Raw genomic sequence first — 72,089 nt, 5'->3', positions numbered from 1 at the left:
TTGACAGCCCGGGGGGTGGTTGATGTCCGTCATGGGAGGGTGCCCGTCCGCATCCTCAACATTGGGGAGAGGGAGGTACACTTACCCAGGTACGCTACACTCGCCAAGCTGTTTGTGGTCGAACACAAAGCTATCAGGGCCGTGGAACCCTTGCCTCCATCTCCTCAGGCGGAGGGTAATGGCTCCCAGAAACAAAAGGAGGACTGGTGCCAGAAACTCCACGTGGGTGCTGACTCCACTCCCCTGCACCAAAAACAAGGAGTCTACCGGGTGGTACAGGAGTACGAGAGAGTCTTTAGTAAGCACCCGCTAGACTTCGGCAGAGTAAAGGGGATAGAACACCACATCCCCACAGGGAGCCACCCACCGATAAAAGAGAGGCACAGACCTGTACCCCCTGCACATTATCAGAACGCAAGGGGCATGCTAAGAGAGATGAAAGAAGCTGGGGTAATTAGAGACAGCTGTAGCCCCTGGGCAGCCCCCTTGGTTCTGGTCAAAAAGAAAGACGGCACCATGAGAATGTGCGTCGACTATAGACAAATCAACCGTATCACTCACAAAGACGCATATCCGCTGCCTAGAATAGAGGAGTCTTTAGCCGCACTAAAATCAGCTAACTTCTTTTCTACTTTGGACCTTACTAGCGGGTACTGGCAGGTTCCTGTGGCAGAGGCTGACAAGGAGAAGACCGCCTTCACCACACCGATGGGACTGAGCGAATTCAACTGCATGCCTTTCGGGCTCTGCAACGCACCAGGGACCTTCCAGCGGCTGATGGAATGCTGTCTAGGGCACCGAAACTTCGAGACGGTCCTCCTTTACCTGGACGACGTGATCGTCTATTCGAAGACCTACGAGGACCATCTGAAGCACCTGGCCGAGGTGTTCGAAGCCCTGGCAGGCTATGGCCTGAAGGTGAAACCATCGAAGTGTCACCTGCTGAAACCAAAGGTCCAGTACCTAGGGCACGTGGTAAGCGCGGAAGGAGTGGCCCCCGACCCTGACAAGGTCACGGCAATCAAGAGCTGGCCAAGCCCCTCGAACATCAAAGAGGTGAGACAGTTTCTCGGGTTGGTAGGCTACTACCGAAGATTCATCCCCGGGTTCACCAAGATGGCAGCTCCTATGCAGGACCTCCTGATCGGACAGTCTAAGTCCAGGAGGCAAAAGCCGCCCTTCAAGTGGGATAAACCGGAAGAGGAGTCCTTCCGCCAGCTAAAGATGGCCCTCACAGGGGATGAGATCCTGGCCTACCCTGATTATGGCCAGCCTTTCATTCTCCACACAGATGCCAGTAATGTGGGACTGGGAGCCGTATTGTCCCAAAACCAACAGGGCAGAGAACGGGTGATCGCATACGCCAGCCGGAAGCTGAGGCCCACCGAGAGGAACCCGGAGAATTACAGCTCCTTCAAGCTAGAATTCTTGGCGGTGGTGTGGGCCGTGACGGAACGCTTCAAGCATTACCTGGCCTCCGCAAAGTTCACCGTGTACACGGACAACAACCCGTTGACACACCTGGACAATGCAAGACTGGGTGCCCTGGAACAGCGGTGGATGGCCCGTCTCTCCAACTATGACTTCGTGATCAAGTACGGGGCAGGCAAAACCAACTCCAACGCGGACGCCCTATCAAGGATGCCTCACTTACCTGAAGGTGACGAAGACCCAGAAGAGCTGGAGGAGGTAGAACTCCCCGCGTTTCACCGGTATGGAGCCGCTCAACACTCTCACCGCGCGAAGGAGGAGGATCTAACAACTGTGATGATGAATCCCCTACCTCACCACAGCTGGGCCGAGACCCAAGATAGTGACCCTGCAGTCCGCCTGGTGAAAGATCTGCTGACCCGGGAAGACGACCGCTTAGATCCAGATGCCCCAGAGGAAGCCAAGCAGCTATGGAAGGAGAAGAGCAAGCTGTTCCTCTACGAAGGCAAGTTGTGCAGAAGGATTGTCAACCACCGGACGCACGAGCTGACCTGGCAAGTCGTGGTCCCAAGGAGGGATGCAGCTATGGTCCTGGGGGCTTACCATGACAGAGCGGGACACTTCGGTTGGAAGAAACTGGAGTTCCTACTAAGAGGAAGATTCTTTTGGGTCGGCATGAGAGGAGCTGTAGAAAAATGGTGCAGAGACTGTGGCCCTTGTCACCTAAGGAGGAAGGACCGTGCCAGCCAGAAGACACCCTTGAGGCCCATCATCACCACGCAGCCTCTTGAGCTGGTAGCTCTGGACCATGTCAAATTGGCTCCCAGCCGGTCAGGATACATCTATGCCCTGACAATCGTGGACCACTATTCCCGTTTTCTAGTGGTGGTCCCGGTAAAGGACTTGACAGCCCAAACAGCGGCCAGAGCCTTCCAGCAATATTTCTGCCGTCCACACGGGTATCCGGAACAGGTCCTGACAGACCAGGGTCCAGCGTTCGAGGCTGAAATCTTCCAGGAGTTCTGCAACCTCTATGGCTGTAAGAAGATTCGTACAACGCCTTACCACCCCCAAACCAACGGGATGTGTGAGAAGATGAACAATATAGTCATTGATCTCCTGAAGACGTTGCCCCTGGAGGAACGCAGCCTGTGGCCAGAAAAACTGCCGGACCTGATAGACCTATACAACAATATCCCGGTGAATGCTACAAACTGCACCCCGGCTTACCTGATGCAAGCTAGACCAGGAAAGCTGCCCGTAGACCTGGAGATAGGAGTCCTAATACCTGAGGACACCTCCCCGGATGCGGACTGGGATACGGAAAGGCAACTGCAGTACAAGAAGGTACAGGAGAGTGTGGAGAAGAGCCTGGCCCAGGTGAGAGAGAAGCAAGAAAGACTCTTCAATCAACACGCCCCTGCTAGTCCCCTAGAACCTGGTGAGCAAGTCCTAAAGCGAAAAAGAAGGCTACATAAGTTGGACGACCAGTGGGAAAGGGAACCCTACACCGTACTGCAGTCTGACCACGACAACCCAAAGGTGTGCGTAATCACCAAGGACGGAGGAGAAACCACTAGTGTCGTCTCCAGAGACCATCTCAAAAGGTGCCCCGAGCAACTCCGTAGTGCAGAAGAGGATCAGAGTGACCTTGAACCCGCAGAGGACAAGGAAGAAATGATCAGCACCGTTCTCGGAGAGTTTCCTCAGTCCTGGACTCGCATAAATGATGCCATAGTGGTACCTGTCCTGCATTTCCTGCAACCGGCACAGCAACAACCAACACCAGAGCCGGAAGGTGAAGAGGAGCAAGCAGTTCCAGAGGCAGAAGAGCCTGTACCAGCAGCCCAGGAGAGTCAACCCTCTGCTGACAGTGAGCCTGCCATGCCTGTGGTAAGCCAAAGGACTCGCAGACAGCTGCCTGCCCTACCTGTACACCCAGCTGGTAGCTGCACCCCTAACGCTAGTGGGGAAAGCCAAGTCAGTCCACTACCAGACAGTGGGCTACGTAGGTCAACCAGGAGCACAAAGGGACAGATACCCGCTCGCTGGAGAATATAGAGTGTACTAAAATTGTAAATAACCCTGTTGCCAAATGTTGAATTGTTTGCAAAGTTACATGCATGTTTGGTAATACTCTGTTTCAGTTTCTTGCAGCTACCGTAAGGACTCACAGGTTATGGACTTTTTATAACCGGGACCTTGTATGGACTGCGTTCAGAGCCTAACCCAGGAATGAACTAAGACTGTGAAGGACTTGGGGTAGGACAGACCCCCACCTGGTTAAGGCTCCCCGTTGTGCTGGTGATATGGACACCCGGTCACAGGCCACACTGTGACCTTAAGAACTCAATTTGTGCGTCGTCTGTCTATTAATGTTTTATTGTTATGCATATTGTCTTTGTTTACTGTTTAGTCCCGGAGTACTAAATTTCACTAGGGGGGAATGTGTCACCCTGGCCTGGATGCCACAAGTGTAATTAAAGCTGTGTCTGAGAGCAGGGGGGAGGTTCTCTAGTCAGGGGAACATTAGCATGCAATGCCTCCTGTCTCAGGCCAGTAGAGGGAGCAGGCTGCCCCTATAAAAGCTGGTGCTGGGGGCAGGGTTAGAGAGAACCCAGATGACCTGTCTCAGGACTGAGACGTGTCTCAGCAGAGCAGGGACAGACAGTTGCACTGCACCTAAGAGGAAGTGTGGCAGGAGGAGAGCCACAAGCCAGAGACAAGAGGCGAAGCAAGCCTGTCTTGGCAGATAACAGACTTAATCTACCAGACTTTGGTGTCTGAGGCTGGAAGGATTCCACATCCCCCAGCAGAGAACCAGTCCGCAAGGGACTGTATATTCCTTGGCCTAAGAAGCCTGGAGGCCCTGCCACAACAGAAGGGACCAGTAAAGCCATACAAGGCTGGGAGCAGAAAGGAACCCACGTCGCAGGCCATACAGGCGAGAAAACACGGAAAGCTCGGAAACGTGGGCTGTTACCCTATCAGGAGGAGATAGCCAGAAGGAGCGCAGAAAGCACGGTAGGCCTACACCCTCACCCTGACCAGGGCCAATTTCCCCGTTGCTCTCAGACATCCAGGTCCCCTCCTAGCCGGGACTGTTTGTGGGTCAGTTTACCTGTTTAGTAAAGACCCTGGACTGCAACCTGTTGTCTGTGTGCTCCTTGCTCCTCCAGCACTATCAGCACTGGGACTCCCACTACCATCACTCCCAACATCCATTATACTGCCCTGGGGCCGCACTCTTCCCGTGGAGAGTCACACTACCCTAGCTGCACACCTCATCAGCCCCAGCGGTCTGCATGCAGCGGCGGTTCCTAATAACCGCAATCCACGGGTGGCGTAGTCGGACATTATCAGCAGAACATAGCAGACTACCATTGGCCTGACCACCCTGAGCCACGGAACCGGGTCACCACTACTACCCCCATCGTCTCCCTATTGCCCGGATCCGAGTGCCCCACGGCCCAGGGGGCGAGTCACATGTAATACACTGACTCACCAGTGACGTCTCTAGGTGAAGTCCTTCATCTTCGCTTTTCTTCTTCATCTGGCACAGACGGCCATCACTTCTTCCAGCCAGGAATCATCTCTGCAGAAAATAACACACAGTTATCAATAACTGATCTCTTCTAGGGAATATTCCCACTCCACCCCCCCGACTTCTACACTACACCAGTTGAAGAAAAAAAGCGATATAGTGCCGCCCTGCACAGTAACAGGAGCCCGCTTTTGTCCTATCCCATGGAAAACAATTTCCTAAAAAGTAAATTATATTACAGAAGTAATAATGTCTCTAATTGGACTCTAAAATAATAATGTTCCTCACTGGCCACCATAAACTAATAAAGTATGTTCCTCAATCTGGCCCCAAACAGTAATTAAGTCCCTTGTTCAGCCTGGCACCCCCATATATCCATCCTGGCCCCCCCTTCCCTGCATATATCCATCCTGACACCCCCCATATATCCCTTCTGGCCCCCATATGTCCAGTGTGACCCCTCCATATATTTATCCTAGCCCACGTGTATCGAGCCTGCCCCCTCCCATATACCCATCCTAGTCCCCCATGTGGCCCTCCTGTTCCCCCCATATATCCATCCTGGCCTCCATGTGTCCAGGCTGCCCCCCCACATATCCATCCTGGCCTCCATGTTTCCAGCCTGCCCCCCCATATATCTGTCCTGGCCTCCATGTGTCCAGCCTGCCCCCTCCCATATATCTGTCCTAAAGCCCCATGTGTCAAGCCTGCCCCCCATATATCCATCCTGGCCTCCATTTGTCCAGCATGCCCCCCCTACATATCCTTCCTGGCCTCCATGTGTCCAGCCTGCCCCCCACAATATATCCATCCTGGCCTCCATGTTTCCAGCCTGCCCCCCATATATCCATCCTGACCTCCATGTGTCCAGCCTGCCCCCTCATATATCCATCCTGCCCTTCCCCCCTGCATATATCCATCCTTACACCCCCCCATATATCCATACTGGCCCCCATATGTCCAGCGTTGCCCCTCCATATATTTATCCTAGCCCATGTGTATCGAGCCTGCCCCTCCACATATCTATCCTAGCCCCCCATGTGTCCAGCCTGCCCCCCACATATCCATCCTGGCCATCATGTGTCCAGCCTGCCCCGCCCCCCATATATCCGGCCCCCCCATATATCCATCCCCCTCACATATCCATCCTGGCCTCCATGTGTCCAGCCTGCCCCACCATATAGCCATCCTGCCCACCCTTTCCCATGTGTCCAGCCAGGCTCCCCCTTATGTGTCCAGCCAGGCTCCCCCCCTTGTGTGTCCAGCCAGGGTTCCCCTTTGTGTGTCCAGCCAGGCTCTCACCCTTGTGTGTCCAGCCAGTGTCCCCCCTTGTGTGTCCAGCCAGGGTTCTCCCTTGTGTGTCCAGCCAGGGTTCCCTCTTGTGTGTCCAGTCAGGGCTTCCCCTTGTGTGTCCAGCCAGGGCTCCCCCTTGTGGGTCCAGCCAGGGTTCCCCCTTGTGTGTCCATCCAGCTCCCCCCTTGTGTGTCCAGCCAGGGCTCCCCCTTGTGTGTCAAGTCAGGGCTCCCCCTTGTGTGTCCAGCCAGGGCTTCCCCTTGTGTGTCCAGCCAGGGCTCCCCCTTGTGTGTCCAGCCAGGGTTCCCTCTTGTGTGTCCAGTCAGGGCTCCCCCTTGTGTGTCCAGTCAGGGCTCCCCCTTGTGTGTCCAGCCAGGGCTTCCCCTTGTGTGTCCAGCCAGGGCTCCCCCTTGTGTGTCCAGCAAGGCCCCCCTTGTGTGTCCATCCGGGCCCCCCCTTGTGTGTCCAGCCAGGGTCCCCCCTTGTGTGTCTAGCCGGGCCCCCCCTTGTGTGTCCAGCCAGGGGCCCATCCCATTCTGCATCCACTCATATACACACAGACACAGACACCTCTTACCTTCCTGCTCTCCCGTGCGGTGTCCTCCTTCTCCGGTGACGTCATACGCCGGCCGGGGAAGGGAGACGCGCAGCTTCAGCTGCTTCACTGGGACGTGTGTCGCGGCGGTTCAGGTAATGAACGCCGCGTGCGCGCGTCCCTGCATATGTGGCACCCCAGGGGTCTGGTTTCCACAGTAATGTAATGTTATGTCTGAGAGCAGGTGGGAGGTCCTTTGGTCAGGGATCCTGTGCATGCCACACCTCCTGCCCAGTCTTGGGAGGGGAAGGACTTCCCCTATATAAACCCGGGGCTGAGGTAGGGTTAGGCAGTCAAGGAGAGTAGAGACGAGAAACAGTCATAGGAAGAGACAGCAGAAGCAATACTACTACGAGTCAGGGGCTGGCAGCTGCAGAGCTCGCCCTGACTGAGAAGATTTCTTACCGGACCCGGAGTCCGAGGCTGTGGGGACTAACTCCTACCCAGCAGCAGAAACCGACCGGCAGGGGATTGCAGGTCCTCTGGCCCAGAAACCCGAAGGCACGGTCACACGCGTGGGACCAGCACCGCCATCGTGGAGCGGAAGCCATTAGAAGGCCCCCAGTCACCGGTCATACGGGTGAGCACCACACGGTACACTCAGGGACGTGGGCTACTTTTACCCGCCTCTAGCAAGGTAGCCAGAAGAGTACAGTTAGTTGGGAAGGCCTACAACTCCGCCTGGCCAGGGGAGATCCCATCTGCTCAAGGACTGACCAGGCCCCGATTGCTAGCAAGTACTCCGGGAGGGTCTATCTTTGTCACCAGTAAAGACCCTGAACTACACCGCATCGTCTCTGAGTGGTTCCTGCTACCCCCATCATCCACGTCGGCTGCCCTGAGGCCATACCCCTCCCGTTGGGGGTTATACCATCCACGCTGCACCATCCTTCCACCGGCCTCAGCGGTCTGCCCTGCAGCGGCAGCTCCATAGCTGCATTCAACGGGTGGCGTAGTCATCCAACATCCACTGCTAATTTACCGCCACTTAGTCTGACTCCCTGGGCACGGACCGGGTCACCGCCACAAGACTACTACCCTCATCTGATCCGGCTCCGGGTAAGCTCCCGCGTGCGCAACGCAGCGCGACACAGGCCCAGGGGCGCGTCAACTTTTGGCGTAGTCGGCAGGATTTCGTGCCCGCAACCACCGGGTACTGCGTGCCTGAAAAAGAGACTTTTCAAACTCACCTGTGGTGAAGATTCCCGCCATCCGGCGCCATCTTCAGCCTTCTTCCCGCCATCGGTGAAGTTTCCCGCCATCCGGCGCCATCTTCAGCCTTCTTCCCGCCATCGGTGAAGATTCCCGCCATCCGGCGCCATCTTCAGCCTTCTTCCCGCCATCCGTGGAGTTTTCCCGCCATTGGACGCCATCTTGAGGACGCCGCGCGGGAAGAAGAGGGGCGTGGACTCCGAAAGCGCGCGAGAACTGAAGCCCCGCCTCACGTCCGGACGTTGCGTAAGGTCCTGGAAGGAGCCCAGCAGACGCCGACGTCACAGGAGCGCGACGGAAGGTCCTCAACCCTGACGATCCACTGCGGAGCCGCGGCCTACGGAAGAGGATCATCGCAAGGTAGGCCATGGTCCACTAGGGGGGAGGAAGATGTCGGATACGGAGGAGAGCTTCACTGCCTCAACCCCCGCTAGCGCTACCGCTGCTGCAGTTATGCCCTTCACCATGCCCTATATCCCGGGAGCAGCTTGGCTACCCCAGTACTCAGGGGAGTCGCATACCCTGCATGACTTTAGAGAGAAGCTGGATAGCCTCTTCCAGGTGTACCCCCTCACAGAAGAGCAAAAAGTGAGCATCCTGGTGGCCCAACTAACCGGGGCAGCCAAAAGGGAAGTAAAATCTTGGCCACCTGGGAGGAAGACTGTCGCAGGGATACTAACCCGGCTGAAGGACACCTTTGATACCCGCACCTCAGCCGAGATTAAGCTTAGATTCTACGGGTGCAAGCAGCGAGCGCATGAGAGTATAAGGGACTATGCACTAAACCTACAAGAGGCCCTGAGGGCCATTAAGCAGACCGACCCTGATGGAGTGGGAGATGAGGACAGGCTGTTGACCGAACAGTTTATAGAGGGACTATATTGTAATACCCACCGAACCCAGTTGCGGGCAATGGCTTTACAGGATCCCCATCTGGGCTTTGCACAGTTCAAGGACAGAGCCATCCGGGTGCTCCGAGAACCGGCACCGGGTGGCGTTGTGACCCACAGGCGCCCTGCTATCACTTACCACCAGGAGGCGGCGCCCTTGTCGGCAGGGCCTGTGGGAGCTGATGCACAGGCTTTGGACAATGACCCGGCTCCAGACCTACACCATCAGGTCCAAGAGCTAGCTAAGAGCGTTGCTGCGCTAATCCGAACTGTGCAGTCTTTACAGGCTTCCACTCCAGGGAAGATCCAGCTGGCATCCGGACCGGAGGACATCCCGTGGCGTCGACCAAGGAGGACCCCACCGGCCAGAGGAAGACCCAGTGACCGATACAGCGAGGACGGACGACCCATCTGCCGCCACTGCAATCAACCCGGACATATGGCAAGGTACTGTTCTTTAAACGGGCACAACCTGGGGTAGAGGGCCAACCCCCAGGAAAAAGATCACCAGGCCCATCGAACTGGTGCGACAGATATGTGGGAGGACATCCAGTCTTGCCTGTGGTACTGGATGGCATTCCCATGAGTGCCCTACTGGACACCGGGTCACAGGTCACCACCATCCCGTACGTGCTCTTTAAGCAGTACTGGAATGACTCGGATATTACCCGCTACCCTGACGACGACTTGAGTATCATCGCCAGCAATGGCCAGCCCGTGCCACAGATCGGATTTAAAGAGGTGACCATCAAAATCGGTAGAGTCGAACTGGCAGCACAGGGACTGATCATTGTAGACATTGACAAACATGAGAGCCACCCAAAAATAACTCTAGGAACTAATGTAATTGAAAATTGTCTTGCAGAGGTGATTTTCCTTCTACAGCAGGTTGCCAAGAACGCCAGCTCCGGCGAGCAGCGAGTGCTCCAGAAAGAGATCCGGGCACTGATGCGACGGCAACAGGTGGAACTCTCCGGCGGTGAGATTGGTAGCGTAAGAATGTGTGACCCTTTCCCTATTGCCATGCCCCCAAAAAGTGAAATGATGATTTGGTGCCGGGCAGCTATTGGTCTGAGAGGTAGAGATTACCAGGCAATGGTAGAACCAGTTTACTCAGACAGTAGGCCCACCATTTTGACAGCACGGGGGGTGGTCAATGTACGCCATGGGAGGGTGCCCGTTCGCATAATCAATATCGGGGAGAGGGAAGTGTACCTGCCCCGGTATGCCACGCTAGCCAAATTATATACCATCAACCAAAACTCTATACAGTCTGTGGAACCCTTGCCTCCATCTCACCCGGAGGAAGGTAACGGCTCTAAGAAAGTAATGGAGGATTGGTGTCAGCAACTACACTTGGGAACTGACGCCACTCCCTCCCACCAGAAACAGGGAGTCTACCGGGTGGTTCAAGAGTATGAGAGAGTGTTTAGTAAACACCCGTTAGACTTCGGGCGAGTCAAGGGGGTAGAACACCGCATCCCCACGGGAGATCATCCTCCCATAAAAGAGAGGTATCGACCCGTACCCCCTGCACATTACCAACACGCCAAGGGGATGCTTAGAGACATGAAGGAGGCTGGGGTAATCCGGGATAGCTGTAGCCCCTGGGCAGCCCCACTAGTTTTAGTCAAAAAGAAAGACAACACCATGAGGATGTGTGTAGATTACCGGAAAATCAACCGTATCACACACAAGGATGCGTACCCCTTACCAAGGATAGAGGAGTCATTGGCTGCTTTAAGATCTGCTAACTTCTTCTCTACCTTGGATCTCACTAGCGGGTACTGGCAGGTTCCTGTAGCAGAGGCGGACCGGGAGAAGACCGCATTCACCACCCCGATGGGACTTAGCGAGTTCACCTGCATGCCGTTCGGACTCTGCAACGCCCCAGGAACCTTCCAACGATTAATGGAGTGCTGTCTGGGCCACAGAAACTTCGAGACGGTCCTGTTGTACCTGGACGATGTCATCGTATACTCCAAGACTTATGAGGACCACCTGAAACACCTGGCGGAGGTGTTCGAAGCTCTGGCGAGTTACGGCCTAAAGGTGAAACCCTCCAAGTGTCACCTCCTGAAACCAAAGGTGCAGTACCTGGGACACGTGGTGAGCGCTGACGGAGTGGCTCCCGACCCTGATAAGATCACCGCAATTAAGGGATGGCCAAGCCCCTCCAGCGTAAAAGAAGTGCGGCAGTTCCTCGGGTTGGTAGGCTACTACCGAAGGTTTATTCCCGGTTTCACCAAAAAGGCAGCGCCTATGCAGGACCTCCTGATAGGCCAGTCCCGGAAGGCCAAGAACCAGAAGCCGCCCTTCAAATGGGAGGAGCTAGAAGAAGAGTCCTTCCGCCAGCTGAAGATGGCCCTCACGGGGGATGAAATCTTGGCATACCCGGATTATAGCCAGCCCTTCATCCTCTACACCGACGCCAGTAACATCGGGCTAGGAGCCGTACTGTCCCAGATCCAGCAGGGGAAAGAACGAGTAATCGCCTACGCCAGCCGAAAACTGCGACCCACCGAAAGGAACCCCGAGAATTATAGCTCATTTAAGCTAGAGTTCCTGGCCGTGGTATGGGCAGTCACTGAGCGCTTTAAGCATTACCTTGCTTCTTCCCGGTTCACCGTGTACACGGATAACAACCCGTTGACACACCTGGACACGGCAAGACTCGGTGCCCTGGAGCAGAGGTGGATGGCCCGTCTGTCCAACTACGAGTTCACAATCAAATACCGGGCAGGGCGCTCCAATACTAACGTGGACGCCCTGTCCAGGATGCCCAACCTGCCGGACGAAGGAGAAGATCCGGAGGGACTGGAAGAAATTGAACTCCCTGCGTTCCACCGTCATGGGACTATCCAGTATTCCCACCGGGTAAGGAGTAAGCAGGCTGCTACGTTGAACCCCTTACCTCACCACAACTGGGCGGAAACGCAAGACAGCGACCCTGCCGTCCGACTGGTGAAGGAGATGCTGACTCGGCCGGAGGCTCGCCTTGAACCAGACGCTCCGGAGGAAGCCAAACAACTATGGGCGGAGAAGAGTCGACTGTTCCTTTACAAGGGGAAGTTGTGCCGCAGAATGGTCAACTCCCGGACGCATGAACTACTCTGGCAAGTAGTGGTGCCACGAAGAGACGCAGCCATGGTGATGGAGGCATACCACGACGGAGCTGGACACTTCGGGTGGAAGAAGCTGGAGTTCCTGCTGCGCGAGCGGTTCCACTGGGTAGGCATGAGGGGAACCATCGAGAAGTGGTGCAGGGACTGTGGCCCGTGCAATCTGAGAAGGAAGGACCGGGCCAGCCAGAAGACTCCCCTGCAATCTATCGTCACCCGGCAACCGTTGGAACTGGTAGCCTTGGATCATGTAAAACTGACCCCAAGCAGAAGTGGCTACGTCTACGCGTTAACCATCGTGGATCATTACTCCCGGTTCTTGGTTGTCGTCCCCGTCAAGGACTTAACGGCTCAAACAGCAGCTAGAGCCTTCCAGCAGCACTTCTGCCGTCCACACGGGTACCCGGACCAAGTGCTGACGGACCAGGGACCTGTCTTTGAAGCGGAGGTCTTCCAGGAATTCTGCAATCTGTATGGCTGCCGGAAGATAAATACGACACCCTACCATCCGCAAACTAATGGACTTTGTGAAAAAATGAACCAGGTGGTAATGGATCTTCTAAAAACGTTGCCCCTGGAAGAACGCAGTCTGTGGCCTGAGAAGTTGCCCGATCTGGTGGACCTATACAACCACATCCCGGTAGGTTCCACCAACTGTACCCCGGCTTACCTAATGAGGGCGAGACCTGGTAAGTTACCTGTTGACCTGGAAATGGGAGTCCTGACACCTGAGGACACTTCACCAGAAGCAGACTGGGACACAGAGAGGCAACAGCAGTACCGGAAAGTACAGGAGAGCGTGGAGCGAAGTCTCTGTCAGGCTAGGGAAAGGCAAGAGAAAACTTACAACCAGTATGCTCCCGCTGTTCCCCTGGTACCCGGAGAGCAGGTCTTGAAGAGGAAAAGACGGCTCCACAAGTTGGACGACCAGTGGGAGAAGGACCCGTACACCGTACTGCCCTCAAGCCACGAGAACCCGAAGGTCTGTACCATCAGTAAAGACGGAGGGGAGACCACAGCCATTGTATCCCGGGACCACCTGAAGAAGTGTCCCGAACAACTGAGGAACCCTGAAGAGGAACAAGAAGACCATCGACCCGTAGAGGAAAGGGAAGATATGGTTAGTACCGTGCTCGGGGACTTCCCTCGGTCTTGGACTCAAGTCAATGGTGCAGTTGTGGTACCCGTACTCACCTTCCTCCAACCATCATCCCAAGTACCTACGGAGCAACCGGTAGAGCTGGAAGAACAGCCGGTCCAGGAGGCAGAAGACTCTACACAAGCAGACCCGGAAAATCAACCCTCTGCTTATAGTGAGCCTGCCATACCCCTAGTGAGCCAGAGGGCCCATAGACAGCGGCCCAGTTTACCCTTGACAGCTCCTACACCCTGTAGTTCAGGGCCAGACAGTCAGCTCCGTAGGTCCACTAGGGCCACTAGAGGCCAGTTACCCACACGTTGGAGGATCTAAATGTTTAAGCTATCTTATAATGTTTACCTGTTTATAGTTGCTTGTGTATAATTTTGTGTTTCTAGTTATTTTTAGGAGTCCTTGGTGGATTTACCGGGAATCCTTGTACAATTAGTTGGAGCGTAACCCAGGATGGACTAAAGACTGTTAAGGACTCGGGGCAGGACAGGCCCCTACCTGGTTACGTCTCCCTGTTTTGGTGAAATGGACACCTTGCTTTCCCTCAAAGACTGCACCCGGTTGCGGACACGCCGTGACCATCGTTATGTGTCTCTTTATTATAATGTTTTGGTTGTACTCTGTTATGTTTTTCCAAAAATATGTTTAGTCCCGGAGTACTAAATTTCACTAGGGGGGAATGTGGCACCCCAGGGGTCTGGTTTCCACAGTAATGTAATGTTATGTCTGAGAGCAGGTGGGAGGTCCTTTGGTCAGGGATCCTGTGCATGCCACACCTCCTGCCCAGTCTTGGGAGGGGAAGGACTTCCCCTATATAAACCCGGGGCTGAGGCAGGGTTAGGCAGTCAAGGAGAGTAGAGACGAGAAACAGTCATAGGAAGAGACAGCAGAAGCAGTACTACTACGAGTCAGGGGCTGGCAGCTGCAGAGCTCGCCCTGACTGAGAAGATTTCTTACCGGACCCGGAGTCCGAGGCTGTGGGGACTAACTCCTACCCAGCAGCAGAAACCGACCGGCAGGGGATTGCAGGTCCTCTGGCCCAGAAACCCGAAGGCACGGTCACACGCGTGGGACCAGCACCGCCATCGTGGAGCGGAAGCCATTAGAAGGCCCCGAGTCACCGGCCATACGGGTGAGCACCACACGGTACACTCAGGGACGTGGGCTACTTTTACCCGCCTCTAGCAAGGTAGCCAGAAGAGTACAGTTAGTTGGGAAGGCCTACAACTCCGCCTGGCCAGGGGAGATCCCATCTGCTCAAGGACTGACCAGGCCCCGATTGCTAGCAAGTACTCCGGGAGGGTCTATCTTTGTCACCAGTAAAGACCTTGAACTACACCGCATCGTCTCTGAGTGGTTCCTGCTACCCCCATCATCCACGTCGGCTGCCCTGAGGCCATACCCCTCCCGTTGGGGGTTATACCATCCACGCTGCACCATCCTTCCACCGGCCTCAGCGGTCTGCCCTGCAGCGGCAGCTCCATAGCTGCATTCAACGGGTGGCGTAGTCATCCAACATCCACTGCTAATTTACCGCCACTTAGTCTGACTCCCTGGGCACGGACCGGGTCACCGCCACAAGACTACTACCCTCATCTGATCCGGCTCCGGGTAAGCTCCCGCGTGCGCAACGCAGCGCGACACAGGCCCAGGGGCGCGTCACATACACTGTGCCTGCGCTTTTAAAGGGCCCGTGCCCCTTAAAACCGCAGGTTTTTTTATTTTTTCATTCTCTTCTCCCCCTCTCCTCTGCAGAAGGGTACCCCGCCAGCCCAGTCCCACCCTGTTGATGACTTATCCTAAAATCGGTCATTAATATATAAGTCCTGGACAGTCCCGTTAAGCTTGTTTTACCTAGTTATAAAAGCCCTTTAAGTCCTCATTATAAGGTAAGGTATGAATGGATCTAATTAAATTCTCCAAAGAGAACTATTTATACATTTTAGTCACTGTGAGCTTTCTACAAGATATTGCGGGCAGTATATAGCGAATATACGGACACAGAGCCATTCGCCGGCTCAGATTGCCAATAAGCACCTTGTAAATATGAGACCTTGACATCATAGGTTACTTGGCTTAATATGAAATTGTCCCTCATGTGTACCGCATTGTGGGCAGGGACTATATGTACATCACTGCAGAATATGTTGGCAATAAAAAGTCAACAGAAATGAATATCATGCAGATCCTCACCAGGACTCCAGCAGTGTCACCATCCTGCCACCATACAGCTATAGAAGGACAATAAACCTGCAGGGTTCTCCCCTCAGTTATTTTTCCTTTAATTTTATTATCTGTTTCTTACTCACAGTGAAAGAACAGTCATCAGATATTTTATTCTTCACTTTTTATTTTACAGTCTCAGCTCTGAAGAATAGAACGTCTTATGAATAAATGACAGCTCACTTATTACAGTGGTGGCCAAAAGTATTGGCACCCCTGCAATTCTATCAGATAATACTCAGTTTCTTCCTGAAAATGATTGCAATCACAAATTCTTTGGTATTATTATCTTCATTTAATTTGCTTGCAAGGAAAAAACACAAAAGAGAATGAAGCAAAAATCAAATCATTGATCATTTCACACAAAACTCCAAAAATGGGCCAGACAAAAGTATTGGCACCCTCAGCCTAATACTTGGTTGCACAACCTTTAGCCAAAATAACTGCGAACAGCCACTTCCGGTAACCATCAATGAGTTTCTTACAATGCTCTGCTGGAATTGTAGACCATTCTTCTTTGGCAAACTGCTCCAGGTCCCTGATATTTGAAGGGTGCCTTCTCCAAACTGCCATTTTGTGATCTCTCCACAGGTGTTCTATGGGATTCAGGTCTGGACTCATTGCTGGCCACCTTAGAAGTCTCCAGTGCTTTCTCTAAAACCATTTTATAGTGCTTTTGGAAGTGTGTTTTGGGTCATTGTCCTGCTGGAAGACCCATGACCTCTAAGGGCGACCCAGCTTTCTCACACTGGGCCCTACATTATGCTGCAAAATTTGTTGGTAGTCTTCAGACTTCATAATGCCATGCACACTGTCAAGCAGTCCAGTGCCAGAGGCAGCAAAGCAACCCCAAAACATCAGGGAACCTCCGCCATGTTTGACTGTAGGGACCATGTTCTTTTCTTTGAATGACTCTTTTTTTTCCTGTACACTCTATGTTGATGGTTTTTCCCAAAAAGCTCGACTTTTGTCTCATCTGACCAGAGAACATTCTTCCAAAACATAGTAACATAGTTTGTAAACATAGTTAGTAAAGCCGAATAAAGACTTGCGTCCATCAAGTTCGACCTGTTAGTTCTGTAATTGGTAAAGTTGATCCAGAGGAGGGCAAAAACCCCAAATGATTTGGCCAATCTTCACCTGAGGAAAAATTCCCTCCTGACTCTGAAACCAGCAGTCAGAATAAATCCCTGTATCAACTTACTATTTTATTTTATTTTTAAGTATATGCTGAAATCTGCCTGGTATCTAGAAATGCATCCAGTCCCCGCTTGAACTGGTGTAGTGAATCTGACATCACCGTCTCCTCACTCTGTGAATTCCATATTCTCACTGCTCTTACCGTAAAGAACCCCTCTAGTGACGCTTACCCAATCTGAGTATATTCCATTTATAACCACCCTCTGCCTTCTATCCCTTAGCCAGTTAGCTACCCACTTGCAGACATTTTCCCCCAGCCCCATCATTCTCATTTTGTATACCAACCTATTATGTGGCACGCTATCGAAAGCTTTTGAGAAGTCGAGATACACGACATCCACTGGTTCCCCCTGATCTACTCGAGAGCTAATCTCCTCGTAGAAGTCAATCAGGTTTGTTTGGCAGGAGCGATTCCTCATGAATCCATGTTGGTTCGGGATTAAAAGATTATTAGCATCAAGATGCTCCGTAATTGCCTCTTTAATGAAGCTTTCAAAAATTTTGCCCACAACGGACGTCAGACTCACCGGCCGATAGTTTCCGGCGTCACTTTTCGCTCCCTTTTTGAATATTGGCACTACATTCGCCTGTCGCCAATCAAGTGGCACAGACCCAGTCTCAACAGAGTCCTTAAATATAAGATATAACGGTCTGTCTATCACATTACTTAGTTCCCTTAGTACCCGTGGGTGTATGCCATCAGGTTCTGGCGATTTGTTTATTTTAATGTTACTGAGGCGTTTCTGTACCCCAGCTTGGGTTAGATTTGTCATACTTAGTGGAGGATTAAGCTTGTCACTTCTCATTTCTCCTGTTAGTTTGATTTCCTTTGTGAAAGTTGTCGAAAAAAAATTATTTAATAGATTAGCTTTATCCTCATCTTTCTCTATGATTTTGCCTTCCTCACTTTTTATTGGTCCAATATTATCCGATTTAATCCTTTTACTATTTATATACGTAAAGAACAGTTTGGGATTTGATCTACTTTCCCTAGCAATACGTCTCTCTGTTTCCTCCTTCGCTATTTTTATTTGTTTTTTACAGGTTCTCGTTTTTTCCTTGTAACACATTAGTGCCTCCTTACTGTTTTCCTGTTTTAATCTCTTGAATGCCTCTTTTTTGCTATTTAACGCCCCTTTTACGTTCTTGTTCAACCATATTGGTTTCCTCTTATTTCTGGCCCTTTTATTCCCATACGGTATATACCTCTCGCACTGAGTATTCAGAATTCTTTTGAAGGTTTCCCATTTACTATTCGTATTCCTTTGATTAAGAACTTTGTCCCAGTCAATAAGTTGAAGGCTTTCTTTCAGCTGATCAAACTTCGCCCTCCTAAAGTTTAATGTTTTTGTTGTTCCCTTATTGATAACCCTACTGAAGGGCATTTTGAAGTCGATAATATTATGGTCGCTATTACCTAGGTGCCCCCCTATCTGTACCTCAGTTATTCTATCAGGCCTATTAGTCAATATTAAGTCCAACACGGCCTTCCCTCTCGTTGGTTCCTGCACTAGTTGGGAGAGATAATTATCCTTAATATTTGTCAAGAACCTTTTTCCTTTCTGAGATCTACAGGTTTCTGTTTCCCAGTCAATATCCGGGTAGTTGAAATCCCCCATTACAATCACTTCATTATGTTTTGCTACTTTGTCTATTTGTCCTAATAGCAGATTCTCATTCTCCTCTGTTATATTGGGTGGCTTATAGCAGACCCCCAGTAATATTTTATTATTATTTTTAGTTCCCTCTATCTCTACCCACATGGACTCGACCCCCTCTTCTCCCTCTCCTATATCTTCCCTTAGTCTGGGTTTTAGACATGACTTTACATATAAGCAGACTCCTCCGCCTTTCCCCTGTTTCCGGTCCCTTCTAAGTAAACTATAATCTAATAAATTTACCGCCCAGTCGTAGCTATCGTCTAGCCAAGTCTCTGTTATACCTACGATGTCATACCTCTCCTCCCATATAAGCGCCCGCAGCTCATCCGCCTTATTGGTCAGGCTTCTTGCGTTGGTCAGCATGCAAGATAAAACTTTGGGTTTATTTAGCATCCTATTCTTCTCTAACGATCTAACTGTACTATCCCCACCCCCCTCTCCACCCTCATTATATTCACTTCTCCCCTTCCCCCTTGCTTGCCTCACATCCCACCTATTTCCTTGGTTTCCCCCCCCCCCATCTCTAGTTTAAAAACTCCTCCAACCTATTAGCTATCTTCTTCCCCAGCACCGCTGCACCCTCCCCATTGAGGTGCAGCCCGTCCCTACGGTAGAGCCTGTATCTGACCGCGAAGTCGGCCCAGTTCTCCATGAACCCAAACCCTTCTGCCTTGCACCAACTTTTTAGCCACTTATTCACCTCCCTAACTTCCTGTTGGCGCTCCTGTGTGGCTCGCGTGATTGGTAGTATTTCTGAGAAAACTACCTTGGAGGTCCTTGCCCTAAGCTTCCTACCTAGGTCCCTGAAATCATTTTTAAGGACCCTCCATCTACCACTCACTTTGTCATTGGTGCCGATGTGGACCATGACCGCTGGGTCTTCGCCAGCCCCACCCAGTAACCTGTCAACCCGATCCGCGATGTGCCGGACTCGAGCGCCAGGGAGGCAGCACACCGTTCGGCGATCCCGGTCTTTGTGACAGATTGCCCTGTCTGTCCCCCTAATAATAGAGTCACCCACTACCAGAACCTGTCTTGCCTGCCCTACACTTCCCCCCTCCCCCTCATTACTGGAGGATACACTCCCCCGGCGGTCACAGGATCTGTCATGCTCCAATAATGCCGGTTCTGAACCAGCCTTCCTATACTTCTTCCCTCTATCCCTCCTTACTGTTATCCAGCTCCCTGCCTGTTCAGCCTGCACTTCCCCTCTATGCTCCACCCCCAGTATTGACCCATTGAGTGTCTGCTCGGTGAGCAGCAAACTCCGTTCTATGTTGTCGATGCTCCTCAGTACCGCTATCTGAGCACTTAGATCCAGAATTTGGGCTTCCAAGTGCACGATATGCTCACATCTCTCGCAGCAGTATGGATCCTCGAGTGGGTGCTCACGGAATGCATACATTGCGCAAGATGTACACTGCACGGCTCCGTCCAACATGGACGTCATTCTAAATATGGGGATACAGTCAGTATATATATACAAGTACAAAACACAATTATTTATATATAGGTGTATGGACGGGGATCAATTAGGGATGTGCAAGTGTATCAATTAGATATTGGCAGGGGATCAGTTAAGTATGGACGGGGGATCAATTAAGTATCAAGTATGGACGGGGGAATCAGCTAAGTAGGTCAGGTGGATTAATTAAGTAAAAAGTAAAGTAAAGAAAGAATGAAATACAGTCAGCAATTCAGTCCTAAGTCCTCCCTTCCAAACTCCCTGAATCCAAAGTCACTGAAAAACAAGTCACACACTTACTTTCGTTCGCACTTACGCTCCGGACACACGCAGCTCGTTCACACTCGCAAACTAAGAGATTTAAAGTGTTTTTTTTTTTTTTTTTTTTCCTTTTCCAGCAATGTACCCTTCACCTCAATGCACTTCCAAAGGACTTTATGCCCAACCAGCTGCCCCTTATAAACCCTTAATTATGACCCCTTCCCCTTAATTAACCCCTTGTGAGTAAATCTACACCTCAGGATTTTAGTGCAATGTAGTTAACCTTTAAATACACAGGTAGTAAACTAAGAAACTAAAACTGTAGTGAGAAAATAGATTTTAAAAAGCCCAATAAATCTAAACAGGTAGAAAAGCACTCAGCAGATCACAATGCAGCACTCACCGCAATTCACACAGGTATTTTCTGCAGGATTCCCAATACCTCTTCACGCAATTCACACAGGTATTTTCTGCAGGATTCCCAATACCTCTTCACGCAATTCACACAGGTTTTTCTTGCAGGATTCCCAATACCTCTTCACGCAATTCACACAGGTATTTTCTGCAGGATTCCCAATACCTCTTCACCTTCACCTCAATGCACTTCCAGTTCTAGGCTTTATCAGGTAAGTTTTGGCAAACTCCAGCCTGGCTTTTTTATGTCTCGGGGTAAGAAGTGGGGTCTTCCTGGGTATCCTACCATACAGTCCCTTTTCATTCAGACGCCGACCGATAGTACGGGTTGACACTGTTGTAGCCTTGGACTGCAGGGCAGCTTGAACTTGTTTGGATGTTAGTCGAGGTTCTTTATCCACCATCCGCACAATCTTGCGTTGAAATCTCTCGTCAATTTTTCTTTTCCGTCCACATGTAGGGAGGTTAGCCACAGTGCCATGGGCTTTAAATTTCTTGATGACACTGCGCACGGAAGACACAGGAACATTCAGGTCTTTGGAGACGGACTTGTAGCCTTCAGATTGCTCATGCTTCCTCACAATTTGGTTTCACAAGTCCTCAGACAATTCTTTGGTCTTCTTTCTTTTCTCCATGCTCAATGTGGTATACACAAGGACACAGGACAGAGGTTGAGTCAACTTTAATCCATGTTAACTGGCTGCAAGTGTGATTTAGTTATTGCCAACACCTGTTAGGTGCCACAGGTAAGTTACAGGTGCTGTTAATTACACGAATTAGAGAAGCATCACATGATTTTTCAAACAGTGCCAATACTTTTGTCCATCCCCTTTTTTAGGTTTGATGTGGAATTATATCCAATTTGGCTTTAGGACAATTCTATTTGTGTTTTTTCATTGAAGACAAATTAAATGAAGATAATAATACCAAAGAATTTGTGATTGCAATCATTTTCTGGAAGAAACTGAGTATTATCTGACAGAATTGCCGGGGTGCCAATACTTTTGGCCACCACTGTATTTCATGCGGCAGAAGTTAGCCTCCAGCAATGGAAGAGGGAACCAAGAAAGTGTAGAAAATGCTCTATCATGGCAGCAGTGGTAAGAGACATTGGAAATGCACGATCAAACCTATCATATCATAGGATTATCTATCATCTATCTATCCTTATATACTCTATTTCATATCTATCTATCCATCTATCTATCCATATATGTATCTATCTATCTTTCTATCTATCCATGTATGATGGATGGATAGATAGATGGATAGATGAATAAATAGATGGATAGATAGATGGATAGATAGATAAATAGATAGATAGATAGTGTAGGGATTTGGAGGTAGGCACAGGTTCACACAGTGATGCAGTCCACGGGTTCAAACAAACTGGTGGCTTATTTTAGTGTCCATACACCAGTTAAGAAACAAAAGTTACAGCCTTTTCCTGGCACAAAAAGGAATAACAGAACAAAGCTCAAAATAACAAGTCCATGCAGCACGGCTTCAGCCGCTTAAACAAGGTGCTTTTCTCTGCCTCCTGCAGAGTCTAAGAAGCACCTGCAAGGTCTGCTCACCTTGCCCAGCAAACACAGACAGACAGAGACAGGCGCAGCTGTCTTAAATTAGCCTTCCAAGACCTGGACTGGAGGTAAGTGAGCAGCTGTTCCCCCCAGCTCTTTCAGCTGCTCACAAAACCCGGCCCTGTAATCCGGACCCATTAAATACCTCTCAGCACTATGTGTGCTGGAGCCTGCTTCTCCGGATCCTACATCACCGAAGCATGGCACTTCGAGGACACATACCTCCCGTCCACGATCTGTCCGGCAGCAACCTTACATACACCCCCCCTCTGTCCAAAGCCGTAGGGCTTGGCACCTTCTGTCACCATACAATAAATCCTTGACAAGGCAGCGGCATTCCCATGTTGTTTCCCAGGCCTATGCTCTACCCGGAAACTAAAATCTTGTAGAGCCAGGAACCACCTAGTCACTCTGGCATTGTTTCCCTTCTTTTCTCGCATCCACCTCAATGGGGCATGGTCTGACACTACCCTGAACCTTCTACCTAATAGGTAATACCTCAGAGTGTCTAACGCCCACTTAATGGCCAAACATTCTTTTTCTACAATGGAGTAGTCCTTCTCACAAGCGGAGAGCTTCAGACTGAGGTATTTTACAGGGTGTTCTTCTCCGTTAATCTCCTGGGACAAGACTGCTCCCAGCCCGACATCCGATGCATCCATCTGGACCACAAACTCCTTGGAGAAGCTGGGTGCCACCAAGACTGGTTGTTTACAGAGGACCAGTTTCAATTCCTGGCAGGTCGCTTCTGCTTCCGGGGACCACTTGGCCATAGCTGACTTCATCCCTTTCAGAAGATCCATCAGTGGGGCTGCTATCAGGGCAAAGTTAGGGACAAATCTTCGATAGTAGCCCACAATGCCTAGAAACGCCCTGACCTGCTTCTTCGAGAGGGGCTGTGGCCAGTTCAAGATCGCCTTGACCTTATTTATTTGTGGTTTTATTTCCCCTCTACCAACCACGTACCCTAGGTACTTGGCTTCCTCCATCCCCATGGCACATTTCTTCGGGTTGATAGTAAAGCCCGCCTTCCTTAGGGCATCAAGTATGGCTTGAACTTTGTCCAGATGACTTTCCCAGTCCTGGCTAAATATGACGATAGCATCTAGGTAGGCCGCTGCATACTGTTTGTGGGGTGCTAAGATCCGGTCCATGGCTCTCTGGAAGGTGGCCGGAGCTCCCTTCAACCCAAACGGCATCCTGACGTATTGGCGTCGAGAAGGCTGTCTTCTCCTTAGCCTCTTTGGACAGGGGAATTTGCCAATATCCTTTGGTGAAGTCCAGAGTGGTGATGTACCGAGTGGGTCCTAGCCTTTCGATAAGCTCATCTACCCTAGGCATTGGGTAGGCGTCGAGCTTTGAGACCTCCTTCAGCTTCCTATAGTCGTTGCAAAACCGCCATTCCCCATCTGGTTTCGGCACTAAGACTATAGGACTGGACCATCGACTTTTGGACTCTTCAATGACTCCCAGGTTTAGCATCCGCCTTACTTCTTTAGAGATCACCTCTCTGCGGGCTTCGGGGATCCGGTATGGTTTTAGATTGACGCGAACATGAGGCTCTGTGAGAACCTCATGCTCTATGACCTGAGTGAGTCCTGGCAACTCCGAAAACATGTCTTTATTTCGCTGTAACAACTCTTTGCACTGTTGCTTTTGGGCATGTGACAGTGACTCTGCCACCTTGACCTCTTTCATATCGGCCTCAGCCTCAGCCACTAAACAGGGAGCTTCCGCAGGCTCTCTATCTTGCCATGGCTTAATCAAGTTAACATGGTAAATTTGGTAGGGCTTCCTCTTCCCTGGTTGGTGGATCTTAAAGTTGACTTCCCCCACTTTCTCTACCACCTCATAGGGGCCCTGCCACTTGGCCATGAACTTGCTCTCCACTGTGGGACTAGCACAAGCACTCGATCTCCTGGGTTGAACGATCTCACCCTGGCCGACCTATTATACACCCTGGACTGTGCCTCTTGTGCCTTGAGGAGGTGCTCCCTCACAATGGGCATCACATGGGCAATCCTCTCTTGCATCTGGGCAACGTGCTCCACCACTCTCCTATAGGGAGTGGTCTCAGCTTCCCAGGACTCTTTCTCCACCTCCAGGAGTCCTGAGGGTGTCGTCCATAGAGTGGTTCAAACGGGGAGAAACCTGTGGAAGCTTTGGGAACTTCCCTCATGGCGAACAACATATAGTCCCAGTCTCGGCCATCCTTTTCCACTGCTTTCCTCAACATTGCTTTCAAGGTTTTGTTAAACCTCTCTACCAGTCCGTCCGTCTGGGGAGAGTACACGGAGGTTCTCAGTTGTGCAATCTGCAGTGTCTTGCACAATTCCCTCATGACCTTCGACATAAATGGAGTTCCTTGGTCTGTTAGGATCTCGTTAGGCAACCCGGTTCTTGAAAACATGTGGACTAACTCCCGGGCTATACACCTGGTGGAGGAGTTTCGTAGTGGTACGGCCTCCAGATACCATGTAGCATAATCTAATACCACCAGGATATACTGATGCCCTTGGGCGGACTTGACCAGAGGCCCCACTAGATCCATTGCTATGCGTTCGAATGGAACCTCGATGACTGGTAGTGGCACTAGGGGACTGCGGAAGTGGGCCACTGGGGAGGTTATCTGGCATGTGGGGCAGGAACGACAATAACTCTATATTTCTCTATAGCAACCTGGCCAGTAGAATCTTTGGAGGATCCGTTCTTGAATCTTGTCTGCACCCAGGTGACCACCCAACACATGAGAATGAGCCATGTCTAACACCCTGCGTCTATAGGGCCCTAGCACCAGCAACTGTTCTATTACCTCACCCCTTGGCTTGGTTATTCTGTACAGCAAATCCCCATTCACAGCAAAATGAGGGAACCGAGTGTCAGCCCCCGGTTCCTGAGGCACCCCATTTAACACAGTAACATTTTCAAAGGCCCCTTTCAGAGTTAAATCCCTGAGTTGGGCAGTTCTAAAGTTTCCCTCGGACACCTCTAGCTCAGGGATATTGGACTCAGGGGATGCTACTTCATCCTCATTGCCCACCAGCACACACATGGGAAACTCATCTACTATGTTCTGCGGGTAAGTTTCCTTAGGGGCGATCTGGCTGTCGTCCAAGCAACCAGGTGTCCCCGCTTTCCCCCACATTTCCCAGAATAATGCAAAGTAACGTCCAATTATTATGGGATGCAATAGGTCCTTAACGACCGCCACTTCATGAGATGTGGTGCCACAGTCTGTGTTTACATCCACCTGGGCCACAGGATAGTTCTTAGCGTCCCCATGGATACACCGGACATCCACCACCTTCCCAGAAACCAGCCGATGAGGGAGTGTGGCCCTTATCAGGGTCACCAAACTTCCTGAGACCAATAGTCCAGAGACTTGTGCCCCGTTAACTGACACTGAGCATGCCTGAGGGCCCTCGCCATGTTGACGAACCGCGCTGCAGGCGGGGTAGGCAAAATAAGAGCAACGCCGGCCCATGTTACAGTCCATTGGTTCAGAGGTTATGGGACACCGGGAGGCAATATGGCCAGGGGTATGACATCTCCAACACACTATATTATGGGGTGGGACCTTGGGCAGCAACTCAGACCCCTCCTGAACTCTAGGATGCCCCCCAGGTGTGGCGCTAGCTTGCTTCTTTTGGGTGTCCGCCACCTTTTGGGAACCCCAGTATTGAGAGGCTACGACCCCTTGTTTTCCCAACGGACTCTCAACCGCCTGGTATCTTTCCACCAACCCCACCAAGTCATCAGCATTATAGGGATCTCCCTGGGCAACCCAGGATTTTACCGACTTCGGGAGAGAGTGTATAAACCTGTCTATAACGACCTCTATCTCATATCATAGAACAATCTATCATCTATCTATTATCTATATGACGCGCCCCCTGGGCCATGGGGCACCCGGGACCGGACTTCAGGGCAATGCTGGGAGTAGTAGTGGCGACCCGGTCCCGTGGCTCAGGGTGGCCAGACCAATATTGTGGCAGTCTCTGTATCAGTATAATGCAATGTCCGACTACGCCACCCGTGGATTGCGGTCAATAAGAACCGCCGCTGCTGAGCAGACCTGAGCAGACCTCTGAGGCTGATGTTGTGAGGGCAGCAGAGTGTAGTATAACTCCCCACGGGAGGAGTATAGCCTCAGGCTAGTGAGTGTGGATGATAGGAGTGATGGTGCACGAGCGCAGCAGGAATGACTCAGAGGCTTTGCAGTGCAGTTCAGGGTCTTTACTGATGGTGATAAGGCAGACCCTCCCGGGAGTACTGGCTAGCATAAGAGGCCTGGTCAGTCTGTGAGCAAACTGGAGTTCCCCTGGCCAGGTGGAGTTGTAGGCCTCCCTTACTATCTGCACTCTTCCTGGCTACCTTGCTGTAAGCGAGTGGAAGTAGCCCACGTCCCTGAGTGTTCCGTGTGGTGCTCACCTGTATGGCTGGTGACTTGGGGCCTTCTGATAGCCCCCGCTCCTCGATTGCAGTGCTGGTCCCTTGCTCGTGACTGAGCCTCCGGGCTTCTATGGCCAGAGGACTTGAAATCCCCTGCCGGCGGGTTTCTGCTGCTGGGTATATATAAGTCCCCGCAACCTCGGACTCCTGTGTCCGGTTCTCAGAGTCTTCTGCCAGGACGAACTCCGCTTAGCTCAAGTCCCTGGTCTTCAGCTCCTGCTCCTACAGAGCTCCTCACTGTTACTTTCCCTGTGTCTGGAACTAACTCCAGGCTCTGACTTCACTAACCCCGCCCCAGATCCAGTTTATATAGGGCAGGTTCCTCCCCTATCTGGTCTGGGACAGGAGGTGTTGCATGTTTAAGGGCTCCGAACCAGGAAACCTCCCACTTGCTCTCAGACATAATATTTCTATTACAGTGGTAACCAGACCCTGGGGTGCCACATATCCATCTATCTATCTCATATCTATCTATCTATCAATCTCATATCTATCTATCTTCTCCACTTTTTATCTGGTCTCAGGTATGACTTTCATATTACCCACGACTGTTACTTGCCACAGGTGAGTTTTAACGAGCATCACATGCTTGAAGCAAAGTTGTTTTTCCACAATTTTGGAAAAGTGCCAACAATTTTGTCCGGCCCATTTTTGGAGTTTTATGTGAAATTATGTCCAATTTGCCTTTTTTTCCCATTTTTTTGTGCTGTTTCAATACACACAAAGGAAATAAATATTATAACAAATGTATAACAAAACATGTGTAATTGTAATAATTTTCTGGGAGAAATACTTCACTTTCTGGAACAATCTCAAGGTTGCTAAACACTTCCGGCCATGACTGTGTGTATATATGGGCCCTCAATAAACCATCCCTCTCAACGAAAAGGCCACAGCAAGGGTCAGGAATCGGTGGCCTTCCCTCTCCGAATCTTAGGGAGAGACGGTTGTGCTTCCAGCATCCACCTAGGCTGCCACCCCAGTGGAACTAATAGCAGGGTAGCCAACTGTCCAGAAATTCTTGGACAGTCCATAAAAATAGGGCACTTTTTTCCCTGTCCGTAAAAAAAAATGTGATGCGTCCATAATCTTTCTGAAGCTGGAGAGACTTGTTCAGATGGAGGGAGATGTAGGGGCATCATATTGTGTATAGGGAGATGTAGGGGCATCATATTGTGTATAGGTATCATATTGTGTATCTGCATGTGTGGGGACATCATACGGTGTATATGGAGCTGTGAGCACATCATACTGTATTTAGGGAACAATGAGGGAATCATACTGTATACAAGGAGCTGTGGAAACATAATGCTGTGTAAAGGGTCTGTGGGGTCATCATCTAATATACAGTACAGACCAAAAGTTTGGACACACCTTCTCATTTAAAGATTTTTCTGTATTTTCATGACTATGAAAATTGTACATTCACACTGAAGGCATCAAAACTATGAATTAACACATGTGGAATTATATACTTAACAAAAAAAGTGTGAAACAACTGAAAATATGTCTTATATTCTAGGTTCTTCAAAGTAGCCACCTTTTGCTTTGATGACTGCTTTGCACACTCTTGGCATTCTCTTGATGAGCTTCAAGAGGTAGTCACCGGAAATGGTTTTCACTTCACAGGTGTGCCCTGTCAGGTTTAATAAGTGGGAGTTCTTGCCTTATAAATGGGGTTCGGATCATCAGCTGTGTTGTGCAGAAGTCTGGTGGATACACAGCTGATAGTCCTACTAAATAGACTGTTAGAATTTGTATTATGGCAAGAAAAAAGCAGCTAAGTAAAGAAAAATGAGTGGCCATCATTACTTTAAGAAATGAAGGTCAGTCAATGCAAAAAATTGGTAAAACTTTGAAAGTGTCCCCAAGTGCAGATGCAAAAACCATCAAGCGCTGCAAGAAACTGGCTCACATGAGGACTGCCCCAGGAAAGGAAGACCAAGAGTCACCTCTGCTTCTGAGGATAAGTTTATCCGAGTCACCAGCCTCAGAAATCGCAGGTTAACAGCAGCTCAGATTAGAGACCAGGTCAATGCCACACAGAGTTCTAGCAGCAGACACATCTCTTCAACAACTGTTAAGAGGAGACTTTGTGCAGCAGGCCTTCATGGTAAAATAGCTGCTAGGAAACCACTGCTAAGGACAGGCAACAAGCAGAAGAGACTTATTTGGGCTAAAGAACACAAGGAATGGACATTAGACCAGTGGAAATCTGTGCTTTGGTCTGATGAGTCTAAATTTGAGATCTTTGGTTCCAACCACCGTGTCTTTGTGCGATGCAGAAAAGGTGAACGGATGGACTCTACATGTCTGGTTCCCACCGAGAAGCATGGAGGAGGAGGTGTGATGGTGTGGGGGTGCTTTGCTGGTGACACTGTTGGGGATTTATTCAAAATTGAAGGCATACTGAACCAGCATGGCTACAACAGCATCTTGCAGCGGCATGCTATTCCATCCGGTTTGCGTTTAGTTGGACCATCATTTATTTTTCAATAGGACAATGACCCCAAACACACCTCCAGGCTGTGTAAGGGCTATTTGACCAAGAAGGAGAATGATGGGGTGCTACGCCAGATGACCTGGCCTCCACAGTCACCAGACCTGAACCCAATCGAGATGATTTGGGGTGAGCTGGACCGCAGAGTGAAGGCAAAAGGGCCAACAAGTGCTAAGCATCTCTGGGAACTCCTTCAAGATTGTTGGAAGACCATTTCCATTGACTACCTCTTGAAGCTCATCAAGAGAATGCCAAGAGTGTGCAAAGCAGTCATCAAAGCAAAAGGTGGCTACTTTGAAGAACCTAGAATATAAGACATATTTTCAGTTGTTTCACACTTTTTTGTTAAGTATATAATTCCACATGTGTTAATTCATAGTTTTGATGCCTTCAGTGTGAATGTACAATTTTCATAGTCATGAAAATACAGAAAAATCTTGAAATGAGAAGGTGTGTCCAAACTTTTGGTCTGTACTGTATATAATCGTCTTATCCCGTCTGTCTGTCTGTCCTTCTGTCCAGGAAATCCTGCGTCGCTGATTGGTCCAGCCGCGGCCAATCAGCGACGCGGGATTTCAGAAAAAGATGGCGGCCGTTAGCAGCTCATCTGCCGCATGGAGGTCAGCGGCGATGCAGCCGGGAGATGACCGGCGCTAGCCGCTCATCTCCAGGCTGCTCGCAGCAGAAGTACCGCGACCGGCGGCGCCGCTGACCTCCATGCGGCTACCGTCGGGAGATCAATGGCTAGGGCCGCTGATCTCCTGACGGCAAGTGTGAAGCGAGGACCGGGGAGCGGCGCCGCCAGTCGGGATACTTTGGCTGTGAGCAGCCGGCCATCTCCCGGTTCCTTGCAGCGGAAGTACCCGCACAGGTAGCGTCGCTGCCCGGTCCTCAGTAATACGATTCGCTGATTGGTCGGAATCAGCGATATTGGCGCCGCGACCAATCAGCGATACTGGCGCCAAATTTAAACACCGCTCTGCTGATTGGTCGTGGCCGGCGGCCGCGACCAATCAGCGATTTTGGCGCCACATTTAAACACCACTCTGTTGATTGCGCCTGGTCGGCCGCATACAGATTCTAGAATACCCGATGCGTTAGAATCGGGCCACCATCTAGTACTGTATATAAAGAGCTGTGGGAGCCATCACACTATATATAGAGACCTGTGAAAAGCTTATGTGTTGATCCAGAGGAAGTCAAAAAAACCCATGAGGCAGATGCTGCTTGCCCAAAATTAGGGGAAAAATTCCTTCCCGACTCCACATATGGCAATCAGACTAGTTGCTTGGATCAACGTCCCATAACAAAATCTAGTATGAATAACCTGTAATGTTATTCAAGAAAGTCACACAGGACCTCCTTGAACTTTTTTTTAGAGAATTAAGTATTACAAGGTCATGTGGTAGAGAGTTCCATACCTCACACAATAAAACATTGCCATCTAACTTCCTTTAGACAAAGCGAATTAGGAGCTTGATGCTAGAGTAGTTGAATTAAAACTGAAAAAAATTATTAACACAGCAAAAAAGAGGAACAGTATTTATTCTCCAGCCCAGGTCTCAAAACGAATGCACTAATCAGGATGAAGCAAACCATATAATAAAGGCAGGGGCAGCACAGGTGCAAAATACTGATGAGACAACCAACTCATAACCTACCAATTCTTGGAGGGGGTCATTGCTTAGTATTAAAACTGCACACAAAAAATGGCTTGTATAGGTCACTGATCACACACAGATTGTTAGGGGAATGGTTGCAAACAACTTTATTAAATAATGGAAAGCAAACGAACCCGGGGTCCGTGATGCAGCCTGGAGGACTGCGGACGAACACCTTCCGGGTAAGAAGGTAAAACAACCAACTGAAATAACAATCCCCCCCGTGTTACTGCACACCGGAACGGGAATAGGGATTCGCTCCGTTAACTGCACGAGAGATGTGCGACAAATAATGGAGCCGTAGCCCTGTTAACTGCACAGCGGCTACGCAGCAGGCGCTCGGATGCGTGTGTGATTCACGCCGGCTTATACGTGCTTCCAGCCGGCTTGCTACCGGACTGAGGAGTATCTCTCCACGTGGCTAACAGGCGGTGCCGGGAATACGGAGTCCACAGTCTGCTCGGGGTGTATAGCGACCCCCTTGTTGGAGCCAGAGTGTCAGACGAAGCTACCTGCCTCCCTCCATCTAAGGCTGTCTATCCCCTGCTAAACCTGCCTGTCAGAAGCTATAACAGCAAAAGCACACGTGGAGCCGAAACGACCAAGCGTCCACACAATAACACCAACTCAGCTCAATGATCAGAGTGCGCCGCCATGTTTGTGGGCGTGCTATTTAAATATTAAATATTAAGCCCTGCCCATCGTCACATTATTGGTGACGTCACCCGCGACCAATCAGGCGGTGCCAGGTCACCGGATCAGCTGACTCCCAAACCACTAATCACGGTCCGCCATGTCACGGGCATGCTCAGTGCAGTGTATCCTGGACTTAGGCTGTAACAGCCCTGTTTCCCTCCGCAACCTATCTTTCATGTTGCTAGGAACAAAGACCCAAGAGACAGCTTGTACATCTCGTGCACCAGCTAGGCGTTGGGACTGACGATGATGCTGAGCAGCATCTGGACCGGAACGGGAGACCACAGAATCCACTGATGATTCTGAACCCATTTCAGATCCAGAAAACACCTGACGCCTAACACAGATAGTGCTCAATATAGGGTTTACAGCCTATTAGTGACCCTCATACTGTTAGATTAGGCAGGCTGCAAAGCACTATCTAAGTGCACCCCATGAGGACAGACCCCCTAGTTTACAAATCCAGCATTGATGGGCTTGTCTGAACCCTGAATAAAAATAACGTGCAAAATCTATATATGAGGTACTGGTAGATATTTTGGCGCTGGTCACGCACAGTGTCTGGTTTACAGCCTATTAGTGACGCCCATACTATTAGATTAGGCAGGCTATGCTCCCCTCATACACCTTACCACGGTGTGTAGTGTGACATGGAGCTAAACCCCCTGTCTTCTTAAGAATAAGGCTGCGAAAACCCTTCTCTTTATTGATAGTAGAGAAACCTCCATACAGTAGATGCGGAAAACATACGATGAACCCCAGTATTGTACCACATAGATAGGGCTCTTACCGGCTAAGCTTGGAGCAGGCTGTGTGCACAGAGCCCAAGATACAAAACTGTAGGGATGTGGACTGTCTTACCCTGTTCCTGCCCCTGAAGACAACAAACGCGTCATGTGAATACTGTCTTGCGGTTTTATATCTAAAAGTGATATGTGTCTTATGTAATGTATAATGGTGATGTAACAGCATGTGAAGTGTTAATGCATAATGTGAGTATAGCATAAGATAAGCTTAGGATACCATAAGACATAAGTATAACATAAACCCTAAAATACAAATTTTATTAAATCTCTTTAAAATCGGGACATGCGGCATAAAGATGATCCGCATCAGTATTGCACTTTATCAAGATAAGTTGCTTTTATTGTTTAGTCTTGTGATCATTTATGTCATTGATACCTCTATGGGTGATTAATTCCAGGGCTGGCTAGGGTTATCCAGGGATAGCCGCCGTGGAGCGGGGGCGCCACAGTGTCAACATTAACTAGGGTGTCACCCTCCACTATAAGGCAGGTAATCAGCATCTAGGGTGTTGAACAGGGCTGATTGTAGCCTTTGTTTGGATGCCCGAATGTATCCTTTGGCTTGGAGGTCCAAAGATATTAGGAACGTTCTTGGGTGTTTTTATAAATTTGCACATTGTCACTTTATTCACTGTTGTCACTTTAATCATTTAGTACACACTGAGGATTGATTGTTTGATGTGATATCTGTACCAGTTTCTGGTAGACTGTCAGATCTTTGGTCTATGTAAGTACGAATAAGGGACTTTTAGGGTCTAGGGGCAGCTGCCGTTCAGCAAGGGTGCCATTGTCATCTATATGTAGGATGCCCATCTCCATTGACATGCAGGTTCAGGCTAGGGTATCTATAGGGTGAGTTTTATTGAAGTACAGTGGGTACGGAAAGCATTCAGACCCCTTTAAATTTTTCACTCTTTGTTTCATTGCAGCCATTTGGTAAATTCTAAAAAGTTCATTTTTTTCTCATTAAAGTCCACTCTGCACCCCATGTTGACTGAAAAAAACAGAAATGTAGAAATTTTTGCAAATTTATTAAAAAAGGAAAACTGAAATATCACATGGTCATAAGTATTCAGACCCTTTGCTCATATTTAAGTCACATGCTGTCCATTTCCTTGTGATCCTCCTTGAGATGGTTCTACTCTTTCATTGGAGTCCAGCTGTGTTTAATTAAACTGATAGGACTTGATTTGGAAAGGCACACACCTGTCTATATAAGACCTCACAGCTCACAGTGCATGTCAGACCAAATGACCAGTATTGAGTAGAAGCCCCCTTTTGAGCTAGTGCATCCATGAGCCTTCTTGGGAATGATGCAACAAGTTTTTCACACCTGGATTTGGGGTTCCTCTGCCATTCTTCCTTGCAGATCCTCTCCAGTTCTGTCAGGTTGGATGGTGAACGTTGGTGGACAGCCATTTTCAGGTCTCTCCAGAGATGTTCAATTGGGTTTAGGTCAGGGCTCTGGCTAGGCCAGTCTAGAATGGTCACAGAGTTGTTCTGAAGCCACTCCTTTGTTATTTTAACTGTGTGCATAGGGTCATTGTCTTGTTGGAAGGTGAACCTTCGGCCAAGTCTGAGGTCCAGAGCACTCTGGAAGAGGTTTTCATCCAGGATATCTGTGTACTTGGCCACATTCATGTTTCTTTCAATTCCAACCAGTCGTCCTGTCCCTGCAGCTGAAAAACACCCCCATGATGCTGCCACCACCATGTTTCACTGTTGGGATTGTATTGGGCAGGTGATGAGCAGTGCCTGGTTTTCTCCACACATACCCCTTAGAATTATCACCAAAAAGTTCTATCTTAGTCTCATCAGACCAAAGAATCTTATTTCTCATAGACTGGGAGTCCTTCATGTGTTTTTAAGCAAACTCTGTGCAGGCTTTCATATGTCTTGCACTGAGGAGAGGCTTCCGTTGGGCCACTCTGCCATAAAGGCTCGACTTGTGGAGGGCTGCAGTGATAGTTGACTTTATGCAACTTTCTCCCATCTCCCTACTGCATCTTTGGAGCTCAGCCACAGTGATCTTGGGGTTCATCTTTACCTCTCTCACCAAGGCTCTTCTCCCACGATTGCTCAGTTGAGCTGGACGGCCAGGTCTAGGAAGACTTCTGGTGGTCCCAAACTTTTTCCACTTAAGGATTATGGAGGCCACTGTGTTCTTAGGACCCTTGACTAATGCAGAAATTCTTTTGTAAACTTGGCCAGATCTGTGCCTTGCCACAATTCTGTCTCTAAGCTCCTTTGGCAGTGTCAGGATGCCAGGTTTAATTTTACTTTGCCAGTAGTTTTTCCCTTAGCCAAGATGGCTTCCATTGCCTCACTGGGGTCATGTGTTTCCTGCCTGTGGACCTACTTAAACTGCATGTGTTGCAATCATGCCTTGCCTGAGTATTGTGTGCTTTTAGCTTTCTACTCACCTGTGCTAGCCCTCTGAATAGAGTCTTGCTGACTTTGTGTTTACTCCTAGTCATCCGCTGAAAGGATTGCTGCCTGAATCCTCTGCTAAGGGGACTTCTGCTGAAAGGAACCGCTGGCTGTTGTTCACTCACGCTGGGATCTCTGAACTTTTGTCTTCCTGAAGAAAACTTCTCCTGGATCTCTACACCTCTGGTATAGTCACCATCTTGCTCTGTGTTTAAATACCCGGCTCCAGCTCTGCTTAAGACATCGCTGTTTCCTCCACTGCACCTCCTGCATTCTTCAATATCCAGATCCATATTCCAGTTTGTCTTCTCTTCTGCACTACGTGAGTCCACAATCAACTGAGGAATGCCTACGTCTGCTTACTATCCTTATTTCTGTTTGCATATTACTGTACCTAAGTAAACTTGAACTATGGTTAACTTTTGCATAGCCTAATAGTAATGAAGGCCGTGCCTTACAGATTAGGTTCTAAGAAGTATTGTTTGGAATGAACTTACCTTCATAAACTGTTTGCTGTGATCTTTTGCACTTGAGTTTAAAATAGACTTTCACACTACTCTTGTCTCAGTCTCTGCTTTTGGCCCACGCCATTGGACTTCAGGGTATCTACTAACATCGTAACAGGCAGTTCCTTTGAGCTCATGATTCTCATTTGGTCTGACATGCACTGTGAGCTGTGAGGTCTTATATAGACAGGTGTGTGCCTTTCCAAATCAAGTCCTATCAGTTTAATTAAACACAGCTGGACTCCAATGAAAGAGTAGAACCATCTCAAGGAGGATCACAAGAAATGGACAGCATGTGACTTAAATATGAGCAAAGGGTCTGAATACTTATGACCATGTGATATTTCAGTTTTCCTTTTTTAATAAATTTGCAAAAATTTCTACATTTCTGTTTTTTTTCAGTCAAGATGGGGTGCACAGTGTACTTTAATGAGAAAAAAAAAGAACTTTTTAGAATTTACCAAATGGCTGCAATGAAACAAAGAGTGAAAGATGTAAAGGGGTCTGAATGCTTTCCGTACCCACTGTATATAGTACTCAATGTTCCAGGCAGTGGGAGGCATTACTGGGATCCAGAGCAGTCGCTCCAGTCACGTCCAGAGCCTAAGGTCTGGCATAGGAGCTGCCGGACACTTTGTGTGCTCTGAAGTACAAAGGAAGATGGACAGGGACCTGCATAGATGGAAGTTGAAGGCCAGTCCCGGGTGCACTGCAGAGGTGGACGAGAAATACAGGATGAGCTAGCAACAGGGCTGAAGAGGAGTTATGCTAAGAAGGAGGATAATGTGAATTGCTGTGCCTTATCCCATCTGTACCCACCTGATGAACTTGAACTGTCAAGTATATGTTTGACTGTTACAAAGAACTTCGTGTTCCCTAAATTGTGAGCGGCGGCTTCTGAGGACAGAAGCCTGAAGGCAGTGGAGGCCTGCGGCCTACAAGAGAGTGTGCTGCACCCCACACCCTAGAGCACACTGGGACTGGGACACCCATTGTCTGTAAAGTGCCAGAGCGAAATCAGACCGACGTTCAGTCACGACTACCGCTCTGTGCCACTTTACAAGATGAGTGATAAGGGAACTTCTCCATCAGAAGAGACGAGGAAATAATGGTCGCTGCCCAAACTGTGACAAGAACAGGACCACAATGCAACAAGAACTGTCTCACAATGCTCTTGGAACTTTCCCATAATGCATTGCAAATTGAAACTAGAGCAAATACATTAAATCACTAGCAGACAGTGCCGTTATCAAACAATAAAAAAGAGACAGGATTCAAATGCAAGCAACATAATGTCAGAACTGATATACACATAAAGTGACTAGATTCCCTGGATAGCTAAATTCGCTGCTGAGGCAAGAACACGGGCTGCCCAGCACTATTTAAGTGCACCCCATGAAGATAGACACTCTAATTTACAAGGCCATAACATATAGGTGCATCTCACAAAATTAGAATATCATCAAAAAGTTAATTTATTTCAGTTCTTCAATGCAAAAAGTGAACCTCATATATTATATAGAGTCATTACAAACACAGTGATCTATTTCAAGTGTTTATTTCTGTTAATGTTGATGATTATGGCTTATAGCCAATGAAAACACAAAAGTCATTAACTCAGTAAATTAAAATAATTAACAAAAAACACCTGCAAAGACTTCCTAAGCATTTAAAAAGGTCCCTTAGTCTGTTTTAGTAGGCTCCACAATCATGACAATCATGGTGAAGACTGCTGACTTGACAGATGTCCAGAGTTCCAATTTTCATTTGAAATCAAGGTCCCAGAGTCTGGAAGAAGAGTGGAGAGGCCACAATCCAAGCTGCTTGAGGTCTAGTGTGAAGTTTCCACAATCAGTGATGGTTTGGGGAGCCGTGTCATCTGCTGGTGTAGGTCCACTGTGTTTTTTCAACACCAAAGTCAGCGCAGCCGTCTACCAGGAAATTTTAGAGCACTTCATGCTTCCCTCTGCCACAGTATCAAGCTACCAGGAGGGCAAAGGGGGCGGTGGCCCCGGGCCCCTCGCTCTTAGGGGGCCCATCCAGGGCTACGCCAGTGTAACTGTATCTAGCATGCCCCTGGTGCCAGCATCGGGCCCCACTGCCCGCCACCGCCGCAAGTTTACTGATGAGAGAGGGAGCGCGGATCTCTCTCCCATTAGTCCCTTCTGTGACTGACGTCTCTGACATCATCACTTGGCGCCCAGCCCGCTGTGCTGAAGATGTGTGCGTGCTGGGTGCTCTGAGCAGCGAGGGAACCAGGAGGAGAGATGAGTACTGTTTATTTATTTTTTGCCGGGTGGGGGGCGGCATTATATTACAGACTCTGCCTATGGGAAGGGGGAGGTGCATTATACTACAGACTCTGCCTATGGGGGAGCATTATCCTAAAGACTCTGCCCACAGAGAGGGGGGGCATTATACTAAAGACTCTGCCTATGGGGAGGGGGGGCATTATACTACAGACTGTCTATAGGGAGGGGGGGAGCATTATACTAAAGCCTCTGTCTATGGGGGGGCATTCTACTACAGACTCTGCCTATGGGGGGCATTATACTACAGACTCTGTTTATGAGCAGGGGAGAGCAGTAGACTACAGACTCTGCCTATGGGGGGACATTGTACTACAGACTCTGCCTATAAGAGGGGGAGCATTATACTACAGACTCTGCCTATGGGGGGTGCATTTTACTACATACTCTGCCTATAGGTGGGGCATTATACTACAGACGCTGCCTATGAGATGGGGGGGGCATTATATCACAGACTCTGCCTATGAGGAGGGGGGGCACATTATACTACAGACTCTGCCTATGAGATGGGGGGGCATTATACTAAAGATTCTGCCTATGAGGAGGGGGGGATTATACTACAGACTCTGACTATGAGGAGGGGGGAGCATTATACTACAGACTCTGCCTATGGGGGGGCATTATACTACAGACTCTGCCTATAAGGAGGGGGGGAGCATTATACTACAGACTCTGCCTATGGGGGGGACATTGTACTACAGACTCTGCCTATAAGAGGGGGAGCATTATACTACAGACTCTGCCTATGGGGGGTGCATTTTACTACAGACTCTGCCTTTAGGTGGGGCATTATACTACAGGCGCTGCCTATGAGATGGGGGGGCATTATACCACAGACTCTGCCTATGAGGAGGGGGGGCACATTACACTACAGACTCTGCCTATGAGATGGGGGGGGGGGCATTATACTACAGATTCTGCCTATGAGGAGGGGGGGGCATTATACTACAGACTCTGCCTATGAGGAGGGGGGAGCATTATACTACAGACTCTGCCTATGGGGGGGGCATTATACTGCAGACTCTGCCTATGGGGGGGCATTATACCACAGACTCTGCCTATGAGGAGGGGGGGAGCATTATACTACAGACTCTGCCTATGGGGGGGAGCTTTATACTACAGACTCTGTCAATGGGGGGAGCATTTTACTACAGACTCTGCCTATAGGGGCGCATTATACTATACGAAGGACTATGGGGAGTGCATTATACTATATTGAGGACTATCTGGTGCATTATACTATATGTAGGCTATTTATACAGTGTGGGAGATAATGTGGGTTCTTTGAACAGCGTGGGGGCCATCATACAGTGTGGGAGATAATGTGGGGTCTTTGTATAGTGTGGAGGCCATCATACAGTGTTGGAGCCATCAGCTTGGGGGCTACTAAGGGGTCAGTATACTTTGTGGGGGTACTATACAGTGAGGGGGAATTATATCGTGAATAGGAGAACATCATACTGGTTAGAGCGGAGCTCTACATGGGGGGAGACTCAGGACATTATTAAATCTTAGGTGGGCACTTATTGTTATAGGGGAACTCAGGTTATCGTGACTGTCGAAGGGGCACTATTACTTTCTAGGGGGCACAATGTGGGCACTGTTTTCTAGGACACTTGCACACGGCATTACTTTATTTTAGAGGTTTGTTTTACCATCTAGAGGGCACACAGTAGGTGCAGTAATAGGGACACATTTTGCAGCAGAGGCTCAGTATTGGGGTATCAGCAGGATGAGAAGTTTGTGCAGGTTGGGGATAGATGTGGTCAGTGCCTGAAATGTAAGGAGTCAAATGTGTCTTTGTTGTGATCTCTGCAGACCTGAGACTCTGAGTCCTGGCTGGAGAAGTTGTCGTGTCGGTCTGGGCCAGATGGAAAAGACGGGAAAAGTGAACAATTTAATCAGAAAGAACGTCAGCTGTAAGGTACTATATATAACTGAGCTGTGATCTCTTATATGTTTTGCAGGACTGGCATCTATCAATATATGTCACCATATGGCGGTAATATCAGTGCTGGTCTTTGTATAGAGATTATTTTTAGTAACAGCGCGGTCATCTGCTGAGGTTTTCCTACATCAACTATCTGGGTGCGCCGCTATAGTTGGAATCAGGGTTACCTGGTTAGAGGCCCACTCAGAAGTTTCGGCCCCCTGAACCAAAACCTTAGCTACGCCAAGCTTTTTGGAGATGGAAATTTCATTCTCCAGCAGGACTTGGCCCCTGTCCACACTGACAAAAGTACTAATACCTGGTTTAAAACAACAGTATCACTGTGCTTGATTGGCAGCAAACTCACCTGACCTTAACCCCATAAAGAATCTATGGGGTATTGTCAAGAGGAAAATGAGAGACACCAGACCCAACAATGCAGACGAGCTGAAGGCTTCTATCAAAGCCACCTGGGCTTCCATAACCCCTCAGCAGTGTCACAGGCTGATCGCCTCCATGCCACATTGCCACATTGATGCAGTAATTGATGTAAAAGGATCCCCGACCAAGTATTGAGGGCATTTATTGAACATACATTTCAGTAGGATAACATTTTGGATTTTGAAAACATTTTTCAAGCTGTTGTTATAAGGTATTCTAATTAATTGAAATAATGACTTTTGAGTTTTCATTGGCTGTAAGCCATAATCATCAATATTAACAGAAATAAACACGTGAAATAGATCACTCTGTGTGTAATGGCTCTATGTAATATATGAGTTTCACGTTTTGTATTGAAGAACTGAAATAAATTAACTTTTCTGGTGATATTCTAATTTTGTGAGATGCACCTGTAGATGGGCTTGGCTGCACCCTGAATAAAAATAGCATGTAAAAAATATATATGATATATATGAGGTATTGGTCGATATTTTGGCCAAAATATACAAGCTCGCAACCTGCTCAAGGGTCCTCATACTTGCGAGTCCCTACACTAACATTAAAAGCAAAGTCACAAAAACAAGGAATTAAAGTTCCCACCAAAATTCAAGAATTAACACAGCAAATACAGCAACAATAATTACAAGGATGCAGCAAACCCATATAATGAAGAAGTCAGCAACACAGGTGCAAAATATTGATGAGACAACCACTCACAACCTACCAATTCATGGAGGGGGTGATTGCTTAGTATTAAAACTGCACACAAATAAGCCTTGTATAGGGCACTGGTCACACATAGGTAGTGCACAATGTCTGGCTTACAGCCTATTAGTGAAGCCCAAACTATTAGATTAGGCGGGCTGCCCAGCACTTTTTAAGTGCACCCCATGAAGACAGACACCCTAGTTTACAAGGCCAACATTGATGGGTCTGGCTGCACCCTGAATAAAAATAACGTGCAAAAAATATATATGATATATATGAGGTATTAGTAAATATTTTGGCCAAAATACACAAGCTCGCAACCCGCGTCAAGGGTCCTCATACTTGCGAGTCCCTACACTAACATTAAAAGCAAAGACAAATTTAAATTCCCACCAAAATTCAAGAATTAACACAGGAAAAAAGGGCAACAGTGTTTACCTGCCTAGGTCTCAGTACTAATCATGCCATATAATAACGATGACAGCAATACAGGTGCAAAATACTGATGCGACAACCACTCACATATTACCAATTAATGGAGGGGGGTGATTACATAGTATTAAAACTGCACACAAAATTATATGGGATTGCTACATCCTAATAGTGCATTAGTTCTGAGATCTGGGCAGGTAAATGCTATATTAATAATTGATTTTTTGAGGAAAGTTAAATTCTCTTTTGTTGGCTTTACTTTTAATCTAACTGAAATACACATAAGCTTTTTTCCTAAACATTAGGATCTGTGTAGAGCCATCAGCTCAAAAAGGCTTCCTTTGACAGACTTGGCATAAGCAGGTCAAAAGGAACCCTGATCTTTACCATTACACCCCTTTAGAGGAATGGAGACTTACCACATGCTCAGGGTTGCATCTACAGAGTAGCTGCTGGCCAGAGGAGCGAGCTTGAGGCTATAACTCTAACTAAAGCTTTTTTATTACTAAATGATGGGTTCTGTCTAAGGCCATTGGCTCAAAAAGGCTTCCTCGGACAGACTTGGCGCAAGCTACTCCATTCTGCAGATCCCAAGGGAACCCTGGCCTTTACCATTACACCCCTGTACAGGGATAGATACTTACCATAGGCCCAGGGTTGCATCTACAGAGTAGCTGCTGGCCGGAGGAGCGAGCTTGAGGCTATAGTGGTTGATTCAACTCTAACTAAAGCTTTTTTTTCCTAAATACTGGGATCTGTTTAAGGCTGTTGGCTCAAACAGACTTCCTCGGACAGACTTGGCGCAAGCTACTCCATTCTGCAGATCCCAAGGGAACCCTGGTTTTTACCATTACACCCCTGTACAGGGATAGATACTTACCATAGGCCCAGGGTTGCATCTACAGAGTAGCTGCTGGCCGGAGGAGTGCGCTTGAGGCTTGAGTAGTTGAGTCAATCCTAACTAAAGAAAAACCTATCTAATGACACTTTCTTGTTAGGACCTGTCTGAGGCCTATGGCTCAAAAAAGCTTCTTTGGAAAAACTTGGCAAAAGCCAGTCTATCCTACAGGTTCCAAAGGAACTCTGACCTTCACTCTTACATCCCTGTACAGTGATAAAGACTTATTACAGGGCCTTGATTGCATCTACATAGTAGATGCTGACTGGAGGGGCAAACTTAAGGTTAGAATGGTTCAGCCAACCCTAACTATTGCTACTTTCTTAAATGTTAGGATATTTCTGAGGCCGTTGGCTCAAACAGGCTTCCTTGGACAGACTTGGCGCAAAACACACCATTTCTGATGTTTCCAAATGAACCCTGGGCTTCACCCTTGAACCTCTATACAGGGACCGTTTCATAGTTTTAAGGTTGAAAGACACAAGTCCATCAAGTTCAACCTAAAAGCTAATGTGTTGATCCAGAGGAAGGCAAAAACCCCATGAGGCAGATGCTAATTGCCCCATATTAGGGGAAAAATTCCTTCCCGACTCCACATATGGCAATCAGACTAGTTCCCTGGATCAACGTCCCATAACAAAATCTAGTACGGATAACCTGCAATTTTATATTATTCAAGAAAGGCACACACATGCCCTCCTTGAATTTTTTTTAGAAAATTAAGTATTTCAATTTCATGTGGTAGAGAGTTTCATAACCTCATTGCTCACACAATAAAAATTTGCCAACTAACTTCCTTTAGACAAAGTGAATTAGGATCTTTATGCTAGAGTAATTGAATTAACTCTAACTGAAATAGATTAATGCTTTTTTCCTAAATGTTGAAATTTGTTTAAATCCATCAGCTCAAAAAGGCTTTCTCGGACAGACTTGGCGCAAGCTACTCCATTCTGCAGATCCCAAGGGAACCCTGGCCTTTACCATTACACCCCTGTACAGGGATAGATACTTACCATAGGCCCAGGGCTGCATCTACAGAGTAGCTGCTGGCCGGAGGAGCGAGCTTGAGGCTATAGTGGTTGATTCAACTCTAACTAAAGCTTTTTTTTCCTAAATACTGGGATCTGTTTAAGGCTGTTGGCTCAAACAGACTTCCTCGGACAGACTTGGCGCAAGCTACTCCATTCTGCAGATCCCAAGGGAACCCTGGTTTTTACCATTACACACCTGTACAGGGATAGATACTTACCATAGGCCCAGGGTTGCATCTACAGAGTAGCTGCTGGCCGGAGGAGTGCGCTTGAGGCTTGAGTAGTTGAATCAATCCTAACTAAAGAAAAACCTATCTAATGCCACTTTCTTGTTAGGACCTGTCTGAGGCCTATGGCTCAAAAAAGCTTCTTTGGAAAGACTTGGCAAAAGCCAGTCTATCCTACAGGTTCCAAAGGAACTCTGGCCTTCACTCTTACAGCCATGTACAGTGCTAAAGACTTATTACAGGGCCTTGATTGCATCTACATAGTAGATGCTGACTGGAAGGGCAAACTTAAAGTTAGAATGGTTCAGCCAACCCTAACTATTGCTACTTTCTTAAATGTTAGGATATTTCTGAGGCCATTGGCTCAAACAGGCTTCCTTGGACAGACTTGGCGCAAGACACACCATTTCTGATGTTTCCAAATGAACCCTGGGCTTCACCCTTGAACCTCTATACAGAGACCGTTTCATAGTTTTAAGGTTGAAAGACACAAGTCTGTCAAGTTCAACCTAAAAGCTAATGTGTTGATCCAGAGGAAGGCAAAAACCCCATGAGGCAGATGCTAATTGCCCCATATTAGGGGAAAAATTCCTTCCCGACTCCACATATGGCAATCAGACTAGTTTCCTGGATCAACGTCCCATAACAAAATCTAGTACGGATAACCTGCAATTTTATATTATTTAATAAAGGCACACACATGCCCTCCTTGAATTTTTTTTAGAAAATTAAGTATTTCAATTTCATGTGGTAGAGAGTTTCATAACCTCATTGCTCACACAATAAAAATTTGCCAACTAACTTCCTTTAGACAAAGTGAATTAGGATCTTTATGCTAGAGTAATTGAATTAACTCTAACTGAAATAGATTAATGCTTTTTTCCTAAATGTTGAAATTTGTTTAAATCCATCAGCTCAAAAAGGCTTTCTCGGACAGACTTGGCGCAAGCTACTCCATTCTGCAGATCCCAAGGGAACCCTGGCCTTTACCATTACACCCCTGTACAGGGATAGATACTTACCATAGGCCCAGGGTTGCATCTACAGAGTAGCTGCTGGCCGGAGGAGCGAGCTTGAGGCTATAGTGGTTGATTCAACTCTAACTAAAGCTTTTTTTTCCTAAATACTGGGATCTGTTTAAGGCTGTTGGCTCAAACAGACTTCCTCGGACAGACTTGGCGCAAGCTACTCTATTCTGCAGATCCCAAGGGAACCCTGGTTTTTACCATTACACCCCTGTACAGGGATAGATACTTACCATAGGCCCAGGGTTGCATCTACAGAGTAGCTGCTGGCCGGAGGAGTGCGCTTGAGGCTTGAGTAGTTGAGTCAATCCTAACTAAAGAAAAACCTATCTAATGACACTTTCTTGTTAGGACCTGTCTGAGGCCTATGGCTCAAAAAAGCTTCTTTGGAAAAACTTGGCAAAAGCCAGTCTATCCTACAGGTTCCAAAGGAACTCTGACCTTCACTCTTACATCCCTGTACAGTGATAAAGACTTATTACAGGGCCTTGATTGCATCTACATAGTAGATGCTGACTGGAGGGGCAAACTTAAGGTTAGAATGGTTCAGCCAACCCTAACTATTGCTACTTTCTTAAATGTTAGGATATTTCTGAGGCCGTTGGCTCAAACAGGCTTCCTTGGACAGACTTGGCGCAAAACACACCATTTCTGATGTTTCCAAATGAACCCTGGGCTTCACCCTTGAACCTCTATACAGGGACCGTTTCATAGTTTTAAGGTTGAAAGACACAAGTCCATCAAGTTCAACCTAAAAGCTAATGTGTTGATCCAGAGGAAGGCAAAAACCCCATGAGGCAGATGCTAATTGCCCCATATTAGGGGAAAAATTCCTTCCCGACTCCACATATGGCAATCAGACTAGTTCCCTGGATCAACGTCCCATAACAAAATCTAGTACGGATAACCTGCAATTTTATATTATTCAAGAAAGGCACACACATGCCCTTCTTGAATTTTTTTTAGAAAATTAAGTATTTCAATTTCATGTGGTAGAGAGTTTCATAACCTCATTGCTCACACAATAAAAATTTGCCAACTAACTTCCTTTAGACAAAGTGAATTAGGATCTTTATGCTAGAGTAATTGAATTAACTCTAACTGAAATAGATTAATGCTTTTTTCCTAAATGTTGAAATTTGTTTAAATCCATCAGCTCAAAAAGGCTTTCTCGGACAGACTTGGCGCAAGCTACTCCATTCTGCAGATCCCAAGGGAACCCTGGCCTTTACCATTACACCCCTGTACAGGGATAGATACTTACCATAGGCCCAGGGCTGCATCTACAGAGTAGCTGCTGGCCGGAGGAGCGAGCTTGAGGCTATAGTGGTTGATTCAACTCTAACTAAAGCTTTTTTTTCCTAAATACTGGGATCTGTTTAAGGCTGTTGGCTCAAACAGACTTCCTCGGACAGACGTGGCGCAAGCTACTCCATTCTGCAGATCCCAAGGGAACCCTGGTTTTTACCATTACACACCTGTACAGGGATAGATACTTACCATAGGCCCAGGGTTGCATCTACAGAGTAGCTGCTGGCCGGAGGAGTGCGCTTGAGGCTTGAGTAGTTGAATCAATCCTAACTAAAGAAAAACCTATCTAATGCCACTTTCTTGTTAGGACCTGTCTGAGGCCTATGGCTCAAAAAAGCTTCTTTGGAAAGACTTGGCAAAAGCCAGTCTATCCTACAGGTTCCAAAGGAACTCTGGCCTTCACTCTTACAGCCATGTACAGTGATAAAGACTTATTACGGGGCCTTGATTGCATCTACATAGTAGATGCTGACTGGAGGGGCAAACTTAAAGTTAGAATGGTTCAGCCAACCCTAGCTATTGCTACTTTCTTAAATGTTAGGATATTTCTGAGGCCATTGGCTCAAACAGGCTTCCTTGGACAGACTTGGCGCAAGACACACCATTTCTGATGTTTGCAAATGAACCCTGGGCTTCACCCTTGAACCTCTATACAGGGACCGTTTCATAGTTTTAAGGTTGAAAGACACAAGTCTGTCAAGTTCAACCTAAAAGCTAATGTGTTGATCCAGAGGAAGGCAAAAACCCCATGAGGCAGATGCTAATTGCCCCATATTAGGGGAAAAATTCCTTCCCGACTCCACATATGGCAATCAGACTAGTTCCCTGGATCAACGTCCCATAACAAAATCTAGTACGGATAACCTGCAATTTTATATTATTCAAGAAAGGCACACACATGCCCTCCTTGAATTTTTTTTAGAAAATTAAGTATTTCAATTTCATGTGGTAGAGAGTTTCATAACCTCATTGCTCACACAATAAAAATTTGCCAACTAACTTCCTTTAGACAAAGTGAATTAGGATCTTTATGCTAGAGTAATTGAATTAACTCTAACTGAAATAGATTAATGCTTTTTTCCTAAATGTTGAAATTTGTTTAAATCCATCAGCTCAAAAAGGCTTTCTCGGACAGACTTGGCGCAAGCTACTCCATTCTGCAGATCCCAAGGGAACCCTGGCCTTTACCATTACACCCCTGTACAGGGATAGATACTTACCATAGGCCCAGGGCTGCATCTACAGAGTAGCTGCTGGCCGGAGGAGCGAGCTTGAGGCTATAGTGGTTGATTCAACTCTAACTAAAGCTTTTTTTTTCCTAAATACTGGGATCTGTTTAAGGCTGTTGGCTCAAACAGACTTCCTCGGACAGACTTGGCGCAAGCTACTCCATTCTGCAGATCCCAAGGGAACCCTGGTTTTTACCATTACACCCCTGTACAGGGATAGATACTTACCATAGGCCCAGGGTTGCATCTACAGAGTAGCTGCTGGCCGGAGGAGTGCGCTTGAGGCTTGAGTAGTTGAATCAATCCTAACTAAAGGAAAACCTATCTAATGCCACTTTCTTGTTAGGACCTGTCTGAGGCCTATGGCTCAAAAAAGCTTCTTTGGAAAGACTTGGCAAAAGCCAGTCTATCCTACAGGTTCCAAAGGAACTCTGGCCTTCACTCTTACAGCCCTGTACAGCGATAAAGACTTATTACAGGGCCTTGATTGCATCTACATAGTAGATGCTGACTGGAGGGGCAAACTTAAGGCTAGAATGGTTCAGCCAACCCTAACTATTGCTACTTTCTTCAATGTTAAGATATTTCTGAGGCCGTTGGCTCAAACAGGCTTCCTTGGACAGACTGGGCGCAAAACACACCATTTCTGATGTTTCCAAATGAACCCTGGGCTTCACCCTTGAACCTCTATACAGGGACCGTTTCATAGTTTTAAGGTTGAAAGACACAAGTCCATCAAGTTCAACCTAAAAGCTAATGTGTTGATCCAGAGGAAGGCAAAAACCCCATGAGGCAGATGCTAATTGCCCCATATTAGGGGAAAAATTCCTTCCCGACTCCACATATGGCAATCAGACTAGTTCCCTGGATCAACGTCCCATAACAAAATCTAGTACGGATAACCTGCAATTTTATATTATTCAAGAAAGGCACACACATGCCCTCCTTGAATTTTTTTTAGAAAATTAAGTATTTCAATTTCATGTGGTAGAGAGTTTCATAACCTCATTGCTCACACAATAAAAATTTGCCAACTAACTTCCTTTAGACAAAGTGAATTAGGATCTTTATGCTAGAGTAATTGAATTAACTCTAACTGAAATAGATTAATGCTTTTTTCCTAAATGTTGAAATTTGTTTAAATCCATCAGCTCAAAAAGGCTTTCTCGGACAGACTTGGCGCAAGCTACTCCATTCTGCAGATCCCAAGGGAACCCTGGCCTTTACCATTACACCCCTGTACAGGGATAGATACTTACCATAGGCCCAGGGCTGCATCTACAGAGTAGCTGCTGGCCGGAGGAGCGAGCTTGAGGCTATAGTGGTTGATTCAACTCTAACTAAAGCTTTTTTTTCCTAAATACTGGGATCTGTTTAAGGCTCTTGGCTCAAACAGACTTCCTCGGACAGACTTGGCGCAAGCTACTCCATTCTGCAGATCCCAAGGGAACTCTGTTTTTTACCATTACACCCCTGTACAGAGATAGATACTTACCATAGGCCCAGGGTTGCATCTACAGAGTAGCTGCTGGCCGGAGGAGTGCGCTTGGGGCTTGAGTAGTTGAATCAATCCTAACTAAAGAAAAACCTATCTAATGCCACTTTCTTGTTAGGACCTGTCTGAGGCCTATGGCTCAAAAAAGCTTCTTTGGAAAGACTTGGCAAAAGCCAGTCTATCCTACAGGTTCCAAAGGAACTCTGGCCTTCACTCTTTCAGCTCTGTACAGCGATAAAGACTTATTGCAGGGCCTTGATTGCATCTACATAGTAGATACTGACTGGAGGGGCAAACTTAAGGCTAGAATGGTTCAGCCAACCCTAACTATTGCTACTTTCTTAAATGTTAGGATATTTCTGAGGCCGTTAGCTCAAACAGGCTTCCTTGGACAGACTGGGCGCAAAACACACCATTTCTGATGTTTCCAAATGAACCCTGGGCTTCACCCTTGAACCTCAATACAAGGACAGTTTCATAGTTTAAAGGTTGAAAGACACAAGTCCATCAAGTTCAACCTAAAAGCTAATGTGTTGATCCAGAGGAAGGCAAAAACCCCATGAGGCAGATGCTAATTGCCCCATATTAGAGGAAAAATTCCTTCCCGACTCCACATATGGCAATCAGACTAGTTCCCTGGATCAACGTCCCATAACAAAATCTAGTACGGATAACCTGCAATTTTATATTATTCAAGAAAGGCACACATATGCCCTCCTTGAATTTTTTTTAGAAAATTAAGTATTTCAAGAGAGTTCCATAACCTCATTGCTCACACAATAAAAATTTGCCAACTAACTTCCTTTAGACAAAGTGAATTAGGATCTTTATGCTAGAGTAATTGAATTAACTCTAACTGAAATAGATTAATGCTTTTTTCCTAAATGTTGAAATTTGTTTAAATCCATCAGCTCAAAAAGGCTTTCTCGGACAGACTTGGCGCAAGCTACTCCATTCTGCAGATCCCAAGGGAACCCTGGCCTTTACCATTACACCCCTGTACAGGGATAGATACTTACCATAGGCCCAGGGCTGCATCTACAGAGTAGCTGCTGGCCGGAGGAGCGAGCTTGAGGCTATAGTGGTTGATTCAACTCTAACTAAAGCTTTTTTTTCCTAAATACTGGGATCTGTTTAAGGCTGTTGGCTCAAACAGACTTCCTCGGACAGACTTGGCGCAAGCTACTCCATTCTGCAGATCCCAAGGGAACCCTGGTTTTTACCATTACACACCTGTACAGGGATAGATACTTACCATAGGCCCAGGGTTGCATCTACAGAGTAGCTGCTGGCCGGAGGAGTGCGCTTGAGGCTTGAGTAGTTGAATCAATCCTAACTAAAGAAAAACCTATCTAATGCCACTTTCTTGTTAGGACCTGTCTGAGGCCTATGGCTCAAAAAAGCTTCTTTGGAAAGACTTGGCAAAAGCCAGTCTATCCTACAGGTTCCAAAGGAACTCTGGCCTTCACTCTTACAGCCATGTACAGTGATAAAGACTTATTACGGGGCCTTGATTGCATCTACATAGTAGATGCTGACTGGAGGGGCAAACTTAAAGTTAGAATGGTTCAGCCAACCCTAGCTATTGCTACTTTCTTAAATGTTAGGATATTTCTGAGGCCATTGGCTCAAACAGGCTTCCTTGGACAGACTTGGCGCAAGACACACCATTTCTGATGTTTGCAAATGAACCCTGGGCTTCACCCTTGAACCTCTATACAGGGACCGTTTCATAGTTTTAAGGTTGAAAGACACAAGTCTGTCAAGTTCAACCTAAAAGCTAATGTGTTGATCCAGAGGAAGGCAAAAACCCCATGAGGCAGATGCTAATTGCCCCATATTAGGGGAAAAATTCCTTCCCGACTCCACATATGGCAATCAGACTAGTTCCCTGGATCAACGTCCCATAACAAAATCTAGTACGGATAACCTGCAATTTTATATTATTTAAGAAAGACACACACATGCCCTCCTTGAATTTTTTTTAGAAAATTAAGTATTTCAATTTCATGTGGTAGAGAGTTTCATAACCTCATTGCTCACACAATAAAAATTTGCCAACTAACTTCCTTTAGACAAAGTGAATTAGGATCTTTATGCTAGAGTAATTGAATTAACTCTAACTGAAATAGATTAATGCTTTTTTCCTAAATGTTGAAATTTGTTTAAATCCATCAGCTCAAAAAGGCTTTCTCGGACAGACTTGGCGCAAGCTACTCCATTCTGCAGATCCCAAGGGAACCCTGGCCTTTACCATTACACCCCTGTACAGGGATAGATACTTACCATAGGCCCAGGGCTGCATCTACAGAGTAGCTGCTGGCCGGAGGAGCGAGCTTGAGGCTATAGTGGTTGATTCAACTCTAACTAAAGCTTTTTTTTTCCTAAATACTGGGATCTGTTTAAGGCTGTTGGCTCAAACAGACTTCCTCGGACAGACTTGGCGCAAGCTACTCCATTCTGCAGATCCCAAGGGAACCCTGGTTTTTACCATTACACCCCTGTACAGGGATAGATACTTACCATAGGCCCAGGGTTGCATCTACAGAGTAGCTGCTGGCCGGAGGAGTGCGCTTGAGGCTTGAGTAGTTGAATCAATCCTAACTAAAGGAAAACCTATCTAATGCCACTTTCTTGTTAGGACCTGTCTGAGGCCTATGGCTCAAAAAAGCTTCTTTGGAAAGACTTGGCAAAAGCCAGTCTATCCTACAGGTTCCAAAGGAACTCTGGCCTTCACTCTTACAGCCCTGTACAGCGATAAAGACTTATTACAGGGCCTTGATTGCATCTACATAGTAGATGCTGACTGGAGGGGCAAACTTAAGGCTAGAATGGTTCAGCCAACCCTAACTATTGCTACTTTCTTCAATGTTAAGATATTTCTGAGGCCGTTGGCTCAAACAGGCTTCCTTGGACAGACTGGGCGCAAAACACACCATTTCTGATGTTTCCAAATGAACCCTGGGCTTCACCCTTGAACCTCTATACAGGGACCGTTTCATAGTTTTAAGGTTGAAAGACACAAGTCCATCAAGTTCAACCTAAAAGCTAATGTGTTGATCCAGAGGAAGGCAAAAACCCCATGAGGCAGATGCTAATTGCCCCATATTAGGGGAAAAATTCCTTCCCGACTCCACATATGGCAATCAGACTAGTTCCCTGGATCAACGTCCCATAACAAAATCTAGTACGGATAACCTGCAATTTTATATTATTCAAGAAAGGCACACACATGCCCTCCTTGAATTTTTTTTAGAAAATTAAGTATTTCAATTTCATGTGGTAGAGAGTTTCATAACCTCATTGCTCACACAATAAAAATTTGCCAACTAACTTCCTTTAGACAAAGTGAATTAGGATCTTTATGCTAGAGTAATTGAATTAACTCTAACTGAAATAGATTAATGCTTTTTTCCTAAATGTTGAAATTTGTTTAAATCCATCAGCTCAAAAAGGCTTTCTCGGACAGACTTGGCGCAAGCTACTCCATTCTGCAGATCCCAAGGGAACCCTGGCCTTTACCATTACACCCCTGTACAGGGATAGATACTTACCATAGGCCCAGGGCTGCATCTACAGAGTAGCTGCTGGCCGGAGGAGCGAGCTTGAGGCTATAGTGGTTGATTCAACTCTAACTAAAGCTTTTTTTTCCTAAATACTGGGATCTGTTTAAGGCTCTTGGCTCAAACAGACTTCCTCGGACAGACTTGGCGCAAGCTACTCCATTCTGCAGATCCCAAGGGAACTCTGTTTTTTACCATTACACCCCTGTACAGGGATAGATACTTACCATAGGCCCAGGGTTGCATCTACAGAGTAGCTGCTGGCCGGAGGAGTGCGCTTGGGGCTTGAGTAGTTGAATCAATCCTAACTAAAGAAAAACCTATCTAATGCCACTTTCTTGTTAGGACCTGTCTGAGGCCTATGGCTCAAAAAAGCTTCTTTGGAAAGACTTGGCAAAAGCCAGTCTATCCTACAGGTTCCAAAGGAACTCTGGCCTTCACTCTTTCAGCTCTGTACAGCGATAAAGACTTATTGCAGGGCCTTGATTGCATCTACATAGTAGATACTGACTGGAGGGGCAAACTTAAGGCTAGAATGGTTCAGCCAACCCTAACTATTGCTACTTTCTTAAATGTTAGGATATTTCTGAGGCCGTTAGCTCAAACAGGCTTCCTTGGACAGACTGGGCGCAAAACACACCATTTCTGATGTTTCCAAATGAACCCTGGGCTTCACCCTTGAACCTCAATACAAGGACAGTTTCATAGTTTAAAGGTTGAAAGACACAAGTCCATCAAGTTCAACCTAAAAGCTAATGTGTTGATCCAGAGGAAGGCAAAAACCCCATGAGGCAGATGCTAATTGCCCCATATTAGAGGAAAAATTCCTTCCCGACTCCACATATGGCAATCAGACTAGTTCCCTGGATCAACGTCCCATAACAAAATCTAGTACGGATAACCTGCAATTTTATATTATTCAAGAAAGGCACACATATGCCCTCCTTGAATTTTTTTTAGAAAATTAAGTATTTCAAGAGAGTTCCATAACCTCATTGCTCACACAATAAAAATTTGCCAACTAACTTCCTTTAGACAAAGTGAATTAGGATCTTTATGCTAGAGTAATTGAATTAACTCTAACTGAAATAGATTAATGCTTTTTTCCTAAATGTTGAAATTTGTTTAAATCCATCAGCTCAAAAAGGCTTTCTCGGACAGACTTGGCGCAAGCTACTCCATTCTGCAGATCCCAAGGGAACCCTGGCCTTTACCATTACACCCCTGTACAGGGATAGATACTTACCATAGGCCCAGGGCTGCATCTACAGAGTAGCTGCTGGCCGGAGGAGCGAGCTTGAGGCTATAGTGGTTGATTCAACTCTAACTAAAGCTTTTTTTTCCTAAATACTGGGATCTGTTTAAGGCTGTTGGCTCAAACAGACTTCCTCGGACAGACTTGGCGCAAGCTACTCCATTCTGCAGATCCCAAGGGAACCCTGGTTTTTACCATTACACACCTGTACAGGGATAGATACTTACCATAGGCCCAGGGTTGCATCTACAGAGTAGCTGCTGGCCGGAGGAGTGCGCTTGAGGCTTGAGTAGTTGAATCAATCCTAACTAAAGAAAAACCTATCTAATGCCACTTTCTTGTTAGGACCTGTCTGAGGCCTATGGCTCAAAAAAGCTTCTTTGGAAAGACTTGGCAAAAGCCAGTCTATCCTACAGGTTCCAAAGGAACTCTGGCCTTCACTCTTACAGCCATGTACAGTGATAAAGACTTATTACGGGGCCTTGATTGCATCTACATAGTAGATGCTGACTGGAGGGGCAAACTTAAAGTTAGAATGGTTCAGCCAACCCTAGCTATTGCTACTTTCTTAAATGTTAGGATATTTCTGAGGCCATTGGCTCAAACAGGCTTCCTTGGACAGACTTGGCGCAAGACACACCATTTCTGATGTTTGCAAATGAACCCTGGGCTTCACCCTTGAACCTCTATACAGGGACCGTTTCATAGTTTTAAGGTTGAAAGACACAAGTCTGTCAAGTTCAACCTAAAAGCTAATGTGTTGATCCAGAGGAAGGCAAAAACCCCATGAGGCAGATGCTAATTGCCCCATATTAGGGGAAAAATTCCTTCCCGACTCCACATATGGCAATCAGACTAGTTCCCTGGATCAACGTCCCATAACAAAATCTAGTACGGATAACCTGCAATTTTATATTATTTAAGAAAGACACACACATGCCCTCCTTGAATTTTTTTTAGAAAATTAAGTATTTCAATTTCATGTGGTAGAGAGTTTCATAACCTCATTGCTCACACAATAAAAATTTGCCAACTAACTTCCTTTAGACAAAGTGAATTAGGATCTTTATGCTAGAGTAATTGAATTAACTCTAACTGAAATAGATTAATGCTTTTTTCCTAAATGTTGAAATTTGTTTAAATCCATCAGCTCAAAAAGGCTTTCTCGGACAGACTTGGCGCAAGCTACTCCATTCTGCAGATCCCAAGGGAACCCTGGCCTTTACCATTACACCCCTGTACAGGGATAGATACTTACCATAGGCCCAGGGCTGCATCTACAGAGTAGCTGCTGGCCGGAGGAGCGAGCTTGAGGCTATAGTGGTTGATTCAACTCTAACTAAAGCTTTTTTTTTCCTAAATACTGGGATCTGTTTAAGGCTGTTGGCTCAAACAGACTTCCTCGGACAGACTTGGCGCAAGCTACTCCATTCTGCAGATCCCAAGGGAACCCTGGTTTTTACCATTACACCCCTGTACAGGGATAGATACTTACCATAGGCCCAGGGTTGCATCTACAGAGTAGCTGCTGGCCGGAGGAGTGCGCTTGAGGCTTGAGTAGTTGAATCAATCCTAACTAAAGGAAAACCTATCTAATGCCACTTTCTTGTTAGGACCTGTCTGAGGCCTATGGCTCAAAAAAGCTTCTTTGGAAAGACTTGGCAAAAGCCAGTCTATCCTACAGGTTCCAAAGGAACTCTGGCCTTCACTCTTACAGCCCTGTACAGCGATAAAGACTTATTACAGGGCCTTGATTGCATCTACATAGTAGATGCTGACTGGAGGGGCAAACTTAAGGCTAGAATGGTTCAGCCAACCCTAACTATTGCTACTTTCTTCAATGTTAAGATATTTCTGAGGCCGTTGGCTCAAACAGGCTTCCTTGGACAGACTGGGCGCAAAACACACCATTTCTGATGTTTCCAAATGAACCCTGGGCTTCACCCTTGAACCTCTATACAGGGACCGTTTCATAGTTTTAAGGTTGAAAGACACAAGTCCATCAAGTTCAACCTAAAAGCTAATGTGTTGATCCAGAGGAAGGCAAAAACCCCATGAGGCAGATGCTAATTGCCCCATATTAGGGGAAAAATTCCTTCCCGACTCCACATATGGCAATCAGACTAGTTCCCTGGATCAACGTCCCATAACAAAATCTAGTACGGATAACCTGCAATTTTATATTATTCAAGAAAGGCACACACATGCCCTCCTTGAATTTTTTTTAGAAAATTAAGTATTTCAATTTCATGTGGTAGAGAGTTTCATAACCTCATTGCTCACACAATAAAAATTTGCCAACTAACTTCCTTTAGACAAAGTGAATTAGGATCTTTATGCTAGAGTAATTGAATTAACTCTAACTGAAATAGATTAATGCTTTTTTCCTAAATGTTGAAATTTGTTTAAATCCATCAGCTCAAAAAGGCTTTCTCGGACAGACTTGGCGCAAGCTACTCCATTCTGCAGATCCCAAGGGAACCCTGGCCTTTACCATTACACCCCTGTACAGGGATAGATACTTACCATAGGCCCAGGGCTGCATCTACAGAGTAGCTGCTGGCCGGAGGAGCGAGCTTGAGGCTATAGTGGTTGATTCAACTCTAACTAAAGCTTTTTTTTCCTAAATACTGGGATCTGTTTAAGGCTCTTGGCTCAAACAGACTTCCTCGGACAGACTTGGCGCAAGCTACTCCATTCTGCAGATCCCAAGGGAACTCTGTTTTTTACCATTACACCCCTGTACAGGGATAGATACTTACCATAGGCCCAGGGTTGCATCTACAGAGTAGCTGCTGGCCGGAGGAGTGCGCTTGGGGCTTGAGTAGTTGAATCAATCCTAACTAAAGAAAAACCTATCTAATGCCACTTTCTTGTTAGGACCTGTCTGAGGCCTATGGCTCAAAAAAGCTTCTTTGGAAAGACTTGGCAAAAGCCAGTCTATCCTACAGGTTCCAAAGGAACTCTGGCCTTCACTCTTTCAGCTCTGTACAGCGATAAAGACTTATTGCAGGGCCTTGATTGCATCTACATAGTAGATACTGACTGGAGGGGCAAACTTAAGGCTAGAATGGTTCAGCCAACCCTAACTATTGCTACTTTCTTAAATGTTAGGATATTTCTGAGGCCGTTAGCTCAAACAGGCTTCCTTGGACAGACTGGGCGCAAAACACACCATTTCTGATGTTTCCAAATGAACCCTGGGCTTCACCCTTGAACCTCAATACAAGGACAGTTTCATAGTTTAAAGGTTGAAAGACACAAGTCCATCAAGTTCAACCTAAAAGCTAATGTGTTGATCCAGAGGAAGGCAAAAACCCCATGAGGCAGATGCTAATTGCCCCATATTAGAGGAAAAATTCCTTCCCGACTCCACATATGGCAATCAGACTAGTTCCCTGGATCAACGTCCCATAACAAAATCTAGTACGGATAACCTGCAATTTTATATTATTCAAGAAAGGCACACATATGCCCTCCTTGAATTTTTTTTAGAAAATTAAGTATTTCAAGTTCATGTGGTAGAGAGTTCCATAACCTCATTGCTCACACAATAAAAATTTGCCAACTAACTTCCTTTAGACAAAGTGAATTAGGATCTTTATGCTAGAGTAATTGAATTAACTCTAACTGAAATAGATTAATGCTTTTTTCCTAAATGTTGAAATTTGTTTAAATCCATCAGCTCAAAAAGGCTTTCTCGGACAGACTTGGCGCAAGCTACTCCATTCTGCAGATCCCAAGAGAACCCTGGCCTTTACCATTACACGCCTGTACATGGATAGATACTTACCATAGGCCCAGGGCTGCATCTACAGAGTAGCTGCTGGCCGGAGGAGCGAGCTTGAGGCTATAGTGGTTGATTCAACTCTAACTGAAGTTTTTTTTTCCCTAAATACTGGGATCTGTTTAAGGCTGTTGGCTCAAACAGACTTCCTCGGACAGACTTGGCGCAAGCTACTCCATTCTGCAGATCCCAAGGGAACCCAGGTTTTTACCATTACACCCCTGTACAGGGATAGATACTTACCATAGGCCCAGGGTTGCATCTACAGAGTAGCTGCTGGCCGGAGGAGTGCGCTTGAGGCTTGAGTAGTTGAATCAATCCTAACTAAAGAAAAACCTATCTAATGCCACTTTCTTGTTAGGACCTGTCTGAGGCCTATGGCTCAAAAAAGCTTCTTTGGAAAGACTTGGCAAAAGCCAGTCTATCCTACAGGTTCCAAAGGAACTCTGGCCTTCACTCTTACAGCCCTGTACAGCGATAAAGACTTATTACATGGCCTTGATTGCATCTACATAGTAGATGCTGACTGGAGGGGCAAACTTAAGGCTAGAATGGTTCAGCCACCCTAACTATTGCTACTTTCTGAAATGTTAGGATATTTCTGAGGCCGTTGGCTCAAACAGGCTTCCTTGAACAGACTGGGCGCAAAACACACCATTTCTGATGGTTCCAAATGAACCCTGGGCTTCACCCTTGAACCTCAATACAGGGACAGTTTCATAGTTTTAAGGTTGAAAGACACAAGTCCATCAAGTTCAACCTAAAAGCTAATGTGTTGATCCAGAGGAAGGCAAAAACCCCACGAGGCAGATGCTAATTGCCCCATTTTAGGGGAAAAATTCCTTTCCGACTCCACATATGGCAGTCAGACTAGTTCCCTGGATCAACGTAACATAACAAAATCTATTACCACTAACCTGAAATGTTATATTATTCAAGGAACATTTTTCATCAAGCAGTTTTCACCGAAAATGTGTTGCACAACTGTTTGAATCTCAGTAAATTCCTGCGCAACTTACATTTGAATACTCTGACCTTTTTACACCCACTCTTTTAACTTCTTAAATAGTGAACAGAGCTTATCTGGACCGCTTGTGGCTTAGCTTTACCTGAAAACTTATTACAAATTAGGCTGGAAAAGTGGTGTAAAATAGGACTGAAATTGACTCCATCTTTTGACTGGAGTACATTTCTTGAGGTGTAGTACGTCAGCTTTAAGGGGATATTTCAATAAATGAATGACCCTGGCTGCAGGTATAAAGAATCAAACTGTGCTGTCCTGACCCATTCCTGGGATTGTGTATGGCACTGACATCACCTCAATACTGCCGCAGCCAACAAATGTAATCAGACGGACTGCCCAGCTGAGCGCACTGAGCTGCTGCAGCACTGAGATGGTGGAACCTCTTTTTTTTAATTAAATGACCTGCAGCTAGGGACATTCATTTATTGAAAGGGAACAACCCCTTTAAGGATGAGTCAAGTTCATTAAGAGGTTTAGTCTTTTTAATGAATTTGGTGCACGTTCCTCCAATAGGCGCTTCATGAATGCTGGTATAGAAATCCACCAGCCTTGATGAATCGGCCACCATAGGTGTACATGGCATGAGCATATACAGAACAGTTGTGTAGTATACGTTACCAGGCCCTCATGATGCTCTTGGTCCTGGATGGCCTTCCACAGTCTGCTTTCTTGCTTCATCATCTTGAAGGGCTCCACTTTCTTTTCTTCTGGCTGGCATGGTGCGGCTCTATCATCCTGCTCCTTTAACACGAAGGGACGAATGACTGTAAAGCTGCCAGGAGCGTTTTTTTATCCCCTTAGATCATTGTGACACCACAAAGTGATGACATAGACAAGTGGGTGAGGCGCCTTTATTCAGTCATCGGGTGTGGTCAGAAGAAATTAGCATATTCCGTGATGTTACTACAATGAGAACAGACATGAACATTCTATTCGGAACCCGACCGCCATTATCAGCGGAACCTTCACTGCTGTCAGATTGGCACTAAAAACAAAAAGAGACCGCGGTGAACCTGGACAGTAACAATCTACAGGGACAGTGACTGCTAAGCGGACTTCATGTCAGATGTTATGCAGTTTTGTCAGAAAAAAAAACAATAAAATATATAAAAGACAGGCTCCAATAAACCTTAAACACTGGGCTGTAGTCACAGATTCTCCTTCCACCTGCAGCACATTGCTCCCCTGCCTAACCCTCCCCGTCCTGCAGCATGTTTCTCACCGCTTAATTCTCCCACTCCTGCAGCACATCACTCCCCTGTCTAAACCTCCCCCTCTTGCGGCACATTGCTCCCGTCTAATCCTCCCCTCCTTGCAGCACATTGTGCCCTTTCTAAATCTCCCCCTTCCTGCACCACATCACCCACTGCCAAATCCCCTCTTGCACCACATCGCCCACTGCCAAATCCTGCACTTCCTGCAGCATATCGCTCCCTGCCTAATCCTCTCCTATTGCATTACATCACTCCCCTGCATAAGCCACCTCTTCCTGCAGCACATCGCTTCCCTGCCTAAGCCTCCCCCTCCTGCATTACATCACTCCCCTGCCTAATCCTCCTCTTCCTGCAGCACAGCGCTCCCTGCCTAATCCTCCTCTTCCTGCAGCACATCGCTTCCCTGCCTAAGCCTCCCCCTCCTGCCTTACATCACTCCCCTGCCTAATCCTCCTCTTCCTGCAGCACAGCGCTCCCTGCCTAATCCTCCTCTTCCTGCAGCACATCGCTCCCCTGATCCCCTCTTACGTGACATCTTTTCTATCAGTTACATTTGTGAAGTAACTGCTGTCTCCTGTGAGCAGTGGAGAGCGAAGCTGAGAGCCAGGAGGCTCTGCCCCTCTGCCCCTTCTTGCCACATCATCATCCATCTACATCAGGGCTGTCAAACTCAAATATATAGAGGGCCAAAAGGAAGAGTTTAACTCAGAAAAATAAGTCAACACTTTATCAGATGTTTCTGTGAAAACTTGAGTACAACAAATAAGATTTTGTTATTTTCCCTCAGTTATAAAAAAAATAGTTATGAGAAAATTGTGACAAAAAGGAGTCATAAAATGCACCAAAATGAAATATCACAATTTATGGCTCAAATTGAGGTGAAGCAAGGAAGAGGTTGAGCTTAGCTAATGAGATGCATCAAACATACAGGTGCTTCTCACAAAATTAGAATATCATCAAAAAGTTAATTTATTTCAGTTCTTCAATCCAAAAAGTGAAACTCATATATTATACAGAGTCATTACAGAGTGATCTATTTCAAGTGTTTATTTCTGTTAATGTTGATAATGATGGCTTACAGCCAATGAAAACACAAAGTCATTATCTCAGTAAATTAGAATAATTAACAAAAATCACCTGCAAAGGCTTCTTACGCATTTAAAAAGGTCCCTTTGTCTGTTTCAGTAGGCTCCACAATCATGGGGAAGACTGCTGACTTGACAGATGTCCAGAAGGCAGTCATTGACACACTCCACAAGGAGTGTAAACCACAAAAGGTCATTGCTAAAGAAGCTGGCTGTTAACAGAGTGCTGTATCCAAGCATATTTATGGAAAGTTGAGTGGAAAGAAAAAGTGTGGTAGGAAGAGGTGCACAAGCAACCGGGATAACCGCAGCCTTGACAAGATTGTTAAGGAAAGGCCATTCAAACATTTGGGGAAGATTCACAAGGAGTGGACTGCTGCTGGAGTCATTGCTTCAAGAGCCACCACACACAGACGTATCCAGGACATGGGCTACAAGTGTCACATTCCTTGTGTCGAGCCACTCATCACCAATAGACAACGCCAGAAGCATCTTACCTGGGCCAAGGAGAAAAACACCTGGACTGTTGCTCAGTGGTCCAAGGTGTTGTTTTCCGATGAAAGTAAATTTTGCATTTAATTTGGAAATCAAGGTCCCAGAGTCTGGAGGAAGAGTGGAGAGGCCACAATCCAAGCTGCTGGAGGTCTCGTGTGAAGTTTCCACAATCGGTGATGGTTTGGGGAGCCATGTCATCTGCTGGTGTAGGTCCACTGTGTTTTATCAAGACCAAAGTCAGCGCAGCCGTCTACCAGGACATTGTAGAGCACTTCATGCTTCCCTCTGCCGACAAGCTTTATGGAGATGGAAATGTCATTTTCCAGCAGGACTTGGCACCTGTCCACACGGCCAAAAGTACCAATACCTGGTTTACACAACAGTATCACTGTGCTTGATTGGCAGCAAACTCACCTGACCTTAACCCCATAGAGAATCTATTATAGAGAATCTATGGGGTATTGTCAAGAGAAAGATGAGAGACACCAGACCCAACAATGCAGACGAGCTGAAGGCTTCTATCAAAGCCACCTGGGCTTCCATAACCCCTCAGCAGTGTCACAGGCTGATCGCCTCCATGCCACATTGCCGCATTGATGCAGTAATTGATGCAAAAGGAGCCTGGCCAAGTATTGAGGGCATTTACTGAACATACATTTCAGTAGGACAACATTTCAGATTTTAAAAACATTTTTCAAGCTGGTGTTATAAAGTATTCTAATTTACTGAGATAATAGCATTAACAGAAATAAACACTTAAAATAGATCACTCTGTCTGTAATGACTCTATATAATATGAGTTTTACTTTTTGTATTGAAGAACTGAAATAAATTAACTTTTTGATGATATTCTAATTTTGTGAGAAGCACCTATAGTATGCTATATGCCCAATTTTAACAAATGTACTGCAATTTTTGCTGAATGTGTTCAGAAATGTACAGATGTGTAAGCAGACAAATGCAGAGACTTAGGCTATGTGCCCACGATGCACAAAAGCTCCGGATTTTTCCTGAGCGTTTCTGCATCTCCCTGGCAGAAAAAACGCATGCGGATTGTACATGCGGATTGTACATGCGGATTGTACATGCGGATTGTATATGCGGATTGTACATGCGGATTGTGCATGCGGATTGTACATGCGGATTGTACATGCGGATTGTACATGCGGATTGTATATGCGGATTGTATATGCGGATTGTACATGCGGATTGTATATGCGGATTGTACATGCGGATTGTACATGCGTTTTTCCTGCCAAGGACATGCAGAAGTGAAGCGTTCTTCACATGCATTTCCACATGCGGGTTGATTTTAGCATCACTTGGAAAGTGCTTGTCAATTTGGTCACACTATAGAAATCCATGAAAACGGCATGGATTTATATAGTGTGACCCCAAAGACTGGTTAAAAATAAAAAAATCTACTGTATAATTGTCTTATCCCGTCTGTCTGTCTGTCTGTTTGTCCGTCTGTCCTGGAAATCCCGCGTCGCTCATTGGTCCGGCAGCGGCCAATCAGCGCCGCGGAATTTCTGAAAAAAGATGGCGGCCGTTAGCTGCTCATCTGCGGGACGGAGCTCAGCGGCGATGCAGCCGGGAGATGAGCGCCACGAGGCGCTCATCTCCCGGCCGGTACCAGCAGAAGGACATCGACCGCCGGACCCATCTGCGGGACGGAGATGCAGCCGGGAGCCAAGATCGTGTAGCCAAGATCGGTGATTGGTCGCGGCCGATATTTAAATTTGGCGCCCAAATCGGTGATTGGTCGCGGGCAGCGTCCGCGACCAATCAGTACAGTAGTGTTTAACTTTTGCGGCAAGATCAGTGATTGGTCGCGGGCCAAGACCGCGACCAATCACCGATTTGTGCGGCACAATTAAATAGCGGCCGCGACCAATTGGATGTCAGCGCCGCTCAACGGTCCTCCCTTCACACCCTAGCCGCATGGATGTCAGCGCCGCTCCCCGGTCCTCCCTTCACACCCTAGCCGCATGGATGTCAGCGCCGCTCCCCGGTCCTCCCTTCACACCCTAGCCGCTGATGTCCCCACAGTATCTGCATGGTGTTACAAAGGTCCGGACATTTGTGTTAAAAATCGCTGATTGGTCGCCGACGCTATTTAAATGTGGCGCCAAAATCGGTGATTGGTCGCGCCCAGCGTCGGCGACCAATCAGCGATTTTTAACACAATTGTCCGGACCTTTGTAACATCATGCGGATACTGTGGGGACATCAGCGGCTAGGGTGTGAAGGGAGGACCGGGGAGCGGCGCTGACATCCAATTGGTCGCAGCCGCTATTTAAATGTGCCGCACAAATCGGTGATTGGTCGCGGTCTTGGCCCGCGACCAATCACTGATCTTGCCGCAAAAGTTAAACACTACTGTGCTGATTGGTCGCGGACGCTGCCCGCGACCAATCACCGATTTGGGCGCCAAATTTAAATATCGGCCGCGACCAATCACCGATCTTGGCTCCACATTTAAACACCGCTGTACTGATTGGTCGCGGACGCTATTTAAATGTGGCGCCAAAATCGGTGATTGGTCGCGCCAAGCGTCGGCGACCAATCAGCACAGCGGTGTTTAAATGTGGAGCCAAGATCGGTGATTGGTCGCGGCCGATATTTAAATTTGGCGCCCAAATCGGTGATTGGTCGCGGGCAGCGCCAGCGACCAATCACCGATTTTTAACACAAATGTCCGGACCTTTGTAACACCATGCGGATACTGTGGGGACATCAGCGGCTAGGTTGTCAAGGGAGGACCGGGGAGCGGCGCTGCGGGTCCGGATACTTCTGCTGCGAGCAGTCGCTCATCTCCCGGCTTCTCGCAGCGGAAGTAGCCGCACAGGCAGCGGCGCTCCCCGGTCCTCACTAATACGATTCCGCTCCCCGGTCCTCACCAATACGATTCACTGATTGGTCTCGCTCTCCACACGCGACCAATCAGTGATCTTGGCGCTAAAGTTAAACACCGCTCTGCTGATTGGTCGCGGCCGCTGCCCGTGACCAATTCTCGATTTGGGCGCCACATTTAAATAGCGGCCGCGACCAATCACCGATCTTGCCGCCACATTTAAACACTGCTGTGCTGATTGGTCGCGGACGCCAGACGCGACCAATCAGCGATTTTGGCGCCAAATTTAAACCCGCTCCGCTAGTTGGTCGCGGATGCCGGCCGCGACTAATCAGCATTACTGGCGCCAAATTTAAACACCGCTCTGCTGATTGATCGCGGTCGCTGGCCGAGATCAATCAGCAGTATTGGCGCCAAATTTAAACACCGCTCTGCTGATTAGTCACGGTCGCCGTCCACGACCAATCAGCAATATTGACGCAAAATTTAAACACCGCTCTGCTGATTGGTCGCGGTCGCCGTCCGCGACCAATCAGCAGTATTGGCGCCAAATTTAAACCCCGCTATGCTGATTGGTCGCGGTTGCCGGCCGCGACCAATCAGCAGTATTGGCGCCAAATTTAAACACCGCTCTGCTGATTGGTCGCGGGCGGCGATTGCGACCAATCAGCATTATTGGCGCCAAATTTAAACCCCGCTCTGCTGATTGGTCGAGACAGCCGGCCGCCACCAATCAGCAATTTTGGCGCCAAATTTAAACCCCGCTCTGCTGATTGGTCGCGGTTGCCGGCCGCGACTAATCAGTATTGTTGGCGCCAAATTGCCGGCCGCGACTAATCAGCATTATTGCCGCCAAATTTAAACACCGCTCTGCTGAATGGTCGTGGCCGTGACCAGTCACTACTATTGGCGCCAAATTTAAACACCGCTTTGCTGATTGGTCGCGACCGGCGGCTGCAACCAATCAGCATTATTGGCGCAAAATTTAAACCCCGCTCTGCTGATTGGTCACGTTCGCTGGCCGCGACCAATCAGCATTATTGGCGCAAAATTTAAACCCCGCCCTGCTGATTAGTCGCGACTGCCGGCCGTGACCAATCAGCGATATAGCCGCTAAATTTCAACACCGCTTTGCTGATTGGTCGCGGTTGTTGGCTGCGACCAATCAGCGATTTTGGCGCCAAATTTAAACACCGCTCTGCTGATTGCGCCCGGTCTGCCGCATACATATTCTAGAATACCCGATGCGTTAGAATCAGGCCACCATCTATAAATCTATACTTAACTTCCGATGGCCCCCGCAGTCTTGCTTCGCTCCGTCCTGGCTGCCGGCAGATCGCGGTACACTGAAGGACCTGCTGTCACATGACTATGACGTCAGCGCTGGTCCTTCAGTCCATCGCGAGCTGCCGGCATGGGAGGACGAGCGCAGCGGGGGCCGTCAGAAGGTAAATATAACATTTATTTTATATTTTATTCTTTTTTTTGACAGGTTCTATGGTACCCGGGTCCGGAGGAGAGTCTCCCATCCTCCACACGCGGGTACCATCCGCACATTGAACGCATGTATTCCGCATGTGCTTATCTAGTGAAGCGGAATCCATTTGTTCCAATGCAAGTCAATGGCGGCGAAAAAGCAGCGCTTACGCGAAATAATTGGTAGTGCTGCGTTTTTTTCCGCAATGATAATCCGCAGTGGAAATTTCCGCAGCATGTGCACAGCACATGCGGACTATCATTGGGGAACATGGCAGACCTTCTAACATGCGTTTTTAAGCGTTTCTGCAGCGTTTTTGCCATGCCGAAACGCTTAAAAAACGCATTGTGGGCACACAGCCTTAGGCCATGTGCCCACGCAGCGTTTTTGTAGCATTTTTGCGGCATTTTTACGGCCGCGAAAACGTTTGTAGAACAGTCTGCCATGCAAAGCCATGTGAATTCGGATGTGCTGTGCACATGATGCGCTAATTTGCGCGCCGAATTCGCATTACTTTGCAAAACGCAGCATGACCATTTCTACTGCGATTACGCTGAAGCTTATTCGCGATGCGTGTGGTATCTGGGAGGAAGACGAGACTACAACTCCTCTTCATCCTGGCTACCACGCGGTGAAAAAAAGAAATAAAAAAGTTAAAAACAAACAAAACCTGTATATTCACCTCTCCGGCGGCCCCCGCTCTGCTCTCCGGTCTCCTCCGGTCTGCTGTCTGTACTGTCAGGACCTGCGGTGACGTCATTTAGTCAGGTGATGGTTGCATGACAGCTGACGTCGGCATCAGGTGATGGTCGCGTGACCATCAGCTGACTAAATGACGTCACCGCAGGTCCTGACCGTACACTGCAGGACGCTGAAGAGAGAAGACGCGGCCGGGAGCAGACCGGAGGAGACCGGAGAGCAGACCGGGGGCCGCCGGAGAGGTGAATATACCGTTGTTTTTTTTTATTTATTAACGTTTTCTTTTTTTTACTATAGATGCTGCATTTAAAGCATCTAAGTTGTTCACACATTATAGATCCATGTCGGTTGCATGGATTTATATTGTGTGATCAACTTGTCAAGCACTTTTCCAAGTGATGCTCAAAATTGCTTGGAAAAGTGCTTGAAAAAACGCATGTGAAAACGCTTCTCTCTGGCAGAAAAAACGCATGTAAATCTGCATCAAATCTGCTAGGTGTGCACACAGCCTTATAGCTGGTTTTGCTCTGAGCTGAGATGTCCAGGCTGAATAATGCTCTGGGAGCAGAACCCATCAGCAGAATCTGTCTGTTTCCTGCCTTGTAGCAGTGGATCCCGGCTATTTAGCTCACAGAGCATTGTCTACACAAGATACAATTGTATCCAATTTTCAGCTGGGAACAGGACTATGGACAAGTTTTGCAGCAACTGCATTTGTGATAGGAAATGTTGATCAATCTAGATTTTCTTCAGTGTTCTTATTCATTGCAGAAAATCTTAAAAAAGCCGAGGAATGTGGGCAACATGGTGGGTCAATGATTAACGCTGTGGGGCTGGGTTCATATAATAGCAAGGACAACATCTGCAAGGAGTTTGTATGTTCTCCCCGTGTTTGTATGGGTTTCCTCCGGGTTCTCCGGTTTCCTCCCACACTCCAAAGACATACTGATAGGGAATTCATATTGTGAGCCCCAATGGGGACAGTGATGATAATGTCTGTAAGGTGCTACGAAATCTAACGGCGCTATATAAGAGAGTAAAATAAATATATAACTAAATAAAATGAATGTATTAAAAGGCTAAGATTGCAAAGAGCTTGTAAAAACAAGAAACTTTGCAATTTCCTTCTTATTCAAAATCTTCTCTGTTCTCAAGAAGGAAAAGATTTTTAATTCTGCAGTGTACAGCTCATTGCTATGGTTACTGACCACCTGAGAAGTGGCTGGTCTCCTTGGCAAGAAGCGCTCACTTGCAGACTGGTGGACTTCAGCGCCCCTGTGCCTGTCCCATTCTGCAGAGGCAAAGCTGCCTCTGCCCGCAGAATGCAAGAGGGCACAATTCAGACAAGCGGCTCAGCCAAGCCACCGGCCAGAACTGTAAATCTTCAGCTTCTGATGAGAGGAACACAAGACCACCCCTTTAATAAAGGAGTAGAGCAGAACTCATACAGTGATTAGTGGGGGTCTGACACCTGAAATCCCCAGACATCAGCTACTTCTGCAAGATGATGTACACAGTGTTAAGAGCTGGAATAGCACAGCTCCGCACACTGTGCAATGGCTGGTTTCAGGTACTACAGCTCAGATCACAATCATTTCAATAGGAGCTGCAGTACCAAGATCGGCCACTACACAGTGTACAGCGCTGTGCTGTTTGGTCTCTACGCTGAGTATTTCCAGCTGCTGTCTTATTGGTGAGGGGGCCGTGTGTTGGAACCTCACTGATCTGATATTGATGACCAGGGTCGGACTGCGGTGTCTGGGGCCCACAGGGGAAATTAACTCTAGGGGCCCACCTACAGCAAGATGCAAATATCTGTTATCCGCTCTCGCTGTTATAGTGGAGCATTGACTGGCGGCTCCTGCACATCTACTGGGCGACACTCTAACTGGGATGGACATGTTTGCATTAAAGGGCTTCTTTGGTTAAAACTAGTGTTGAGCGAGTATGTTCTGTTAACCCTTTCGGCGAGTATGCTCGGGCCGAGCTCCGAGTATTTATAGCTGCTCGGTGATATGGTTGAATCGCTCCCGTGTGCATGATTTGCGACTGTTTGACGGTTTTAATACATGTGAGGAATGTGTAAGAAATAACCACCATAAATGAGGAGGGCACCATCTAATAAACGGGATCTACCTGCAGCATCTCATGAACTAACAAGTGGAAAATTATTTTTGGGAAAGAGGAGATGCTAACTAATAGTGATCACCAAAATGATAAAGAAAAAAATAAATAAATAGTGATCAATAGCAATATCAATCTATGAAAATATATCAATTTATTAAATACAAATGTTTCCTGACACATATACATGTAGTAACAAACTAACAAACATATAAAACACCATAAAATAGTGGAAAAACACCACTGTCTAAAGAGCCATCATTTTGGTGATCACTATTAGTTAGCAAATAATTTTCCGAATGTGTAAGAAATAGACATTCCTCACATGTATTAACCCCTTAAGCCGCGGAGCATTTTCCGTTTTTGCATTTTCGCTTTTTGCTCCACTTGTTCCCAGAGCCATAGCGTTTTTATTTTTTGGTCAATATGGCCATGTTAGGGCTTATTTTTTGCGGGACGAGTTGTACTTTTCAACGCCATTACTAGTTTTACCATGCCGTGTACGGGAAAACGGGAAAAAAATTCCAAGCGCCGTGAAATTCCAAAAAAAGTGCAATACCACTGAGGTTTTTTTTTATTTTTTTTTACCACGTTCACTGAATGCTAAAACTGACCTGCCATTATTATTCTCCAGGTCATTAAGAGTTCAAAGACACCAAACATGTATAGGTTCTTTTTTATTTAAGTGATGAAAAAAAATTCCAAAGTTTGGTAAAAAAAAAAAATGGTGCCATTTTCCGAGACCCGTAGCGTCTCCATTTTTCGGGATCTGGGACAGGGTGAGGGCTTATTTTTTGTGAACCGAGCTGAAGTTTTTATAGATGCTATTTTGGGGTAGATCCGATGTTTTGATCGCCTGTTATTGCATTTTATTGCAATTTTACGGCGACCAAAAAACGTAATTCTGTCGTTTAGAATTTTTTTCTCATTACGCCATTTACCGATCGCATTAATTCTTTTTTTATATTGATAGATAGGGCAATTCTAAATGCGGCGATACCAAATATGTGTATGTAGGGTTTTTTTTTATGATTTTATTTTGAATGAGGCGAAAGGGGGGTGATTTAAACTTTTATATTTTTTTATTTTTTTTCATATTTTTTAAAACTTTTTTTTTCACTTTTTGCTTGCTTCTGTAGTTTCCATAGGAGACTAGAAGCAGCAACTGTCCGATCGCCTCTGCTACATACAGGGGACGATCAGATCCCCTGTATGCAGCAGAAATGGTCCTGTGCTATGAGCGCCGACCACTAGGTGGCGCTCACAGCGACAGGATCATTACAACCACTGGTGTCTGCTGCAGACCCAGGGTTGTCATGACCACCCATCGGCGACCCACGATCATGTGACGGGGTTGCCGATGGGAGGGGTAAGTGACGCGCTTCCAGGAAGCGCGCATTAAATGCCGCTGTCAGAGATTGACAGCGGCATTTAATATGTTAACAGCCGCTGGTGGATCACGATTCCACCCGCGCCTGTTGCGGGCACATGTCAGCTGTAATAATCAGCTGACATGTGCTTGGTTCAGTGCGGGCTCAGCGCCGGAGCCCTCACTGAACCGGAGGATAACGACATGCGCGTACTAATACGTGACATGTCGTTAAGGGGTTAAAGCTGTCAAACAGTTGCAAATCATGCACACGGGAGCGATTCAACCATATCACCGAGCAGCTGTAAATACTCGGAGCTCGGGCCGAGCATACTCGGACAGAACATACTCGCTCAACACTAGTTAAAACAAGTTATCACCGATCCATGGGCTCTACAGGATAGGTGATCACTTATTGAGCATTTGTGTCCGAACATTGGAAAACGCACCTATCGGAAGAATGGGGAAGTTTTATCCCTGACAGAACACTTATCCCTATTTTAAAATGCTGCGGCAGGTGGGACGTCTGACCGCAGCTCTATTCATTCTCTTAGAGACTTGCAAAAAAGAGCAGCGCTCACAGCCACTGAGAGAATGAATGGATCAGTGGTCGCATCTCACATGCCGCTCCAGTCTAATGGGGAGAAAAGCTCCACATTCTGCCGGTGTGTGCAAGCAGTCAGACCCCCACCAATCAATATTATCAATGATCCTGTGGAGAGGTGATTACTTGTTTTCACCGGAGAACCCCTGTAGGTGCATCTCTGCCGCTCTTGTCCAAGTATTTAATCGCTAAGGCCACGGCCCTACTATCAGTATTCGGTCAGTGTCCAGTCAGTATTTTTTCTCAGGAGTGGGAGCCAAAACAGGTGATGAACAATCAGAGAAAAGGTATAATAGAAACAAGTCACCAATTCTGCATTAATCAACCATTCCTGGTTTCGGCAGCCACTCCTGAGAAAAATACTGACCAAATACTGATGGTGGGGCTGTGGCCTAATGGAAAAAAATCTTTTCCTAGTTAAGATCAGCGAGAATAAAATGACCGCCATACACAACACAGTCCACTATATCAACACCAATAATACCACATACAAAAGGGACAAATATCGCCACACCTTGACTAGATCACATATTACCACTACATAGTGACCGAATAATACCACATACAAGGAACAAATATGGCCAAACTATGACCAGACCATATATTACCACCCCAAGGTGACCAAATACTACAATACTGATCATGAATACAAAACCACAATACTAACAACACTGTTATTACCACCAGCAACATTATACACAGGAGCTCTGTATATAGTGTCAGTGTACAGGTAACACAGTGATCACCAGTGACATTATAGACAGGAGCTCTGTATATAGTGTATAGGTAATACAGTGATCACCAGTGACATACACAGGAGCTCTGTATATACTATATACACACGTGGTCAAAATTGTTGGTACCCCTCGTTTAATGAAAGAAAAACCCACAATGGTCACAGAAAAAACTTGAATCTGACAAAAGTAATAATAAATTAAAAATCGATGAAAATGAACAAATGAAAGACAGACATTGCTTTTCAACCCTGCTTCCACAGAATTTAAAAAAAAATTAAACTCTTGAAATAGGCCTGGACAGAAATGATGGTACCCCTGAAAATAATGTGACAAAAGGGACATGTTAAATCAAGTTGTGTCCACTAATTAGCATCACAGGTGTCGACAATCTTGTAATCAGTCAGTGGGCCTGTATATAGGGCTACAGATACTCACTGTGCTGTTTGGTGACATGGTGTGTACCACACTCAACATGGACCAAAGGAAGCAAAGGAAAGAGTTGTCTCAGGAGATTAGAAAGAAAATTATAGACAAGCATGTTAAAGGTAAAGGTTATAAGACCATCTCCAAGCAGCTTGATGTTCCTGTAACTACAGTTGCACATATTATTCAGAAATTTAAGATCCATGGGACTGTAGCCAACCTCCCTGGACGTGGCCGCAGGAGGAAAATTGATAACAAATCAAAGAGACGAATAATATGAATGGTAACAAAAGAGCCCAGGAAAACTTCTAAAGAGATTAAAGGTAAACTTCAAGCTCAAGGAACATCAGTGTCAGATCGCACCATCCGTCGTTGTTTGATCTAAAGTGGACTTCATGGGAGACGACCAAGGAGTACACCATTGTTGAAAAAAAATCATAAAAAAGCCAGACTGGAATTTGCCAAACTACATGTTCACAAGTCACAAAGCTTTTAGGAGAATGCCCTATGGACAGATGAGACAAAAATGGAAGTTTTTGGCAAGGCACATCAGATCTATGTTCACAGATGGAAAAATGAAGCATATCAAGATAAGAACACTGTCCCTACTGTGAAACACGGAGGAGTCTCTTTTATGTTTTGGGGCTGGTCTGCCGCATCTGGCACAGGGTGTCTTGAATCTGTGCAGGGTACAATGAAATCTCAAGACTATCAAGGGATTCTAGAGAGAAATGTGCTGCTCAGTGTCAGAAAGCGTGGTCTCAGTCGCAGGTCATGGGTCTTGCAACAGTATTATGACCCAAAACACACAGCTAAAAACACCCAACAATGGCTAAGAGGAAAACATTGGACTATTCTGAAGTGGCTTCTATGAGCCCTGACCTAAATCCTATTGAGCATCTTTGGAAAGAGCTGAAACATGCCGTCTGGAAAAGGCAACCTTCAACCATGAGACAACTGGAGCAGTTTGCTCATGAGGAGTGGGGCAAAATACCTGTGGAGAGGTGCAGAAGTCTCATTGACAGTTACAGGAGTCGTTTGATTGCAGTGATTGCCTCAAAAGGTTGTTCAGCAAAATATAAAGTTAAGAAGAACCATCATTTCTGTCCAGGCCTGTTTTATCAGTTTATTTATTTTTTTTTTATTCTGTGGAAGCAGAAAAGCAATGTCTGACTTTCATTTGTTCATTTTCATAGATTTTTAATTTATTATTACTTTTGTCAGATTCAAGTTATTTCTGTGACC

Source organism: Phyllobates terribilis, unplaced genomic scaffold, assembly GCF_046119375.1.
Source record: "Phyllobates terribilis strain yellow unplaced genomic scaffold, ASM4611937v1 Scaffold_92__1_contigs__length_6168646, whole genome shotgun sequence".
Taxonomy (NCBI): domain Eukaryota; kingdom Metazoa; phylum Chordata; class Amphibia; order Anura; family Dendrobatidae; genus Phyllobates; species Phyllobates terribilis.
The sequence above is the reverse complement of the archived record's forward strand: the minus strand, read 5'-3'. Positions refer to the sequence as shown.